Source organism: Eumetopias jubatus, unplaced genomic scaffold (genome assembly GCF_037043125.1).
Source record: "Eumetopias jubatus isolate StellerSeaLion01/CBP00866 unplaced genomic scaffold, mEumJub1_p1.0 scaffold_15, whole genome shotgun sequence".
Taxonomy (NCBI): Eukaryota; Metazoa; Chordata; class Mammalia; order Carnivora; family Otariidae; genus Eumetopias; species Eumetopias jubatus.
This window is the reverse complement of record NW_028274821.1, coordinates 87,521,432-87,589,827: the sequence shown is the minus strand read 5'-3', so window position 1 is coordinate 87,589,827 and position 68,396 is coordinate 87,521,432. Positions and strand designations below refer to the sequence as shown.

Here is a 68,396-nt window from a genome sequence, read left to right as displayed (position 1 = left end):
GCAGACCTGGGTAGAGGGGAACATGGCCAGGCGACTACATGGGAAACTTGGACCCGGGCTCTCTGTCAGGGAGGAATCCTTGGGGCCCCCACATTGCTGGGTGCCCCGCAGACCTCTGGGTGAGTCAGGGTCTTCTTGAACCCAAAGTGGCTCCCAGGGGCTCCAGTGACTGCAGTAGGGGCCTGAGTCTCCCCTCTCCCCCTTTCCCTCGTGAGGCAACAACAGGCCTGGACAGTCCCCATGTCCCCTTCTCCTCTCCGTCGCTGGCAGTTACCAGTGGGGACAGGGAAGATGATGTAATCATCGGTGAGGCCCAGGGATTTGGCAAAGCCGGTGAAGTATTCCTTCAGAGCAATGGGCAGCTGCTTGGTCCTCCCTATGGTCAAGATGGCCAGTGAGTGGGCAGGCGAATGCTCCATAAATATTGTTGAACATGGGAACGAGGCCTCAGAGCTCTTCCACATGACGGGGGTGGGGGTGGGAATGGACGGGCGGGAAGACCCCTCACCCACCTGCCAGGGGCTCAGAGTAAAGGGGACCTTGGGGGCTGGGTGGGATGGGCCTCTTTTCCCCCAGCCTGAGCAGGAGCCGGGTCCCAGAGGCAGTAGGTGAGGACCCACCATAGAGGGTGATCTTGAAGTACTCCTGGTTTTTGTAAAATTTCTTGAAGAACACCATGGCAAACTGGTTGTAGTCGGTGGTCATCACCCGCACGGTGTAGTTCTGCACTCCGAGGTAACCTGCAGGGTGGTCGGTGAGGGGTCAGCCCGCCCTGACCCGGTGTGGGAAACAGGTTTTTCCTCCCCGGCCCCCACAGGATGGCATCTATGCCCCCTGGAGACCCGCCCCACTCAGGACTCACGCTTAATGTTGCCCAGGGTGAACTGGCCAGGCAGGGAACTTGGGACAAAAGTTCTGATCCAGTGGTCGCAGCGCTGGTTCCTGTGGAAGCAAGAGATGGGTGGGTAAGAGAGTAACTGTCCACTGGCACCCGGGTGGCTCAGTCGGTTAAGTGTCTGACTCTTGATTTTGGCTCAGGTCCTGATCTCAGGGTCCTGGGATCGAGCCCCCAAGTCAGGCTGTGTGCTCAGCACGGTCGGCTTGAGATTCTCTCTCCCTCTCCCTCTGCCCCTGCCCCGGCTTGGGCGTGCGTGCACACACACACACACACACACACACACACACACACTCTCTCTCTCTCTCTCTCTCTCTCTCTAATATTTTTAATATAATTTAAAATATTAATTATATTTATATATATTTATTTATTTATATATAATTAATTATAAAAAATAAAATATATTTTTTTAAAAGGTGACAGCCCATCCTGCCACAGGAGGCCCACAGCCCACCCTGCTCCGATGGGTCTGGCTCTTCCCCTTGAACCCATCCCTGCCTGTCCCTGCCTGCTCTGTTCTGAGCCACCTGACTCTCCTTCCAGCACCTTACTGTCCTTCCCTCTTTGGGGTCCCCCCCCAGGGATTTGTCCCCTACTCTTATCTTGTGGCTTCCTGCTGTAACCTCTCCTAGGGGGTTCACCCTCCAAGGCTCCAGTCTGCTCGATGCCAGGGACTCCCTTAGCTCTTGGGCCAACCCTGATTTCTCACGTGCATCCTATCTGATCTCCCCAAACCTGCCCTTCTTCTGTTCCTTGCACCACAAATGCTCTAGCCTCATCCCCCAAGTGACAGAGTCAGAAACCCATAGGAGCTGGGTAATCCTTGGCTCTCCTCTCTAGGTCCTCATCTGCCCCCCCGCCCCGTGGTCATCTCCCACCTGGGACTGACCAGCCTCCCTCATTCCTCTCCCTGCTGCAGCCAGACCGGCTCGTCACCAGATCCCTTTGGCACTGGTGTCTGAGGACCCTGCCCCTGTGGCCACTGCCCCCCTCTGGGCTGTTCATCAGCCCCTGCTCAGGGCAGCCATGTGATGGTTTCCTGGAAGAGTTGGCTCCCTGCTCAAGGCCGAGCCTAGAGACCACCTCTCTGGAAGCCCTTGACGAAGCCTTGGGTGGGATTCCAGGCTGGATCCGGTGACCCTCCTCCCACTCTAGCACACCCCTGCTCTCTCCGTCTCGTTTCCCTAGGACAGTCTGTGTCCATCCCCAGTACCGTCTGTGCGTCTGCACTGAAGGCACCGATAAATGTTGAGCTAGTGAGCGAAGGAAGGGATAAATGCTGAGGGCTCTGGTACCCAGCAAAAGGATGAATGTCCACCTCAGCTTCAGTCACCCCTCGGTTTTGACATCAGTCTGCCTCTCAGACCCCCAGGATGGCGCCCCCGCTCGGACCCCCTCTGCCCGCGCCTCCAGGAGGTGGTGGCCCTCACCTGATCAGGGTGGAGGTGACCTCGTAGCTGTGGTTGTCTTTCAGCTTGTAGGTGGTGGTGTACATCTTCAACCGGGCTCGTTTTTCTGTATTAATTGAATTCCCTGCTACGCCTATGACGTACCATTTTCCCTGGAACTACAGTGGGGGGCCGATGATAGGCGGAACCCAGGAACGGCCCCTGGGGGCCCCTACTGCTCCGTCCCTGCAGGTACCTCCAGGCAGCCTGACCAGGAACCAGGAGCTCCCCTAACTGGGCAGCAGGGACCCCGACTGGCCACACAGGCCTGCGCTGATGCAGCCACAGGAGCCGGCCACCAGGTCAGGAGAGAGCCCCGAGTCCGGTAGGGGCAGGATGACCCTCGGCAAGTGGCCAGCTGAAGTCCCTGATCCTGTTTCCTCAACATGTAGGAGGCCTGAAGATGTTCCCACCTTGCAGGGACTGTCCCCACTTCCTTATGGAAGGGATTGTGGACCTGGGAAGTTCTGCTCAAGTGACCCTCTTGGCAGCAAAGTTGGGGTGGAGTTGGGGGCATGGGGTGTGCCTTCCATCAGGGGACCCAGGGGCAGGCTGAGCTGAAGCCTGAGCCCATCCTGCCCTGACACTCTCCCTAAGACTCTGTCTCTCCCATCCTCTCTTCACACTCTGCCCCTCCAGGCCCCTTACCTGGTCATCCTGGAAGTCAGGCTGCAGGGGGATCTTGATCAGAAGTGGGGCTGGGATCAACTTTGGGGGAGAGTCCTGGGCCTGAGCCTGCAGGGACCCCAGCAGGACAAGGCCCAGCCACAGGAGACCTCGGGCCATGACTTCAGGGCTTAGGAAAACTGGCATGCCAGATGGCAGCTGAAGAGGAGAAGCTAGTGAGAAAGCTGCCCTTGGGGGACCCTATTTATGGTCCCCTGGCCAATGGCTCACTCAGGGTGGAGCGAATTTATCCTTTGCCAAATCCAGGAAGAGTGAGGCAATTGCCAGCAACTCAGGCTGAAACATTTGGCAAGCTCTTGGTCCCTTTCCCCCAGGTCAGGATTATGCAAGATGAGGGGCAGGAAGGCCAGGGGAGGGGGAGGGGGCATTCCCCAGAGCTCCACATCTCTGGCAGGGACAAGGACTCCTTTGTGTGTGGTCCATCGTCTCCAATCTGGCCAAGTTGTCATCCCTGACCTCTAGGAGACTCTGCTCAGCCCAAGCCCAGGGTGGGGTAAATGCAGAGAGGCCCCCTTCCCACACCTGATGAAGGCAGACAATGCTTCGCACCAACAGAGTATGGGCTACTGATGAGGGAACAGAAGGCAAGCTGAGGACAAAGCAGAAGCTGACACCCCACAACCCCCCCACCCATGGGATATATGTGACATTCCTCAGGCACTCCTGGCTGCCCTAAAGCTAAGGAAAGGAAAAACAAATAGTTAATTTCTAGAGATCACAATTCTGCAAGACATAAGTCTCCCTCAGTTTACAAATGTCTTAGCAATCTACAAGAACGAAGCATTTCTATCAATAATCTAGCTTCCAGAAGGAAATGTAGATACAATTAAATGTCCGTATAACCAGGGCGCCTGGGTGGCTCAGTCAGTTAAGCGTCTGCCTTCGGCTCAGGTCATGATCCCAGGGTCCTAGGAGAGAGCCCCGCATCGGGCTCCCTGCTCAGCCAGAGCCTGCTTCTCCCTCTGCCTCTGCGCACTCCCCGTCTGGTCTCTCTCTCACTCTATGTCAAATAAATAAATAAATAAAATCTTTAAAAACAAACAAACAAACAAACAGGGATGCCTGAGTGGCTCAGTCGTTAAGTGTCTGCCTTCAGCTCAGGTCATGATCCCGGAGTCCGGGGATCCAGCTCTGCGTTGGGCTCCCTGTTCAGCGGGGAGTCGGCTTCTCCCTCTCCCGCTCCCCCTGCTTGTGTTCCCTCTCTCGCTGTGTCTCTCTCTGTCAAATAAATCAATAAAATCTTAAAAAAAAAAAAAAAAAAAAGAATTCTTTCTTGGTCGTTGGCTCCGGACCTCACCCCACCGAACCTCACCTCTATTCCAAAACCTCATCACTACTTCCTGGTCCCCTCCAGGAAAAGGAAGGCAGCTGGAAGTGGACCTTCCTGGCAGGGAAGGACGGAGTATGTGCCCTGTGCTCATGGAGCCTAGATCCTGGCCCCCACCCAGGGACCCCACACCAGGTCCTGGCCCCCGCCCAGGGACCCCACACCAGGACCTGGCCCAGGGTGAGATACCTTTCCCCCAGTGAAGGCCTATGGGCAATGTTCCTCCCCTCCTCCGCACCCTACTGGCAGGGGTGGACCCAGACCTCAGCTGACCCCTAAGGGACTTGGCCCCTCCTGTGGGCCCCGTGGACAGAGACCTCAAGCTGGGCCTGCCAGCCACAAATGAGACAGCTTGACAAATCAGAGCTCTGAGTACGCAGTCCCAGCTCCATCCTGGTCTGAAGACAATGAAGGACATGCCCCATGCACTGGGTGAAGCAGGCTGGGGGGCTGGGACCCAAAGCGGGGGCTCTCTACCCTGCTGCTCTGGACATCAGGTACTTTGGGTCACAGTGAGTGCAATAACTCGACCTCACCCTTGAGGGGGTATTGACACCATCTGCTGTCTCTGGCCACAGTCTTGGGCTGTGGAGCCCAGCAGCCTAGACCTGGGCCCCCAGAAGTGTTTCTGTCATGGCTGATCCCAGCTTTGTCCTAGAGGGAAGCGGTTTCCTCATGGGAGCCTGGTTGTCCACGGGAGGCAGTGAAGGGTCCCAGCCCCTGGGCAGTGTCTCCTAGAAGTCCCCAGGAGAGCCGCCTGACCTGAGGCAGAACTGAGGGCTCACTGGCCTCAGATGACTTCTGGGGCCTCATTGGCTCTTCTACTTGCTACAGGGGAACCAGCTCCCCTAGTCTGGGCTTTGGGTGGTAGGCCCTGAGGGAAGGGACTCTGGGGGTCCTGAGATGGGGGGTGGGGGCAGCCTCTACCTCCCTAATGCCAGAAAGGCCCCCAGAGGACCCCTGCCCTCTCAGGCCTGTCAGGGTGATGAAAGAGCAGGAAGTGAGGATGAGCAAAGCTTTGGAGGAATGAAGTTGCCACCAAAGCCCACGTGCCCTCTGAAGGCACCAGTGGCTACTTCTCACCCCTCTCATTCCCACTCACAGCCCCAGGAGCTCCACCTCTGCTTCCCTCTCTGACCTTAAAAGGTATCTTTGAGTTTGCAGTGACTGCTGGATAGGAGGGTGACTGACAGGTGGAGCCCCAGTAGGGAGGGAGCAGTGTCCCTAACTAGGGAGAGGCAGTACCTGTCACTGGACGGAATATTCTAGACTTGAACAGTCATGAGGTAGAGTGGCCAATGCTCCTTTGGTACGAATCCCCCAACGCCTGCTCACCAGGGTATGGAGTGGGGAGGGATTAGGGCCAGGTCTGCAGCCTGAGAACACCAGGGCCAGCTGCAAGAAGGGAGAAGGCCTGGTTCAGGGGCCCTTGGTAGGATCCTGACCCCTGAGGTGCAGCCCACCCTTGCCCACCCCACCCCACCCCTGCCAGTTTTCCCTTCTGTAAAGACAGCTGCGTTGCAGATGCTGGGAGGTGTTGAAAAGAAAACCACAGGCCCAAAATGGATTCACTTATGTTAAGGTCCCTATGTTGGCAAGCCAAGACCTAACGCCTACCCCAGTTGCAGTTTCGGCCCCCCTGCGCCCCCCCCCAATGTAACCTTTGACCAGCACACATGGAATTTCCGGGTCAGCACCATGAAATTTATGGAGAGACCCCTTCCATTTCCCTTAGGAGGTTGACCTTGCCTAAAACAATGGACTCTTTGATAAGTTTCCTTTTTTCTGTTCCTTCTCCACCTTTTAAAACCTTTCCTTTTCTGCAGCTCCACAAAGCTCCCTTCTATTTGCTAGATGGGATGCTGCCTGATTCATGACTCGTTCAATAAATCCAGTTTGATGTTTTAAATTACTCAGCTGAATTTGTGTTGTTTAACAGAGGCCAGCACACACATGGGGCGGCGTCTCTACCTGAGGCCATCTCGGAGTTTCTGAGCAAACCCAGTCTTCTTGTGGTGCTGGCTGCAGGCCTGTCTTGGGCCCATTGGCCTTATCTGTCTGTTCTTATCTTTGTGTGGGCTTAACCTTCAGCTGACAGCTGGTGATGACCACCTCATTGCCCCTTCCTTACCTAGCTGCCTCGCCCCTCTGCTGGCCCAGCCCAGGAGCCGAGGGAGGGGTCAGAGTGAAGGGGACAAGGTCTGTCCACGGATTTGAGGCTAAGCAGCGTGCTGTGTCCCAGCCATACTTTGTGGGGACCCAAGGACGGTCATGGCCATGGGTACTGCAGAGATCAGGCCAAGCTGTGGCCAATCCTAGCCAACAAGATGTGGGTGCTGGGCTGGTTGGAGCTGGAGGGGAGGGGACCAGCTGGGTGTGCCCGCTGCATTGGGCCTTAGGAAGGGAGGCGTTCTGCAGGGCTGTGGGGGGAGGGTATGGTCAAGATGTACACCCACTTCATGCAAGCTGAGTTTCAGCACTCAGGGACCATGGGGGAGTTCTCCTGGCTTCTTGCCACAGAGAAACACAGGTGTGGGTGCCTTTTCAGTTTCCGCCATTGCTCCAGAGACCCAGAGCAGGACTTGGAAGGCCCAGACCTGGCTTCTCCCAGGAGGGACTTGGCCCCAAGGCTTCTGTGTGATGTGTTGTGGACTCACATGAGTGAGCAATGTGGCCTTCAGGGTCCTGTCTACCCTGGAGCCCTTGGAGTTGGCCAGAGTCCAGACAGAAGGTCCACACCATGGTCCCCCTGAGTGCTGGGGAGATGCCCCCAGGAGACCAGTCACAGCTGCAGCAACTCTTAGTGTCCAGAGATGAGCCCTCCTTAGCCACTGCGGGTCCAAACACCCTGGAGGGGGAAGGCCTGCTCCTCCAGAGCCTTGGCTTGAGTTTCTAGTTTCCAGAGCAGCTTTCCAACCCCCAGGCCCCATTTGTCATGCGAGGGCTCACCAGGGAGCCTCAAGGATCTCCTGGCTCCTGTCCCTTCCACCTGGCAGGGACCCTGGCTATGGAACAGCTCTGAAAGGCAGCCCCTCCCTACACCTCCCACAAAACACCCACTGGGTTCCTCCCTATGCAAAGGTCCTTTGGGCCCACTGGGCAGGGGCCCGCAGGCCCTGCCATATGAGGTCTGGGCCCAGGGCTGCCTCCTCAGTCTGGCCCTCAGGTACCTGGCCCAAGCATGCCTCCCAGCTGGGTGCTCCTGCCTCTGTCTCTGGGGCCTGGACTCCCATGCAGGCTAGAGTGTCCATGATGACCACAGTGGGGACTGGAGGCCACTGCTCTGGGCAGGGCCTGCAGTGGGCACCAGGCATCTATCTGGCTGGTGGTGGGTAGACACTGGGCTCCTGTGGAGCTGGGCAGGAGGTACCTCTGCCTGGCAGCGTCCTGGCGCTGGCCAAGACCCGGCTCCTCCCAGCTCCGCACCCTTCCTGCCTGGGCTGCAGCCCCAAGCACCCCAGGAAAGAGCATCTCCACCTTGGCCACTCCTGGGCCACCCCCATGCTTCCTGCCTGCCAGGCCCTTGGCTGGGCATCTGCAGGACACCATCCAAGGTAGTTTTTGTGAGAAGAGTCTGGCTCTCCCAAAAGGCAGATTCTCCTTTGTACCCCGAGAGCCCAGGACCCAACAGGAGAATGCCCAGCCCAGGGGGGCAGGGGAATGGGTTCTGGAAGGCTGAAAAGAGTACAAATGTCTGAGAGGTACTCAGGCTCCTTTGAGGTCCTCCTGGGAGCTCAGGGGGTAGGGCTCCAGCCTTTCTGCCCCTCCCCATTCATCCCAGTTTGAGGAAGGTTGGGGTCACAGTGGTTCCTCCTCACACTCCATGCTTATTTCACATGGGGTAGGGTCTGTGGCTGAGCCTTTCCCTCTGGGGGAGGGGGTCATGAGACAGGTGTGACAGGCAAAGGACAAGGTCAGGCCCCAAAGGGAGAGCATGTGCAGCTTGAGAAGGGGCCAACTGGGACCAGTGGAGAGTGGGGTGAGGGGCCAGGAGGCTGGTGCTGGGGTGGAGGAAATGCCGAGAACATGCACCAAACCCTCTGCAGAGGCCAGAGGATACAGGGCACAGGTCTGGGTGCCTCTCTCTGGCTCCAGGGTCCTTCAGGTTTTGGGTGGGCACTGGCCTCCCCCCAGGTCAGTGCAACTGCAAGTGTCCCTCCCTAATTGCTCAGCCGAGTCTGCCAGGACTGGACTGTCCCATGGCTCCTTGTTCTCTGCCCATACACATTCGTCCCTGAGTCTTGGACTGAATGCTTGTGTCATTACTGCCCCCCACCCCGCCATTCCTATGCTGAAAGCTGATCCTCGTGCAGTAGTATTTGGAGGGGGGACCTTTGGGAGGTGATTAGATAATGAGGGTGCAGCCCTCGTGAATGGGATTAGTGCCTTTATAGGAGACCCGAGACCTCCCTCACCCTTTCCACCAGGTAAGGACAGTGAGAAGGCAGCCACCTATGAACCAGGAATCAGGCGCTCACCAGACACTGAATCTGCCAGTGCCTTGACCTTGGACTTCCCAGCCTCCAGAGCTGTGAGAAATAAATTAAAACAAATTTTTTTTTAAATTTGAGTACAGGGACGCCTGGGTGGCTCAGTCGGTTAAGCATCTGCCTCCAGCTCAGGTCATGATCCCAGGGTCCTGGGATCGAGTCCCACATTGGGCTCCTTGTCCATCGGGGAGCCTGCTTCTCCCTCTGCCTGCCACTCCCCCTGCTTGTGCTCTCTCTCTGACATATAAATAAATAAAATCTTAAAAAATAAATAAATAAATAAATAAATAAATTTGAGTACAGTTGACACACAATGTTACATGAGTTTCTGGTGTACAACATAGTGATTCAACTTCTAGTTATGCTTTGCCCCCACAAGTGTAGCTACCTTCTGTCATGTGCAATATCATGGACTATATTCCCTATGATGCACATGAGAAATAAATTTCTGTTGTTTATAAGCCATCTAGTCTGTGGTATTCTGTTACAGACTGAGATAGCTACCTCCCCACACTGCTGGATCTCCCCATCCTGGGCCACCTCCCCCTCCCCCACCCCCCTGGAGACCCCTGTCTTGGACCACCTCTTCCTCCACGTTCTTAGGTCCCCTGCTCAGCCATACCCTTGACCTTCTTTCCAGAGCATCCTCTCCAAATAGTGAATTTCCTACTTTTAGCATCTTCTGGATAGGCTGATTATTTCCCAAATCATCAAATTACAGCAACAAATCACCACAAAACTTTCGGCTTAAGTCAACACATTCTGAAGGCCAAAAGCCAAAAATCAGAAGTTCACTGTGTCAAAATCAAGGTGTGGGCAAGGGCACACTTCCTCCGGATGTTCTAGGGCATTGTTCCTCGCCTCTCTCCTAGCTTCTGGTGGCTGCTGGCATTCCTTGGCTCGTGGCCCCACTGCTCCAACATCTGCCTTCCCCTTCCCTTCTCCTCTCTATGTGTGTGATCTCACTCGCCTCTCTAAGGAGCACACATGTGATGACACGCACGGCCCACCCGGGGAATCTGGGATGCCCTCCTCCTGTCGAAATCGCAACTCACTTAAAAGGTGGAATAACAAGAGGCAAAGAAAGAGAAAAAAAAGAAGAAAACGAAGGGAAAGACCAATCATTAGTTGTGAATATTTGCCTTCTACTATTAAAACACTGGTGAGTTGTGAGAATAATTTTCTTCTCTTAGAAATTTGAAAACCGAATGCACTCTATGTCAGATTATGAATCAGGAATTAGAACGCTGTCAGTCTTCAAGAAAGGAAAAAAATCTGGGCCATACCAAGAAAAAAATAGCTTGTTTTGTCTGCTTTTGAAGAGAGTAACGTACACATTTAATTTACACACTTTGAAAATCAGACATTAGTACATTAACCATTAAGACATTTTTAAAAAGTAGTAATAAAGACAAAAAATCTTTAATCACATCCGCAAAAACTTTTTTTTTAAGATTTTATTTATTTATTTGAGAGAGAGAGAATGAGAGATAGAGAGCACGAGAGGGAAGAGGGTCAGAGGGAGAAGCAGGCTTCCCGCTGAGCAGGGAGCCCGATGTGGGACTCGATCCCGGGACTCCAGGATCATGACCTGAGCCAAAAGCAGTCGCTTAACCAACTGAGTCACCCAGGCGCCCCGCAAAAACTCTTTTTCCCAATAAAGTTGTAGTTACAGGTTCCAGGAACTAGGACATGCATGTATCTTTTGGGGGGCCATTTTTCAGTCTGCCATAGTCCCCTCAATCCATACAGACCCTTTTTTCCCACACCTGGGGCTCCACCTGTTGTGTGCCCCACACCACAGATCTGCTCACAAAGGGACGTGGGTTCATTTCAGGAGGGGCCCAGGGTCCTGGGTGGCTTGGCTTGTGTGGGCAGCTGCAGCCAGGCTGCTCAGAGAGCTCCTAGCCTCCCCAGGGAGGGGTATCAAAGCTCTGCTCTGTCCCAGGCAGGGCTTCTGGGTGCCCTGGAAGGTGCTGTGGCTGCAGTGTGGGAGCCTTGGCTTTCTCCTAGTGTCTCCTCTTTGTCCTGCCTCACGATGCTCCCCTTCTTGCATGGCTAAGGGTCCCCACAGGCTCCCAAGTGCACACCAAGCGGTCCCTGTTGGGGGGGCGGGAGGCTTGTGCCATGAGTGGGAAAGAGGCCTCCCAGAGGGTCTTGCCAAGTATTCAAGGGCCTTGGGGTCCTTTCCTTCCCTGACCAGAGCCTCTCCCCTTCTATCTATGAATTATCCCCACTAGAAGCAGAGATGGGAGGGAGCTGCTTCCTCCAGCTCCTGCCCAGGGAAGCCTATTTTAGAGTCATAGGGAAGGTGGAGGGCTGACTTCTGAACCTTGGAGATTATAGACTAGAATCAGACTACTGTCAAGAAAAGTCAAGGGGTTGGCTGGCTCAGCCCCCGCTGGGGAGCAGAGAGGGGGGCCACTGCCCCACAAAGGTGGGCAAGGAGGGGTGACTGGTCTTCCTGTGGTCTCCCTGTAGCCTGAGTGGACTTTGAGCAGGATCTATTTGAAAAGCAAAGCAACCTCGTGGGGCACCTGGGTGGCTCAGGTCATGGTCTCAGAGTCCTGGGATCCAGCCCCACATTGGGCTCTCTGCTCAGGGGGGAGTCTGCTTCTCCCTCTCACTCTCCCTCTCTCTCAAATAAATAAATAAAATCTTAAAAAAAAAAAAAAAAAGCAATCCTGGCTGAACCGCAGCCTGGACATTTTGAAGAGCGCTCCCTCTGCAAGACAACCAGATGTAGAGTGAAGCACACATTGAATATCTGGCTGGGCTCACAACAAACAAGGCCCATGAGTAGTCTTAAGTGTGTGCTTTAGAATAGGGAAAGGCTGTAAAGGCATGAGCAAAGTGTCCTGAGTGAAAGTGCAGAAAAGAAACCATAGAATAAATGCAAAGAAAACAGAATGAGAAGGGGAAGAGCAGAAATTAAGAAAATAGAAACAAAGATACAAAAGGAATATCAAAGCCAAAAGCTGAGGTGCCCTGGGCATTAAGCAGGGCTCTTTGCTCAATGCTGGCCAGAAACAGGAGGCACCGGCCCCCACCCCCGGCTGTAATGAATGAAGAAAGAAGCAGTGTAGGGAACAAGGGCAGTGAGCCTGCCCTAATATCCTGCCTAATCTGGACCAACGGAAAATTCTGCCAAGTATTTTGGTGGAGGTGCTGGTCATTGGCTTTCCATTCTATGTTTGGCAAAGGTGGGGTAGTTGCCAGGTGCGCAAAAAATAGGAGTCTCTAGGGCACAAGTCTCTCCAGCCTCCTGCTTCTCCCCATTCATTCATTTCCCCCCAAATCCTGACACATCTCAATGCAGGAGACCCTAATCATTATTCTTATTTGACAGATATGGAAACAGGCTGGAAAAGGTGAAAAACAGCTGATGGTTCTCTTTCCACATCCCTCCCTTCGACACCTACCCCCACACCCCGAAGTGCTGGGCAGGCAACAGGCTGCTCTGTAAGGAGGTCACATTCGCCAAGGCTCCGGGTCACACCAGCAAAGGTGGCAGGAGATGCTGACTCAGCAGGGCGGGTTCGCCCACCCAGACAGCCCCTCCTGCTAAGCCGAGACGACCCACCCGCCCCACCCCCTCAGGAGCCCCCGTCTCCACAGGGGCTGCAGCAAATGCCAAAAGGGCGAGTGATCTCGAAGCGGCCTCAGTTTCCCCATCTGTAAAACGGGGCCGGTTGCCCGCAGCCCTCGGATGCTGCGGTTTCCAGGGGACCCACTCGCAGGTGCTCGCCCTGAAACCCCGGCCGGCGCCCGCAGCCGCAACGCACCCAGGGGCGAGAGGTGGGAGGGCTCTGCGGTCCCTTCCAAGCCCCCAGTCCGACCCCGCTTCCCCTTCCCAGGAGGGCAGCCCTAAGAAAGCAAAGGGCGCTTCAGCAGCCCCTCTGGGTCACCGGCTTCCCCGAAGCCGTCGTCCTCGCCTTCCGCGCTCGCATTCCACCCGCACGCCCAGGTCCCCGTTGGGGCCCGACACCGCGGGCTCGGGCGCCGCGAGGGCCGAGCGACGACGCAACGCGGCGACCGTCGCACTACAGCGGGCGCCGGGCGGAAGGTGGAGGCGGCGCACGGAACGCGGGGCAAGCGGAGCGGCACCGAGGAGGACCGCCAAGGAAAATTCTGCCAAGTATTTGGCAGATGTTCAGATACTTAAAACCAAGTCACTCGCCCAAGGTCACGAACGGGTCACGCCGCGTCCGCCGGACGCAAGCCCCGCCCCCACCCGCGAGGTCCCGCCCACCACGCCCGGAGCTCGGTCCCTACCGCAGTCGAGCTCTCGCGCTCTCTCCCGCGAGCCCAGCTCTTGTCCCCGCCCCGCCGTCAGACTCCGCCTCTCCCCGCCCACAACCTGACCCGTCTTTGAGTCTCCGCCTACTACCCGAGCCCCGCTCCTTTCCCGGCCTCCGGGAGGGGCCATCCGGGGCTGCCCGCCGAGAAGCCTAGGTGTTGGAGGCCTGGGTCCTCAGCTACGGCGAGCAAGCCCGGCAGAGGGGCGGGACAGCCTGGCACCTCCACTCTGCGCATCCTGCCGCGGGACATTTTGGGTCAGCGTGCCGGCGCCACCGCGTGGGCGAAATCTGAGACACGTGGTCTCTAAGGCCCCTTGTGTGTATGGAAAATTTTATGGTTCGGGACACAGGAGAAACAGTGCAGCGGCGCGGGAGGGCAGAGAGAGCCCGAGTCGCTGGCACCAGGGGTGGTACGGCTGTTTCCGCGGCCCTCCTGGACTCGATGCTATGACCCTTTTTCTGACGCTCTGAAGGGCTCAATCTCTTTCGATTGGTTGCATGAGAAAGAAGTTAATAAACACACATTCCGGACGACGCTGGGACCCAAAGTCCACACGACGAGTTCCTGCATTCAGCCCCGGGTCACCACCGAGAACGGTTATAGCTCATGTTCAGAAGCCGGGCATTTAAAAAGCGACTCCCAGACATCCCAGAGTGTGTTTCTGTGGCTCTCACGGGTGCGTGGAAACCAGGCGCCCGGGACGCACGCTTAGTCCCTCCAGGGCTGTTCCTTTCACCCCTCGGCGTCACTGTTACCCCTAGCAACCCTCGGGAGATGGAGACCCTCCCCTTTAAGGGGAGCCTGATTCCCCGCCGTCTTCGTTTCGCGCGCCCGCCCGCGGCGCCGGCGGAGCGAACATGGCCCAGGCTGCGCGGGCGCTGTGGCCCGTCGGGCACGCTCTGGCCTGGAGGCTGGGCGGTCGCCTGCCCTCGGGACTCCCCGCGCAGCGTCGGGCCGGCTTCGCGAGAGCGGCGGGGGGCCCGGGCCTCGCGGCCACCGCCCGCAAGGGGAGCCCGCGGCTGCTGGGGGCGGCGGCGCTGGCCCTGGGGGGCGTCCTGGGGCTGTACCACACCGCGCGGTGGCACCTGCGCTCCCAGGACCTCCGCGCCCAGCGCTCTGCCGCGCAGGTAAGCCCGGGCCGCACCCAGCCGCGGGTAGGGGTGCTGGGGTCAGCGCCGAACTTCGGGACTTATGGCGGGGTCAGGTATCACCTCTTCCGTCCGTTCGTGACCTTGGGCAAGTGACTTGGTTTTAAGTATCTGAACACTTAGCATCCTCATCTGGGCAATGGGGTCGCCACTGCTGCCTGCTAACTAGAATTGTTGTCTTCGTCTTAAGGTCGTTTCCTAACGTGTTTTTAGACTTTTTTCATGAAAAGATTTGGAGATTACAAGAAAGGGAAAGAAAGCCTCCTTCAGAGTTTATTACTTGGTAGACATTTTGTCCTCTGGAAAATAATAAACTTTCCGTAAACCCTCCCACCGTCTTCAGATCATAAGGTTATGTATTTGTTTATTAGTATTAGTATTTTTAGGGAACGGATGACCCTTAGATTCCAGGCCCTGAGACAGAGAGGGGCAGGGAGGTGTCCCCTAGCCCGGTGATGGCACAGGTGCCGCCTTCCTGGGCTCAGGGGAACAGGGTGGTAGGAGAGGAGTGGAGGTCTCTGTATCTCTCTGCCCACCCCGGTGGTCCAGCTTCAGCATCCCATCTGAATAGTGAGGGAGGTGGACTGCCGCTGTGGCTTTTAAACGTGAATATGCAGCGAGCTTACCTGGGGCTCACGTACTGAACTCGCAGATCCAGGCCCAAGGCCCAGATACAACCCTCCCCCCTTGGAGATTTGAGGTAGACCCCACTCTGGCAAATGCTGGGCTCTGCCCCCTCATCCAGAGGGTCCCTTGGGTTGAGGGAGTTTGAGTGGCACACCTGAGGGGGGTTGTGATGTCCTCTTGGGACAGGAGGGAGAGGAGAGGTGTCTGATGTTGAACAGAGACTGGAAGATTCATCCTACCCATACTTCCTGACTGAGGAGGGTGTTGTATGGGCTCTTGAGGATGGACTGTGCACTGCACGAGCCTGCTCCCCACCTCCCTGTGTCTCCCTTTCTCTCTGCCACCTACCCCCCTTCCTCCTGATGTTCTCAGGATCATCCTAGAAGACTCCCTTGGGAGAAGTTTGCTTGGGGGGGGGGCCTGGGCACCAGGCCTCAGAAGCCCCCCTCCCTCTGCTCCCCGCCCAGCTCTCCCTGTCCAGCCGCCTGCAGCTGACCCTCTACCAGTACAAAACGTGTCCCTTCTGCAGCAAGGTCCGCGCCTTCCTCGACTTCCACGCCCTGCCCTACCAGGTGGTAGAAGTCAACCCTGTGCGCAGGGCCGAGATCAAGTTCTCCACCTACAGGAAGGTGCCCATCCTGCTGGCCCAGGAAGGAGAGAGCTTGGTGAGCCTCAGGGAGCAATCCCCCACGTCCTGGCTTGTCCTGTAGTACCCCCGAGGCAGGCCCTGCAACTCTGAACAATGTGGGCGCTTTGGACCTTGGTGAGGATTATGAACCAGCTGGGCCCAAGGGAGGCAGAGCATCACAGAGCTCAACAGTGTGAGCTCTGAAATCAGGGTGGTCCAGGCTCAAGGTGGGGCTCTGCCATTCACTGGTTACATGACTTGGGGCCAATCACTTAGCCTCTCTGGGCTTGCTTCTTCATTAGTCAACAGAGGGCTATACTCTCCAGTGGCAGGGAATGCTTGGCCCAGTCCTTGGCTCCTAGCGCGTAGCTTCTAGAGTCCACCCTGCCCCCGCCAGTGCTTGGGAGGCTAGGCAGGTGAGTGGGCAGGGCCCAGAACTTAGGTCCTCCCCACACCCTCCTTCACATTAGCCACACTTGGGTCTCCCTTACTCAGGATGGGCCTGAGCCAGGAGGCTAGGTTCTGTGGGGAGGGGAAAGCTCTGTGGGCATCGATTTTGGGGATGAACCCCCAGCAATGGACAAACAATGCCAAGGTTCTACCGGACCAGTTTCCTCGAATGCCTGGGTGTTTATTTTTAAAGAACTCTGGTGACCCTGCTGGTGGCTCCAGGACCCACTTCCCCAATTTAAACCACCCTCTCGTCCTCCAGCAACAACTGAACGATTCCTCTGTCATCATCAGCGCCCTTAAGACCTACCTGGTGTCCGGGTAAGGAGCCCCTAGAGGCCCAGGCTGGTACTGCATTTCATCCCTTTTATCTCCCGGAAGGCCTCCCCTCGGTTCCTCCAGGGGCGCAGGGTGGGCATTGTACTCTGAAATACCCCCTTCCTCTCCTCTGCACATCTCCCTCTGTCAGGGAGATGCTTCTGTGTTTGCCCCAAGTTCCTCTTGCTGCAGGACCTCCTTGACACCTACAAGAGGCTGGAAAGCTTTCGTGGGTTGGTCATGGTTCCCCTCCGGAGCTGGGTCAGGTCGGGGTAGACGTCCACCCCAAGCAGGCGACGGCTCAGCCTCCCAGAGGAAGAACTAGTTGGGGTGAGACTCTGGCTGTCTCCCAAAGGCAGCCCCTGGAACACATCATCACCTACTATCCACCCATGAAGGCTGTGAACGACCAGGGGAAGGAGGTGACCGAATTCTGCAACAAGTACTGGCTCATGCTGGATGAGAAGGAGGCCCAGCGCATGTATGGTGGGAAGGAGGCCAGGACGTAAGTGAGGCTGGGGCAGGTCCCTGGAGGTGGCAAGGGCAGGGTCTTCCCAGGGGTTGGGGGAGAGGCTGAGCGAGACCCCGTGAAGGGGGACCAGTGTGGGAGACCAGGAGGGCTGGGGCCACGGCCAGGGCTGAGTCTACTTCAGGAACTCCTACTCAAGCCTCAGCTTCCCACCCATACGCTGTGCGGTCTAGACAGTGCACCTGCTCCCACACCTCCTGGGCCCTGACTTCGGCAGCCCACCTGCCCTGCCCTCTGTCCCCACCTTGTCCACAGGGAGGAGATGAAGTGGCGGCAGTGGGCGGATGACTGGTTGGTGCACCTGATCTCCCCCAACGTGTACCGCACTCCTGCCGAGGCCCTGGCCTCCTTTGACTACATCGTCAGGGAGGGCAAGTTCGGGGCCTTGGAGGGTGCCGTGGCCAAGTACATGGGTGCAGCGGCCATGTACGTCATCAGCAAGCGGCTCAAGAGCAGGTGACGGCGCTCGTGTGTGCGTGTGTGTGTGTGTGTGTGTGTGTGTGCGCGCGCCTGGGGGCCTGCTCTCCCCAAGGCCCTAGTCTAAAGCCACGCCGGGGGCTCGAAGTCCGAACTCCCGATTGCCTCCACCACCCCAGGGGAAGCGGACTGGCCTGGATGTCTGCTCTGTGCCTTCTGTTGCTTTCTCGTGGTCAGGTCTCTCTGGTCCTTCTTTGGCCATGGTCTCCCTGTCTGGGGCAGATGATAACTGATTTTTGCAAGTGTGATGCCCCTGGGGGAGCAGCCCCGGCCCCCTAGCCTTCCTGTTTTCCCAGCCTGGGCGGAGGGTTCCCCTGATGGACTTCCCCCTTCCTCACCAGGCACCACCTCCAGGATGACGTCCGTGAGGACCTCTATGAGGCTGCCGACAAGTGGGTGGCGGCCGTGGGCAAAGACCGGCCCTTCATGGGGGGTGAGAAGCCGAACCTGGCTGATCTGGTGAGTCTGGTGGGGGCAGGGGGTGCCCAGGCTTGAGTGGCCTGTCTGGGCAGCAGAAGCCCACACGTAGGCAATACCTACATCTCCCAGCTTTCCCGCTCTGGAGGCACCTGGCTCCATCCAAGGAACTGTCTTGGTTCACATCATTGACAGGTTCAGGGGAGGCGTTGGCTTCAGGCCCAGCTGGATCCAGGGGCCCAAGTGGCAGTACCAGGGCTCGGCCTCACCTGTTGCAGCTCAACCCCTTGGAGTTGATTGCACCCAGCGAAAGTCCCGGGACAGTATCTTGTTGGCCTGGCTTAAATGCCAAGCCTTGAAGCAATCCTTCAAGCCGGGGTGGAATATGTTGATCGCCAGATCTGGGTCTTAGAGCCGGTGGGGGTCCCCTCTTCTCAAATCTCAGGACCTGAGAGTGGGGCAGGACGTTTTCCCGAAGGAAATTCTGCAGGTGGAGTTTGTTGCCCAGACGGTTCGGGGGTGCAGGGCAGGCAAAACCTACAGAAATCCCACACACTTCACTCAAAGCCCCAAGTGCAAAATTGGCCATTTCGTGAGCTCTCTCAGAGAGGGGAGGTGAGCGGGCCCCAGGGCACACAACCCGTGGAGGACAGGGCAGGAATGGACCCTCCTCTGACCCCTCCCCCAGGCAGTGTATGGCGTGCTGCGCGTGATGGAGGGCCTGGAGGCTTTCGATGACCTGATGCGTCACACCCGCATCCAGCCCTGGTACCTGCGGATGGAGAAAGCCATCGCTGAGGCCCCCCAGTGACCTGAGTGTCCCGGGAGGGGTGGAAGACAGCAGAAGACGCCGGCTTCCGGGGACCAGGACCGCTGGGTCAGCACTTGATGCTGTGCAGGGGGGGACGGGACCGTTCTGCCTCTCGCCTGCCCCCACCCCTCCAGCCCCCCCGCCCCCCCGGCTTCTAGCACTGGACACCTGCTGAGGCCCTGGGACACGGCGGGACAAAAGCCAGGCTTGATTTGTGTTCACAGCCCCCCTGAGGGGCACAGAAGGCTACCCCTCAGCCCCAGGTGGCTGACCCACCCCTGCCCCCTGTTCTGGGCCTCCCTGCGCTTCAGCAGTTCTCTGGGACTCTCAGTGGCCTGCTCTGTCCACACCCTGGGGGTGGGAATCGGGTCAGGCTCCTGCCCTGGACAGGGGAAGCAGGAATAGTCTGGTTTACAAAGGATTTCATCCCTGGCTCCTCCTGGTTTCGGCTCTTCCCAGTGAAGTGCCCTTAGGCCTGGGTGTCATGTTTGCAATAAAGAAAATGTTTGCTGAACCCTTGGAGGCGGTGCTGTCGTGGGGTGAGTGCTGTGTGTGACTGCTGGTTAGCAAAGGCTTCAGAGCGAGGCCACGCCCGGCCCTGCTGGTAACTACTGTTTGTCCAGTGCTTACTGGGCGTCAGTCAGGTCTGGGGTGAAGGACTTCGCAGGCTTTGTGTCACAGGGACCCCGGGACACCACCATAGGATAAGCAGCAGGGAGGCCTGAGGTGTCCCAGGATTCGGGTCCGGTTGCGCCCCTCACTGGCAGTGGGACTCTGGGCAGTGATGTCCCTCTCTGAGCCTCCGTATCCTCATCTGTCAAATGGGCGTAATGATAGCCTCCCCTTCAAGGGGAAAGCGCGAGGGTCTGAGCGTGAGATGCGGGTCAAGTGTAGAGAAGGACGCCCAGCTCAGAGCAGGGGCTGGAGTGGCTCCAATCCTGCTCTACACGCCGAGGGGGGGGGGCAGGGTTCCGAGAACCTCTGAACCTCTGAAGCAGGTGGGCACCCGGGCTTCGGTCCCAGGCCTGGGAAGGGGACCCCGGGACAGGGGAAAGCCAGCTCTGGGAGCGAGGGGGCGCTGTGAGTGGAACCCCGTTCAGAGCAGAGCCCCCAGGGTCGGGGTCCCTGTTCCCCTGGTTCCCATAGATGAAGAGCACAGTGGCCTCCAGAGGCCCAACAGGTGGCCAGTGGGCTGAACTCTACTCGCTGGACTCTCCCATTGCCCCAGACCTCTCGAGAAAGTCTTCAGGTTTTATTTTCTTTATTAATTTTTTTAAAACATAAAAATAATTCATTCTCCTTGTGATGGTAAACATTCAAATAAGGTAGAGGCCTGGCGAGCACTCTGGAGGCCAACAGCCTAACGTTTGGAAGCAGCGGCCTCCGTTTCTCCTGCGGAGCCGGTGGGCTACCTGCTCGTTCTCGTCCCCGTCACAGGCGCCTGTCCGCGTGGGCACATGTCACGCTGGCTCGTTCTTCACGGCTGCAGAGTGCTCGGCCGCAGGCATGCGCCAGAGCCCACCGGCCTGGAACACCAGCGTGTCTGGAATCTCTTCCCCCAAATCACTCAGGCCTTAAGTCCTGAAAGGCCTTTGCTCCAGGGACCTGGGGTGGCCTGTGGATCCCAGAGCCTGCCTCAGCAGGGGAGGCACCCGCCTGCACCCTCTACACCTTCTCCACCATAGGGTCTATACTAGGACTATACTAGCTAGACCTGCTCCCAGTGACTGGGGCTGAAGAATGGCTAGTCAACCCAAGGCCACCAGGGGACACCGATCGAGCGTGCTTCTTTCACTGAGTATCCCCCTCTTCCATCCCAGGGGACAACCCTGCCTCAGTTTCCCCAGATGTTCCTGGGCCAGCCCCTGGGTGTATTTTCCCATAACCACTAGAGGGCAGTAGAGAATGCGAAACAAGGCCTCATGCTGCCACCTTGTAACTGACTTAAGCATTGCATCTAGTCGGGACAATCTTTGTTCTTTAGGGACTCTATTTGCCCACCGGTAAAATGGGTTTAGCAGGTGAGGGGTCCGAAAATGGGCAGGCAGGGAAAGTCATACCTCTCGGCAGAAAGCGCCCCAAGACCATAACCTCTGCCCCATCTTTGGTCACGCTCAGATCAGGGTATGTGCCTGTGGCCTTGATGGCCGTAGAAGGCCGGATGGGGGAACCCTGCCAATACCCGCTGTGACCTTGGGCAAGCCCCATCTTTGCTCATCCTTGAGCAAGCCCTTGAAAGTCAGTCAACCTTCCCGGGTTGGTGTGGTCAGAGATGGAAAGACTGCGCAGAGTCGATGCGCACAGTTGACATGTGGTGGGTGTTTTATGCAGCCAGTGGGGTCTGCTGTCCTCAGAACACACTCCTTGCTCTGTTCCCAGCTGGGCTCCCAAAGCTCACGGTCAAGAGCTCCAGGAAGCAAGAAGAGAGGAGTCGTGAGAACAGCGAGATCCTTCTGCCCTGGGAGTGAGGGAGGTCTCCCTCGGGAGGGCAAGCCACGGCTGGGGCTCCAAGAATCGGGAGAATTCTGCTTTGCTTTTTTCTGTTTGTTGGGTTGTTAAATTTTTAAGATTTCACTTGGATTATGCAAATAATTAATGTTTATTGGACATGAATAAAACTTTCAGGTAAGTAAAAAGATGAAGCCAATTATTTACAATCCCACCAACCTAGAGATAGGACCACTTAAAAATTTTTGGAATACAGGGCGCCTGGGTGGCTCAGTCGGTAAGCGTCTGCCTTCGGCTCAGGTCATGATCCCAGGGTCCTGGGATCAAGTCCCACATCGGGCTCCCCGCTCCGCGGGAAGCCTGCTTCTCCCTCTCCCACTCCCCCTGCTTGTGTTCCTGCTCTCGCTCTCTCTCTCTCTGTCAAATAAATAAAAAACTCTTTAAAAAAATTTTTTTTGGAATACAGCCCTTCTAGATTATTTTCTATGCGGCTTATAGTGCATATATGTGTGCGTGTATATATGTATTTGTATAAACAATACATATATATATATATACCAGTTAGATGGGGCCTATTTTATGGCAAGCATTGTTTTAAACACTCTATATTTTACCTTATTTAATCTTTGCAACCCCATTTTACAAATGAGCAAACTGCCATCAGAGAGGTTAAGTGACTTGCCCAGGGTCACACAGCTTGTAAGTGGCAGACGTGGGATCTGAACCCAGATCTTCTGGCTTCAGCATCTGCAGCTTAACACATATCTTATTGCTCCTCTCTCTCTCTAGGTAAGTTTTTCCTTTTTTTAAGTAAAAATTTGGATTGTATAGGACGCCTGGGTGGCTCAGTCGGTTAAGTGTCTCTCTTTGGCTCAGGTCATGATCCCGGAGTCCTGGGATTGAGTCCTGCCTCAGGCTCCCTGCTCAGCGGGGAGCCTGCTTCTCCCATTCCCCCCTGCTCATGCTCTCTCTCTCAAATAAATAAAGTCTTAAAAAACAACAACAACGACAACATCGCAATCCCTTGTAAGAGGGAGGTGTGACTCCAGAAGAGAAGATGCGAAGGCAGAGCCTGGGGGGATTTGAGAAAGGGCCAAGGAATATGCTGACGCCTCCAGAACCCAGAGGGGCAAGGAGATGGCCTCTCCTCAGGGGCCTCCAGAAGGACCCAGCCCTGCACACACCGTGATCTCAGCTCAGTGAAATTGAGTTCGGACGTCCAGCCTCTAGCCCCGGAAGAGAACAGATTTGTCTTAAGACCCCACATTTGTGGCACTTGGGAACACCTGCCATAGGACACTAATTCACTTGACCTAAGCCAGTGTGGTCGGGGAAGAGAGTCAGCTACAGGGGGTCTAGTGACCTCGGGCGAGCCCCTTGTCCTGTCGGTTTCCTCCTCTGGAAAATGAGGGGTGGGGCTGGGCTCTTTGGGGTGGAGGGGGTGCCCCTCCCTGGCCAGCGAGGGTGGAGTCAGCCCCCTCTCTGGACAGCATCTCCCACTGCTGTGGGGAGATAAGAGGCCGCGTGGCTGGGCCACGGCCAATGGCCTAAAGAGATGGCTGGCGGCTGCCCAGCCAGCAGCCATTCCAGGAAGCCGCGAGCCGGAGGCCCAGGTCTGTCTCGCCCCCTCGGGGGGACAGGCCTCTCGCCCTCCCTGCCCCCAGTTTACTCATCCTGGGTTCTTGCCTGGCCTACCCCGTTGTAGCCGGCCCTGGCCCGTCTTTCCAGCCACTGTGACCAGGCCTCGCTGGTTTGCTCCAGCTTCCTCATCAGCCCCAGAAGGCAGGGACCAAGGTTCACAGCTGGGCAGCTGGGCCCAGCACACCGGTGCTCCCCTCTCCCTTCCCCTACATTCCAACCTGCTCAGACCGGTGAGATTGGGATTGGGGGCGGCCCAGTTGGGAGCCAAGGTTGAGAACATGGCTTCAGAGTCAACAAAGCTGGTTTGAATCTCAGTTCAACATTTACTTGGCCTTCGTATGAACCCGGACAAGTCCCTCCCCGCTCTGAGCTCTCAGGAAGGTACTGTGCCCACCTTGAGGAGGCTCAGAGATGCATGAGATTTGCCCAAGATCACACAGCCAGGTGCCAGGATTCAAGCACAGGCCTGCACAATGCTTCCCAGCCTCTCTGTGGCCTCCGGGCCCAGGAGAGTAGCCAGAAACCGGGTGCCACCTGTCAGAGGCGAGGCAAAGAGCTCCCTACTCCTGGGTGAAAGTCCCCACAGGTGGATTGAAGCATGGTCCCCATCTCCTGGGCCTCCTGGTGGGCAGCCCCAGCAAAGCCCAGGGGTCTGCTGACCTGCAACTCAGGCCCTGTCACGTACTCACGCTGAGGCCCTGGGCAAGTCACTTTTCCCCCAGCCTTACTTTCCTCATCTGTAAAATGGGGTCATGGTGGCAGGAACACGTCCTGTGTGTGCCCCAGCCGGTGATGCCCCTCAGGATTAGAGGTGGAAGGAGACATGAAGAGAATTCGCCAGATCCGGTGGCACAAAGGGCTCCCCCACCCCACCCCCAGGTTGGCCACGTTCAGATGCCGGAGACCCCAGGCGTGCATGAGCCTTCTGACACTGGAGGCTGGAATGACAAGCACTGAGGGTGAAATTGTGTGTTTGGAATCCTGGATGGGGAAGGGGAGCTGGGTTTTAAGCACCAGTCCTTTCAATTTCCGGTCTCATTTCAACGTTTTTTAAAAAAAAATATTTTTTAAATTTGAGTAGAGTTGACACACAATGTTACATTTCATTCCAATTTTTTAAAAAATAATTTATGCCTCACATTCTTTTAAGATTTTATTTATTTGAGAGAGGGAGAGAGCGTGCACATGGGAGTGGGGGAGGGGCAGGCGGACTCACGCTGAGCTCAGAGCCCGACGACGTGGGGCTCAAAGCTCATAACCCTGAGACCATGACCTGAGCCTAAATCAAGAGTTGGACACTTAACGGACTGAGCCACCCAGGCACCCCACATTCTTCTTTTCTTTTTTTAAGATTTTATTTTTAAGTAATCTCTGCATCCAACGTGGGGCTCAAACTCACTACCCCCGAGATCAAGAGTCACAGGCTCCATCGACCAAGCCAGCCAGGGGCGCCTCATTCCGACTTTCTAACAGCCCTCCCAGGCAAGTCTTATTCTCTTCGTCTAATGGACAAACAGGCTCAGACAGGTGGTGTGACTTGCCCAAGGCCACACCTCGGCCACAGTGGGGCAGGGATTTCCAGTGTCCTAGTGTCTACCCACGGAAAGTCAGACAGGCTTTCTGCAGCTCCCACAGCCCCCATTCCCCAGACTGCTCCAGGCTCTGACCTCAGAGGAGGCGGCTGGACGCCCTCTGCAAAGAGCTGAGGGCCTGAGCGGGTCCTACGGTGCTTGACTTCCTGGAGGAGCAGGAGGCGTCAGCCGGCGCTTCAGGGCCAGCCGCCTACTCAGATGGGCCAGGGGCTGGGCCAGAGCCCATCCCATCCTGGGTCTTGGGACACGCCTCCTCTGCACTATTCCCCCGCATCCCCCACCCCCAAGGTGCCCACTGGTCAAATACCCCAACCCAGTGGGAGGCTCTTCTCAGCCAAGATGGAGAAAGGGCAGAGCTAAAAAAGTGTGTTTGTTTCCTGCTGCCGATGTAACACATTAGCACGGACAATAGTGACTGAACCAATATGGGAAATTGTCTTAACGGTTCTGGAGGTCAGAAGGCTGACATGCGTCTTACTCGGCTAATATCAAAGTGTCAGCAGGGCCGTGTTCCTCCTGGAGACGCTCGGTGGAGAATCCACCCCTCATCTCTTCCAGCTCCTAGCGGCCGCCCGCATTCCTGTGACTTGTGGCCCCTTCCTCCACCTTCAGAGCCAGTGACCTCAGGCTGAGTCCTTCCTGTGCCTTCTCCCTGCTCTTCCTGCTCCGTCTCCCCCACTGAAGGACCCATGTGATTACACGCGGCCCACAGGGATAATCCAGGATAATCTCCCTATTTTAAGGTCAGCTGATTGGCAAGCCTGACTGCCCTGTGCCATGTAACCTAATCCACAGGTTCTGGGAATTAGGACATGGACATCTTTGGGAGGGGACATAATTCTGCCTGCCACACTGTGGGACATTTGCTTGGGAGAGCAGGCTCAGGGTAAAGGGGTCCACTTGCCAAGACCTGATCGTTGGGAAATGGTTTCTGCGTGTTACCCCGGCAACGAACAGCTGAAGCGGGTGGCATATTAGTTTCCCCGGGTGGCCGTTAACAAATCACCACAAACTTAGATGACCCCAAACAACAAAACTTCATTCTCTCATAGTTCAGGAGGCCCAGGGTCTGGAATCCACGTGTTGGTGGCGTTGGGCCCTTCTGGACAATCTGCGGGAGAAACTTCTTGCCACTCCCCTTGCTTTGGGTGGCCCTCTGCAATCCTTGGCGTTTCCTGGCTTGTGGATGCAAGCCCTGTGGTCACATGGCCTTTTCCCTCTCTCTTCTGGGCATGTCTGTCCAAAGTTCCATGTTCTAGGACACCACTCATTGGACTTGGGGCTCACTGTAATGCAGTGTGACCTCACTTTAACTTGATTACATCTGTAAAAGCCCTATTTCCAAGTGAAGCAACATTCTGAGATTCCCAGGGGATATGAATTCCCAGGGGATGCTATTCGACCCAGTACAAGTGGTATATACCAGTTGCAAACCTGGGCACACTTCTGGGCCTCCCTTACAGCCTCTGAAGGTCACAGCCCCCTGGTGGGTTCCCCAAGCTGCTTCCTACTCTCCCCTGCTGCCCTGACCCGTGGTACTTGGGGCCATCAGGGGACAGAATGTAGATAGTCATTTAATGAAAATGGCACCCCGCACTGTCTTAAGTGCTGGAGATACACCGCAAATGTATTCGCTGCCCCAGAGGCCTCACCCTCTCCTGGGGAGACAGGCAGAAAGCAAATCAAGAATGTCAGGTGCGGGGATGTGGGGGGGACGCCTGGCTGGCTCAGTCGGTTGGGCATCTGCCTTCGGCTCAGGTCATGATCCCAGTGTCCTGGGATGGAGTCCGCATCGGGCTCCCTGCTCAGCAGGGTGTCTGCTTCTCCCTCTCCCTCTGCCCCTCCCCCACCACTCATGTGCTCTTGTTCTGTCTCTCAAATAAATAAAATCTTTAAAAAACAAAAAAAGAACAGCAGGCGGGAGGCCCTGCAACATCCCTAAGTGTGCAGGTGTGCACCGGTGAGGCTGGGGAGGGGGCAGCCCGGGAACCGACAGCACACAGCCTCCGCAGAGGCCTCAGGGGTAGGGAGTGATCAGCTCCGTCCAAGACAGACTCAACTGGAGGAGGGCTGAGGAAGAACCACTGGCCTCACAACTCAGGGGGGCTCTGGTGATCTGGGGCAGAGCACCCCAAATCCTACAAATATCTTTCAAGAGGGAGTGCTTCTGAGAGGCCCAGAGGGGCTAGCTTTCTCATTTTCGCTGATGACAAACATGGATTCATCTTCTAACCTGCAAACGCCCCCTCCCCCACCACCCAAGCCCACATCAGATAAATCATGGCTCCGTCATCAGCTTTGAAACAACTTTATTAGAAGGCTGTTTTAAGTGACAACTTCCAATTCTTTGCTTTTTCACAAATTCCAGTTATCGCTAGACTGATATATAACAATAATTTTTGCATTGATCTTTGCATCCTATTAGCATTGTCCTCACTAGGCCATTATGGTGGAATGGAAATGCGACCTCCAGCCGCAAATTGACCAGCGTTGCTGAGCAGGGGTGGTGGCGGCGGGCGGGGGCGGGCCTGGGAGGGAGGGAGCCCACTTCACAGGCAGGGGCGGGGTACTGGCCGCCCTCTCCTGGAGCCCCAACCCCAAACTCACAGTGATAGGCCCCTCAGTGCCTTGTCGTTCGAAAGGATAAAAGAAAGAGATCCTCCCAGCCCAAGAAATGGTTTGGACTTACATCTTCAATGGAATTGAGATTTCTGCCACTCTTCCTGCCCCTTACTGAACCCTCAGATCCTAAGGCTTCCTGGGTGCGAGCCCTGTCCCAACCTGCCCAAGGTCATCCCCCCTGACCAGGGCCCCTCCCCCCCTGACCTTTTATCTGTCGCCAGTTCCCAGGAATTTCTTTGGACAGACTTGACGTCAGTGTGGCCAGTGGCGGGAAAGGTCACTCCCACGGCCCCTCCTTCCTCTCCCCACCCCGCCTGGAGGGTGTTGGGAAGGTACAATCAACCATGAACATAAATATGAATACAAAATGAATTTGAAAATGACAGGCTATTAATTAAACAAATCTATAAAAATAGTTAGGACATAACTCTGTTCAAATAAATACGAAATAAATAGGCTCCAAGCAGTGTGACACCCTGCAGCAGTGGAATGTGAGGCTGGTCCCCACTCTGCCCCAATTGGGATTGGACACGAATCCCCAGAGGCTCGGAAACAGACTTTAATGAAGTCAGCCAGGCTCTCTACCCCCTTTGTCTTCCCTCTGGAAGCACAGAACGTACACATTTGTCCAGCTTGTCCTTCTGAACAAAACCCTTTGCCCAACGATACATAATTAAGGCCTTGAACACCTTTTCCTCCTCTCATCAGGGTGCGCAGACGCGGGGCAGGGGCTGCCCTTCCTGCCGCTCCGTGGTGCCCGCCCAGCTCTCATTCCACAGCGGGGACAGGGAGGTGGTTCTGAGCTGGTGCCAGTCCTGACGGAGTCTGGGGCCAGCTCAGAACACCAGGACACCCCTGGCGGCAGGAGCAGCGAGGCCCTCTGCGTTGCGGGAGCCAGCCCTCGCCTTCCATGAAGCCATGCACCGGGAGGCCAGGCGGGCAGCCAATGGAGGAACTTGGCCCTGCCCCCTGCATGCACACGCACATCCGGGGGCCCATCTGTTGGGGAGCTCAGAGGCCAACAGCGGGGTGAGCACAGAAGCCGGACTCCTCCCTCTGCCCCCGCGCAACCTAGCCAGAGGGGACCCTGTAGGCCAGGAAGCCAGGGCATGAGGCCCCCACAGACCGAGGGGAGAGGAGCGAGCGCTAACATGGGGAGAGGCCTGGTGGCCTTCCTCCTACCATACTAACACAGCAGCGAGGAAGGAAGCAACACGGGCACGGTGTAGGCGCCCAGCAGGCCAGGGGGCAGGGCCTGAGGCTGGTGGTCTGGCAGCGAGATGGAAGAACGAAGCCGGCTCCGGGCCCCACTGTCCGGCAGGCACCGCGGGAAATGTCCCGTCCCCGCGTGCGTGCGTGCGTGCGCCTGTGTCCTGCTGGCCCCTGGAACGGATGTGCCGGCCAGCCAGGGTCAGCAGGACACACCCGGTGGGCCTGCCGGGCCTTGCCCCACTCCCTTGCAGGTGCATCCCAGGCTTTTCACAGCTTGGCTTCAGTCAGCTTAGTGTTGGCACATTCACAGAATGGATGGCTACATATCCCAGGGCTGCAGGCCCAGGATCCGTGAGTCTGCCGCGCAAGGCGGGGCTGTCCCCCACCCCCCCGCCAGTCCCATCACCGCGACTGTACGCCCAGGGTGATCTTCAGGTTCTCGTATACCACGTAGCTGATGCTCACGGCTGGGATCACCTTCATGAAGTTGGGGGCCAGCCCCCGGTACAGGCCAAAGGCCCCCTCGGTCCGCAGGATCTGCCTGAAGAGGCTGCTCATGGTCACCTCCGGAGCGCCCTCAATGGAGGCTGTCGTGAGAGAGGCACCCATCGGGGCTTTACCAGCTCCTTCCTAGAGCCCAACCTGCCCGGGGAGATGGGTCCCTGGGGACTGGCCCAGCACCAGCATTACCTTGGGCTTGCATCCGGGTCCTGACCAGGGCCAGTGGGTAGCTGGCCAGCTGGCCGCACGTGCTGGACATGGTGCCACAGGCCAGGAGCACAAACACACCAGGGTCCGCGCTATTGACTGCGTAGCGCTGTAGCCAGGCGTTCTTGAGCGTCTGGCAGAGGAAAGGGGGACAGGGATGAGGCAAAGTGCCCGTGAGCCCCAGAAAAAGCTTATGAGGCAAGAGGAGACAAGGGTCTGGGGGTGGGGGCATAGTTATTGGATCCGCACAGGAGGCATTTCCTTGTCACATGGGATCCTTGAGGCTACTGTAACCTGATTCGCTTGGCCTGCCTGCCCTTTGTTTCTGCTGTCGCTGGGGATTCCTGGGTAGGACAGGGAGTGGGGCTGAGGCAGGAGCAACACCCACCTCCCCACCCAGAGAGCCTGACTTCTGTGGTCTGAGGTCTGCTGGGGGCCCAGTGAGCTCTCCTAGCGTCGTCGTCTGGTGATCTGCCCACTTGAGTCCCTGAGGCTGCAGAACCTGGGGGCTGCCAGGGCCAGGCCGTGTGACAGGAGACCCTTGCAGAGAACAGAGGAGTCTGGAAGGAGACACGCTTTGCTCCTTGTTGCAGCCACCCCCCAGTGTCTATCAGGGAGTGAGAACAGGCAGGGGCCTGGCTAGGAGGGGTTTCTGAATCTCTGCTACTGAGTCAAGGAGCCTGAGCCTGCTAGGACCTCACCTCGTAGACGGCTAGGTCTATCCCAGCGTAGGGGATGATCCCCAGCATGTTGGGAACATAGCCTTTGTAGAAGGCGGCTATTCCCTCTCTGGCCAGGATCTTCCTGGCACAGTCCAGCATGCCTGAGTACTGGCCTGTCTTGCGCAAGGCCATCCGGGTCTTCAGAACCTGGAGAACCCAAAAGGAGCGATGGGAGCGTGAGCACGGCCCACTCCTCACCCTCACCCCATGCGCACTGCCCACTCTAGGACCAAGGCAGCCCTCACCTCCATCGGGTAGATGCTGCTCTGGGCGATGGCCCCGGCCAAGGACCCTGCCACAAGTCTCTCGTGAATCCTCAGAGTCTCCTGGTCGCTCCCCACGAGACGCTTGATCTAGAAGAGAGAGCAAATGAATGGACAGACCCCGAGACCAGCTCCGCTGCCCCTGTCCCAGGGCTCCTCCCAGATCCAAGGCCTGGTGTCCCTGGCACACCTGACACTGTCCAGAAATAGAGGGAACTGGCCCACTCTGGGGCTGGCAGCAGAGTGGGGGCTGGACCCAGCCACCTGCCTCTTCCTGCTGTCCCCTGGGTACAGTGACTGGCTCCAGCTTCCAGGGCATCAGCAGGGCAGGGAGCTCCACCCAGGGAAGCTCAGGAAGCAGCTGACGACAGGCGCCTCGCCTGGGGGAGTGGGGTCCTCACCTGCTCGTAGGCCATGAATTTGATGGCCGACTCGGGGGCAATTTTGAGGACGTTGATGCCATTGCCCCGCCAGAGGGATTTGGTTCCACCTTCTCGAATCATCTGGGTGAACCCGCCCACGATGCACATGTTGTTGCTGCGGGAGGCGTGGACCTGAGGAGGGAAGGACGAGTGGTCAGAAAGAAGCCTGTGACCAGGGGGCGGCCAGCATGGGACAGAAAGCCTCTACTGCAGGCCCGCACATTGGGGTCAGCAAGCAGCTCTCCCCTGTTGGGGTTCTGAAGGGTAACTCGGCACCTGGAGAATCCAACATGGCTACCCTCGCTCTTCACGGTGCACCTATGGTATGCTAACACTGCGCTAAACACCCCTGCAGCTACTACTTTAACCACCTTTTTCCTTTTTTTTTTTTTTAAAGATTTTATTTATTTATTTGAGAGAGAGAATGAGACAGGGGAGGGTCAGAGGGAGAAGCAGACTCCCTGCTGAGCAGGGAGCCCGATGCGGGACTCAGTCCCGGGACTCCAGGATCATGACCTGAGCCGAAGGCAGTCGCTTAACCAACTAAGCCACCCAGGTGCCCTCCACCTTTTTTCAATTGAGCTTTTTACTATGGAAAATTTCAAACATGTACAAAAGTGCCGAGAGTTATATACTGGGCTTTCCTGAACCCATAACCAGCTTCAACCATCATAAAACCACGGATCACTTTAAGGCCCATCCCAGGTACTGGGGAGGCAATTTGTTCAGGCCCCCTGGGTTTTACAGAGGAATGGAAGTCCCGGCACTGGAGTGAGGAAGCAGGTCACAAGGTCACATAGCTGTGAAGGCAGGACCCCGGTCAGGTTTTATTTCCCAAAGCTTTTCTCCCTAAACCATTCCGCTCTCCCACCCCCCACTTCTGCAAGAGAAGGGAGTTCATGTTTAACAGGCTTCAAAACAACACAGGCTCAGGAGGGCAAGATGGGGAGGAAAGGATGGCACTTTTTTTTCTTCCTTTCTTTTCTTTTATAACAATTTTAGCGCGTCTGGGTGGCTCAGTTGGTTAAGCGACTGCCTTTGGCTCAGGTCATGATCCCAGGGTACTGGGATTGAGCCCCACATCGGGCTCCCTGCTCAATAGGGAGCCTGCTTCTCCCTCTGCCTGCCACTCTCCCTGCTTATGCACTCTCTGACACATCAATAAAATCTTTAACAAAAAATAAAAAATTTTAGGTAGTTAACATACAGTGCAATCTTGGTTTCTGGAATAGAACTCAGTGATTCATCACTTCCATACAAGACGCAGTGCTCATCATCCCAAGAGGATGGCACCTTTTCTGAGCAGGGCTCAGAAACACCAGCACTGACACACAAGCAAAGGGCTGGGGGGCGCTGCGCCACGTGTTCAGGCGACCCTGAAGTCCGACAGGGCATCCTCGTGCAGGCCAATTTCGCAAGCCTGTCCCTGACGTGGGCCTAGCTTATCTCTGCCCTGTGGACGTGGAGTTGGGCGTCCGGCCAAGGTAAAGGTGTCTGGGCCAGGTGGGGGTCTGCTCGCATCCACCCCGTGTGCTGCCTACACAAAATGTGCCCAGGAAAACAGGTTCCTGCCACCCTGGTTCTCACTGGCTTCACCTGTCCACATTTCAGCCCTGTAATGTGACCGTTGGCTTTCGTGCCCCGGGTAAGATGAAATAAACTACGTGCAAAAGGGCAATTAGACCTGGATCTTCTGTTGCCCGTGTCTGAGCAATAATTCCAATCTAATTTACTGGGTTAGAAAAGTATGAGCCCAAAGAGCAAAAGACAGAGGAGGAGAAAACCGACTCACTGAGGACCCACGGGGTGGAAACCGGGTGGTCTGAGGCCCATTTTCCCCACGTACCTGCATGAGCACCTTGAGTCTGTCCAGGGGCGCCGTGCAAGTTCTGGATACTGCCCCGGCCCCGCCTCCAGCCACCAGGTGTCTCCACCACATCCCCGTCTGTCTCTCTTCCATGGTGAATTCATCGGGGACCGTCAGATTCTCACCCACATCAAAGATCTGCAAGGAAGACCAGCACAGATAAAACAGGCAGGCTCCTGATGCTTGTGGCCAAGCTGTTGGCAGACAGCCAGGTCTGTAACCTGGCACTGTCCAGAATGGCCGGGCCCCAGGGGCCACACAGATGGTGACAATGCCCCGGGCCCAGGGTGGGGGGACGAGTGTGCCCCTTCCCGTTCACCGCATGGAGGTGGCACAGCTCCTATCCCTGTGTGAGCCCTGCAGAGGCCCAGGGAGAGAATCTGAGAGCGAGGCTGGAAGAAAGCGGTTATAAAACCATTTGGACAGCCTTGCAGATACTTGCCCACGGCTCTTGCAAGAATGGCTTACAAAGGCATTTTAGCTGAGGATCACCAGACTGCCTGTACTGAAAGGGTCAAGTCAGGGGTAAAAATTCTGAAACCCGATGTGGAACCAGATCACGCTGGCAGAACATTGCACAAGGCCTCGGCAAATATCAGAGACTGCAATGCCTACGTAACAGCCGCTCTCCTGGGCGACATCCCGCCTGGTCAGAGCCAGCTCTGCTCCGATCAGCCAACTGGGGAGCCAAGGGTGCCCTGAGGGTGAGATCCTGCCCTGGGCACTGCGGGAGACAGACCAGAGGCAAGCCCCCGGCCTCCCCTCCCAGAGCGGACAGTCTAGGGTAGCTAAGACGGCAGATGGGGCGGGCCTACCCCGAATGAAAGGGCTCGCAGGTGGGGGGTCAACATGGCCACAACCAGGGCAGTGTGATGGGTCTTTCTGAACAGCAGTGCTGACAGGGGTGAAAGAGCAGCATGTACAGGACATTTTCTTTGACAGAGAGAAAGGACGCAAAAAATGGGGTGCTGGGGGAAGAAACTAAACGGCTCTATTTGTTCTAGCATTGTCCCCGCTGCCCCAGGCGCACGTAGGCTTTGGGAGAACGAGCAGGATTGGGGAAGCGGTGTCTGGAGCGGACCCTGAAGGACAGGCAGCATGTGGGGCGGGAGGGCATCCAGGGCAGAGGGAACCCCGTGTCTGGGTGGTCAGGGCTGGCGTGGGGGAATGGAGGGCACACGTGGAGGGCTCCGTGGGGCTGGCGGAGGAGTCAAGTCTCGTGCTGAAGAGGAAAGCCAAAAGCCGAAAACCCCACTCTCACCCCCACACCGGGATGGGGGTTGATGCCTTGAGAGCGGACGCGTGAATGGAGGAGGGAGAAAGTGCCTTCACGCCCCGGGGCATGGGACTCACCGTGGAATGCTTCCAGTACAGGATGATCTCGGGGATGTTTTCCACAGGGTGCAGAAGGTGGTAGTCTCTCCACTCGTTCCAGTCGATGGTCATTGTGCCATTTTTATCCATGCTGCAAGACAAGCACATGGTCGGTTGCCCCCGGGGTAAACAGGGCCATACGTGAGCTGCACTTCCACCCCTCCAGGCGAGCCCGGGGCAGGCCCTGCGCCACTGAGGAAACCACGGGAGGTGCCTCGGCCCCAGTGAAGAGGCGAGGTGGCTCCACACCCCACTTTGCACGAAAACAGGAATACAATGGCCCATAAGAACCCGGTTCTGATCAGGCACAGAGGTCAAGGAGGGAGGGGATCACCGGGGTGACACGGATACTTACTAGGTTACAGGGCCCCAGAAGTGGCCCGTTCGTATTCTGACAGACAGACAAAGGAGGATGCAGAGGAGAGAGGAGAAACACAGATAAGTGCTCTGAGCAGATGTTAGCGAAGCAGGCACACAGCACGGCACAACGCCCAGGGAGCTGGACAAGAGGCAACTGTCCCTGACCAGCTGCTTCCGGCCCCGGGGATCTGGAAAGGCGCAGGCAGCAAGGGCAGCGCTCCTAAGGGAAATCTGCGCGATTTCCCGCCATAGCCACTATATGCTCTCCCCCAGGACCAGGGCTCCCCTGGGAGCTGTCTCGGGGCACCACTTCTGATTACAGGGGGGAGGAAATGCAGCATTCTCGGGGAGAAGTCCACCGTACGCAGACTGCTGCCACCCGAGCCCCTTCCCCGTCCCCACCAGGCAAAGAGAGTGCTCCTTGCTCGCCTTTCACCCACTTGAAATCCCCCCAACTGGTCTTTTCTCTTCACGGGTCACCGGAGAGAGGGCACACTTCCAGGTGATTCGTGACTCTGGCCTGGAACTCAGGGAGCGGTTGCTCCTGGGAAGGGGGCTACCTACTCATGGCATCAAACCAACAGAAGCCAAAGTTCAGAGAAACGGGGTTAATACAGTGAAGGGTGCCACGGGGTTGGTCCAAGAACGTTTCTTTCATCACGTGTTTGTTAAACCAGATACAGAGGCTGACAAAAGTTCTCACCTCTTGAGAATCTTTTCGGCCTGCTGTTCGGATATCTTGACTCCCAGGTCCCGCAGGGACTGCATGATCTCCTGAGCGTCGATCCGTCCTGCAACAACAAAGGCTTCAGCCAGGGGCCAGGCCCGCAAGAGGCCTGAGACGCGGGCAGCCACTGGCTCTGGAGGCGATGCTCACCGTCATTCTTCTTGTCTAAACTCTTGAACACCAGCCTCAGCTTCTTCTCGTGATCTTGGAGATAATGGACAAACTCTTCAAAGTCGAGCTGCCCATCGAGGTCTTTATCTCCAGCTTGCACAATTTTCTATTAAAAAAAAGTTAAAGTTTCCTCCTTGATCTCGTGCCCCAGCTTTTCCTCGTTCCTTGTGGCGGCCTGTCCCCAGGAAACAACTGTGCTAACCCATGCACAGAGGTGGCCTCAAGGACCTGAGATGCTTCCTCGGTTCTGTTCCCAATGCCACCACTTGGATCCCCAAGACCTAGCCAGAACCCAAGCAAAAGCCCACCTTGCTTCCCCTCACAAGCAAAGAGGAAAAAGGCACCCCTGGGAGGCGCCCTTCAGACACAGGCCAGCAAGCGGCCGGCTTGACACTTTCTCATTCCAAGTGTCCTGAAGACTAACTTATTGTACAACCAAGGTCAGCCGTGTGGTTCCCCTGCAGCAGGGTCCCTGGCGCCCGGCCTCAGCCCGCATGCTCTCTGCCCAAATGTGGGGATGGCCTCGGGCGCTCCAGATGCCACCAGGAATGCTGCAGCTTGCTCTTTTTATCCCTAACAGTGGCACTGGCCCAAGAACAAATGGGTGACCAGGGTAAAGGTATGGGGGCAGAGCTGGCCCCTGCCAATGCCTGCATGGCAGAAACATGGCCAGAGGACCCTGGTAGGAGCCAAGGGGGACTATTCTTGGACGCGGGCATGGGCTTGATGGCACTGCCAGCCTCTGATCCCAGGGGAGCCAGATGACATAACCAGGTACCAAAAAGCAGGCCAGCTCTTAGTAGTTTCCTGACCCAAGAAGGCTTGAAGAGACCCCTTGAACAGAACTCTATGCCTGCCCCTAGAGGTGAACTTTGTTCAGCAGCTGCAGTTTTGCATGCTCAGTCCCTGGAAATTCTCCCCGAACGAGTGAGCCCTTGGCCTGTGCCACAGGGCCCGTTAAATGCTTTACCCCTAGTACCCTGCTGAACCCTCTCAAGCAGCTCTAGGAGGCAGGTACTGTCATTCCCCCCATTTTTTACAGAGAAGGAAACAAGCTCAGAGAGGTTAATTTATCCAAGGTTACACAGCCAGGGAAGTGGTGGGCGAGATTCAGGCTGGGCCTGTTAAGACTCCAGAGCCACCTCCCTGGAGATCCCGCTGCCACCCTAAAAGTTAATCTCAAGAAGGTGGGTGACACACATGAGTCACTGCAACCTAGCAACACCCCAAAATCTGGACCAAGAACCTCCTAAGGAAAATGGTCATAGTCTTCCTGTTTTGCCCAATTCTCTCGGTGAGAAACAGGCTCACTAGTCACAAACCAATCTGGCTTTAAAAGTCTCTGAGCCAGTGGGTTTGGGAATGGATGGACCACTGGCTATCTGGTGCTCTCCAATGATTAAGATCATGGTTACTCTCTGAACCATCTGATGGCCCTTTGTGACTGCTCAGCCACTAAGGATACTAGGAGGAGGCCTGGGCAGATACCATGTCACCTAACATGATCCACAGAACAACGCCGGGGGTGTGGCAGGAATGTGAGACAGAGGCTGGCACATATTGCATCTGCTATCTGGAGTTAACTTCCTGCAGACATCTGTGCTCTCGGCCAAGAATGGTACAAATTACATATATGGTTATCATTCTAGATTTACGGCAGGAGTGGAAATAGAATCTAGGAGGCGAATGTCAGGCACAGAGCTTTTCGGTTTCTGGGCCGCTCTGCCACCAACACGATCCATGCGCCTCAGTGGGCGCGGGTGTCTGGTAATACAGAGAACCCAAGGATGTGTTCACTGCAGGTGATTTCAAGACATTCTCAAAGTCCTTGCTTCTACCTCAGAACCACCAGGCCTACTTTGTCTCCTTCCTAGGATATGCTAATCCCCATCCCCAGCACACCATCTGACCTCCACTGCCATCATGAGCAGTGGGAGACAGCATGAGGTCTGATTAACAGAGAAGTCAGGGTGCTCCTTTAGGAGGCAAGGGGCCCCCCACAGGCTCTGGAGCCATTTCCCCATCTTTAAAATGTCACAATTTTTGCTGCTCCCAAGGGAAGTCTTGGGAGGGCTCCCCCTCCCCAGGACACAGCCCTGCCAGCTCCAGCCTCTGCAGCTCCAGTTCCAACTCTGGGCCTCCAACAGGAGCTTCTCTGCCTCTCCCTCCCCCAGCTCTGAGAAACGGCCCCACAGTGGCTGGGCTGTGTCCCTCTTTGCGGCCCTGTTTCTCTGGAACTACCCCCCATCCCCAGTAAAGAATTCCTTTCCATTTCCCACAGGTATCTCCCCAGTAATTCCGGCCTTCCTTGGAAGTCATATGAAAGCCAGTCATTCCTGTGACATGACATAACCCTTTCCCCGCCTACAGTCACATGAAAACTGGGGAAAGAACTTGCACATTTCAGACATTCTTTCCCTTCCGTGGGGTTTGGGGGCGGGGGGAGTTCGCGCACGCGCACCCTCTACCACCACTCAGGCATTCACTCAGCCGACCCCCCGAGCAGGCGCCCGCCGCCGCTGCAGACCTGCTTCCACTGGCGGTAGGTGGAGAACTCCTGGGAGGGGATGAAGACGCTGAGTTTGAAGATGGACTTCAGCTCGGCGGGAAGGCCCTTGGACTCGAAGTACTGGAACTCGGTCTGGGTCTCCCCGATGAGCGGCACATACAGGCACAGGCAGAGCATGCTGACGGGGAGCCGGGCGCGCGCGCCGCCGGGGAGCCCGGGAATGCTGCCGGGACCGCACGCTCGCTCCAGATAAGCCGGGGCGCAGCTGTCATTGGCTGCTCAGGCCCTGCCCTTTTACTTAATTGAGAAAAGCCGGCCCAGGGGAAGTCCTGCCCACAGCCAATGAGCACCGGCCCCCGTGAGGAGGCGGCGATTGCTCAAGTGGAGGGGTGTAAAGATCAGGACTGACGTCACGGGCGCCCCGAGTTAACTCCTCAGAAGCTGGCCGAGGGAAGAGTGCTGCCCCAACGAACCTTCTTCACCCTCCGCTGCCAAGCCCTCCAGATGAACAAACAGCCCTCAGCATGTTTTTCCACAAGGTCCCCAAACGCATCACCCAATACAATGGTTTTCTCCCCTTAGTAAATCATTCCCAACAGAAAAATCAGTGGATGCACAGACTGCGTCGATGCTCGCTGGAAAGGGGCCCAGTTTAGCTGTGAGGGTAGAAGTCGGCAGGGGCTGCCTGGGAGCCGGGTGCCCAGCGATCCTGGAAGTGGCCCCACGGCGGCGGGCTCCGGCTCATTCATCCGCAGGGGAGCTGCCCCGGAGCTGGCTGAGCCCTGGACTCGGCCTTCCAGCTGGCGCCAGTGACCTTTCCCAGGCCACTCTGCAATGTGAGCACCTCAGAAGCAACCCATTCCCCTGTAGGCTTCCCCTGGAGGTCCCGCAAGCACCCAGGAGCTGACACGATGGAGGCAGAAAGGACCCTCACTAAAGGCTGTGGAGAGGGACTCCCCAGAAGCATTACTCTGGGGTCAGCTGGGCCCTCACATAAGACTCCAGAGAGCCTTCAGAGCCCACTTTCAGAACACTTCAAAGTTTGGTAATAGTGCAAGCTTTCTGGCCTAGGTCTGTGCTATTCAGGAGAGAAGTTTTAAATTTTAAATTAATTAAATGAAATTAAAAATTCAGTTCCTGAGTTGTGTGACATTTCAGGTACTCCACAGCCACATGGACTCACTGAACATTTCCATCACCCAGAAAGTTCTATATCGGGCAACACGGCTTCAGAACACCCCTTTGACGTGAGGATAAGAGAAAAATCTCAGGTCCTGGAAAGTCAGGTTTGGGTCATCACTTAAGGGTGATCCTCTCCAGCCCAGCCTACCATCTCCACATCATCCCTTCCCCACGGAAAATGTCAGGAGATTCGTGCTGCGGAGGCAGACCGCGTCACAAAGATGTTCCTTCTATAGTGCACCACTTCCTAATATAGACTAAATCTCACTACCAGGATGGATAAAAATGGATGGTTATAATTTGGAAATCACCAAAAGTAAAATGAATTTCTTAATTTGCTAAAAAGCTTTTTGTTAAGAACTAGAAAAAAGGAGGGCGCCTGGGTGGCTCAGTTGGTTAAGCGACTGCCTTCGGCTCAGGTCATGATCCTGGAGTCCAGGGATCGAGTCCCGCATCGGGCTCCCTGCTCGGCAGGGAGTCTGCTTCTCCCTCTGACCCTCTTCCCTCTCGTGCTCTCTGTCTCTCATTCTCTCTCTCTCAAATAAATAAATAAAATCTTAAAAAAAAAAAAGAACTAGAAAAAAGGATTTTAAAATAAGATGTTGGGTGGGATGCCTGGGTGGCTCAGTCAGTTAAGCATCTGCCTTCAGCTCAGATCATGATCCCAGAGACCTGGGATAGAGCCCTGCATTGGGCTCCCTGGTTCTGCTTCTCCCTTTCTCTACCCCTCTGCCTCTCCCTCTGCTTGTGCTCGCTCTCTCAAATAAATAAAATCTTAAAAAAAAAAAAAAAGATGTTGGGGCTCTTGGCTGGCTCCGTCAGAAGAGGAGGTGACTCTTGATCTCCGGGTCGTGAGTTCGAGCCCCACGCTGGGTGTAGAGATTAAATAAAAAAATAAAAAAAAAAAAAGATGTTGATGCTTAAATACAGCATTATGAAACATTTATTGACTTACATGACATTTCAGCCCTTCCCAAAGAGATGTGATGATGAGTCTGTAAAGACAGGTCTTGGGCTACACTGGGGAGGATCCGATGAGGAATCCGGAGAGAGCTTGGATTATCCAGATTTCTGCTCAGCCTCCACCTAAGTCCATGACAGTCATCTATCTCTTCAACTGCCCCATCCAGAATTTCTGGTTCAGGGCTGTATTCATGTACAACTTATCTCTGCTACTGGGGTCCCTGAAGGCAGGAGGCTATGGTTTTGAACCTTGACTAAGTCCTAAGTCCTAAGACCTGAACCTTGACTTGGTCATGGAGGATGTGGATATAAATAGCTTCTGAATGAGTGAAGCCAGTGGCAGGCCTTTAAGACCCCAGGAAACAAACATGACCACTCTTGATGAAGACCTAAAGTATGTTTTTCTGAGTGTCTGCACTCGTCAGGGTATTTTATACACCTCAACAAGATCATGTATTATTATTTTTATTTTAAAGGAGGTTCACATTTAGGGGCACCTGGGTGGCTCAGTTGATTAAGCGTCTGCCTTCAGCTCAGGCCATGACCTCAGGGCTCTCTGCTCAGCGGGGAGCCTGTTTCTCCCTGTCACTCTCCCTCTCCCTCTGTGCTCTCCCCATCTCTCGAATAAGTAAATAAAATCTTAGGAAAAAAAAAGTAGGTTCACATTTATAAGGGCACCTGGCTGGCTCAGTTGGTAGAGCAAGCAACTCTTAATCTCAGAGTCGTGAGTTTGAGCCTCATGTTGGGTGGAGAGATTACTTAAAAATAAAATTAAAAGTGCGCCTGGGTGGCTCAGTTGGTTAAGCGACTGCCTTTGGCTCAGGTCATGATCCCAAGGTTCTGGGATCAAGCCCCACATCAGGCTTCCCCTGCTCTGCGGGGAGCCTGCTTCTCCCTCTCCCTCTGCCTGCCACCCCCCCCCCGCCGCTTGTGCTCTCTCTCTGTCAAATAAATAAAATCTTTAAAAAATAAAATTTTAAAAAAGGTTCACATTTATAAATAAAAGAGCTACATTCTGAAATGCTGATCTTCCTTTGTTAAATTATTCATATTTGCATCTGAAACGAAAATAAGAGAGATGCTGAAGTATCTCATTTCAGTGATGACTGCAGTCATTCTAATACAGTATGGCAAACATTTTGGCAAAAAAATAAGTTGTTCAACTTGGAGATGTTTGTTTCCTAATAAACTGCATTTTTCAAATAATTTTGGTAAACATAACTGTACCACTGAATTTTTCTCTGTGTACTATTGAGTTTTCTGATATATTTATAGAACGTGAGAAGAGGTTCGAAGACAATACCAAATAAAAGTGAAACCTACATTCTATACTTTGCGGGAAACTTATTAAAGCATTATCAGATGGGGCGCCTGGGTGGCTCAGTTAAGCGTCTGCCTTCGGCTCAGGTCATGATCCCAGGGTCCTGGGATTGAGCCCCACGTTGGGCTCCCTGCTCCTCAGGAAGCCTGCTTCTCCCTCTCCCACTCCCCCTGCTTGTGTTCCCTCTCTCTGTCAAATAAATAAATAAAATCTTAAAAAAAAAAAGCATTATCAGATAAGAGCAACTGTTTTCTAGAAAAAAGCGGAATGAAATCCTGATTATAACAAAGCTCATTACTCCACAGACCAATGGTATTATGGGGTCAAAAAATGTCCTCCAAAAAGCCCTGCATGTTCTTGTCAAAATGTTATTTTACAATGCTAACGTTAGTTCTATTCCAACGTTAATTTTAAGGGTTCCAACGTATTTGTATTGTGCAACTGAGATGGAGTCCAACAGAATGTCTTCATTGGACAAACCTGAATTGGTGTTTGCTTATTTATTTAAACCACCCCTCCCTCCTGAGTCTCACAGGTCATGCGGAATTCCACTTGCACACAGAAACTGGAAATTCTGTCCAAGTGAGCCAACCTCTAGGCACCTGGGATCCACTGTAAGTGCTGTATCCCTGGGGTGATAGACAGTTGGGCCCAGAGGGGCTCCTGGGGTTGCCCCTTAATCTGAGATGAGCAAACAGACTTGGAGAGGTGACCTGGTTAGCCCCGGCCCCAGAACCTGTTGGCAGCAGGGCTGAGCCTCACCCAGGACCCAGCTCTTGTTACATCCATGTAAAATGGCACCCAAACCCGATACCGCCCATAAGATTTTAGAACCTGGTTTCCAAAGAAAGCCTGTAAGCCTGACCCAGGGAATTACAGTAAGCAATACTTCATATTGAAAGGTGGCAGGTGTGTGGGAAAGGGGCGACTCGAGCAGGTTCAGGCTTAGGCTTAGCTAGAAAACAACACAAAAGCCTATCTGTGTTACAGCTTCTGACCATGCAGAGGGGAAATACCAGTAAGAAAGATTAAAGCAAGGTTCGAGTTCGGTTCCTCACGATTCACACCAGCTCACGGTGTCCTGTGTTGTCCCTCTCCTCATCCCGCTGGCTACCATTCTTTTCTGCTCTTTTTGCTTATTCTAATTTTGTGACCCAGATCTACTTTTGCTGCTCTCTTCTGATGTGCGTTCCTGTGACAACCAGCATGCAGAAGCAATGACAGCAACTCTAGATCCCTGAGGATCTGGTGCTATTGGATTCCATTTCCTCCGTTAAGGCAGACGTTCCTCTCCCGGGCAGCATCCTGTCCCCCTCAAACCCGCCAATGCCACCACAAGTCGTCCCCATTCTACCACGCTGGCTCATGCCCCAGAACAGGTGCTTCCTGTAAGTGCCGAATACCATGAGTAGAACAGGGCAGGTAGAGTACCTTTGGGAGTGTAGCATTAGGTCATAAGTTATCTCCCCCCTCCCCTGCAATGACTCAGACCAAGCCAAAAATATTAATATGCGAAGGAGCCCTGCCGGCATCCGGCTCTTCTAGCCCCACCCACCTGGAAGGCTCTTGAACCTCACTGGCTGCTGCAGCCGGGGTGCCGTTTGATGATCAGGTTGCCATGACAGCCCAGGGCAGCCGGGTTCCGATGAAACCTGCCTACACTTGGCAATTAGACACACAATGAGCAAAATTCTCTGAGCTTCTGAGAAGACGGCCCCTCAGGATTTGCAAGCTTGAATGCCGCTGAGGGCGCCTCTTACTCCACACTAAGGCTTTCGTCTCCAACTGCAGATTAACTGTAAGACAAAGGTAAAGGGGAACACTGAACAGTTCCTAGAATAAAAGCCTGCAGGAACCCGACTCACTAGCAGACATACTTCAACGGGGGAAATGAGAGCAAAACAAAATAGTGCGGCTGGAGAACTGGGAAGCTGAGGACCAAGGGGGATGTGTCTATAAGGTTTCCGCAGCATTCTCCTGAGGGAGACAGCGAGGCCAGGTCCCCGTGGCCAGTGATCACAAACGCCAAACCCCACCTCTCAGAGTCACTGCAGCCCGCAGGCATGGCCACATGCTGAGAAAACACGCTACTCCGACTGTCAGTTCATCCACAGAAATGCTCCTGCTAGTCCCAGGTCTCGTTTTTGTTTGTTTGTTTAAAGATTTTATTTATTTATTTGACAGAGCGAGAGAGCACAAGCAGAGGGCGAGGGAGAAGCAGGTTCCTCGCTGCGCAGGGAGTCCGATGCGGGGCTCCATCCCAGGACCCTGAGATCATGACCTGAGCCGAAGGCAGATGCTTAACCATCTGAGCCACCCAGGCGCCCCCCAGGTCTTGGTTTATCTGCTTTTAAAGAGTCCACACTGCCCAGATGTGCTTGCTTTCTTGCTTCAAACCGAACCGGCTGATCTGTCTCCCTCCTGGGGCTATCCCCCCCACTCCCCCTCTAGCTGATCTCTGTCTCTCAGGGAGAGCAGGTTAGTGAAAGCTGTGGGTCTCCAGCTCAGCCCCGTGGCCCCTAACTGGCAGGCCAGGAGTGAAGCTGTTCAGAACAGGAAGTCCTGATGTGAGGCTACCAGTGGGGAGGTCTGGCAAGAGGTGCCAGGATGAGTTTGGGAAATGGAGCAGTTTAATTATTAAAGTCCAAAGTAGGTGAATTTAAAAGGGAGCCAGCCAATCCCTTGATCCCTGGGCCATAAGGCAAGCAGGTATGGAAATCAGAAAGCTCCTCACAAAGGAGAGCACCAATGCCATTTCTGAGCTCATCCCAAGATGACGGAAAGGTAGAAAGTGACATGGCTTGAAGCACACCTCAGAACACAGACTCTAAGATCCATGCTGACCAGGATGAGCAGGGGGTGGGGTGGGGAGGATGTGGCGGAACAGATGGTCAGACAGACAGACACACACAGACACTGAGGCTCCTCTCCAAGCTCACACCTAAACGCCCACAGAAGCCGTGGCATCAAAAGTCCCTCCCACTCAGCCAAGGATAACCAAACATTTAATTATTTGATATAGCAATTCAAGCAACATTTTGGGGGAATCTACAATGTGCCAGACACAGGGCAGTACCTCTTTCCCTCTTCTAGTTGATTTTTATCCCGAGAAGAATAGATTCAAAATAACCCAAACTCAGGAGGTCAGCAAGGTCGCTCCTTGCGCAGGCAGGAGAAATCCCGGACAAACTGCGCTTTCCGTTCTAATCCCAAGAACGCGACAGGTCCTGTTAAAACTGCTTTCTTAAGGTAAAGTGAGGCAGGTGCAGGGCAAAGTTCCACACAGATTAGGGGTGAAATCTCACCTCTACCCTCCATAACTGTTTAATCCTGGGCAAATTACTCAACCTTTCTGCACCTGTTTCCTCATCCACGAGATGCGGGTGTTACCACTTACCTTGGCTCTCGGGAAGATGAGGTGAGATAACCGACACTCTGAGCATGAGATGAACGGAAGGCTCTGGCACACAGCAGACCCGCAGACCCACAAGGGGTACTGGCCTCTGTACCTTGAGACTCCACCCTTTCCTCTGACTCCTCCTCCCACTGCTTTCCTTGCAGACCCAAAGGCAAGGGGTCTGACCTAAGGGGTGCAGGACAGGCTGGCCTTCCCCAGCTCCAGGCAGTTGGGTTCAACTTTGAAGATCCTCCCTGCATTGTTCAGACAGGCTAAGATCTAAGACACACTGTTATCGTTTGTCTCTTCCTTTCAACTGGCTCTCTGGGGCCAAACTGACAAATCCTAAGGTAAATCCTCTATTGCCTTCAACCTTCCTTCCCCAAATGGCCACACTGAAACGGTCATGGTAGGGTGATAAAGCTTTTACCATGGCCACAGGAAGATTCTAGATTGAAGAGTTGGGCTTCTTCATTGTCTAACACTTCTCCCCTCCAGCCTCCAATACCAAACTGATTGATTTCTAAGTCCTCTCTTCCTCCCCACACTCCAGTTTTTTCCAGGAAACTGATCCTAGACCAGCCCCTAAAGTAGGAGGTCCTCTTGAGGTTGCCATTACCTTAGGAAATTGCTCTGCAGGTCCAACCACCAGCAAAATGGTGGGTCTCTTTTCCGTGGCCTCAGCCCTTCCGTCCTGTTTCCCCAAAAAGCTTGACATCTGGTCTCCCCGAGCTGGAGCCGGGGTGCCTCTGACTTCATTATTGTTCCCCTCTCTGGAGCCTTGGCACCCAGCCCTAGGGAGAAAGCTAGACAGAAAATGCCACAGCATCTGCAGCATCACGGCTTCCTCCCAACGTTGCCGGCGGTGATTGTCACTTTTGAGGAGGGATGTGACCACAATACCAAGGATCTCTGGCTACACGGTCGCTCAGAAGGCTAGCCTGGGGAGTTGTAAAGCTGGAAGCTCTGCATACAGTGGCTGTTTCCTGCTTTTTCCAATTTGCTAGCACTGCTGTCCTGCCTGGCCTGAGAAGTAGCTCACTCTCCGAGAGCCCCTGCGGCCGGGGCTGCTGGGAATGAGAGCAGCTGGAGCTTCTTCAGTAAAAACTCACTTTTGCAGGTGGACGGTGATCAAATGTGTGGCTTTTTTCAAAAAGGAAAAAGCAATAGCCCAACTGATCTCTCCTGGAGGCAGAAGCAACTTGGAGCTCCCAATTATTCAGCAGTCCTCACTCCACTAATGATCATCACACCAGCGAAGACCGAGCACCCTGACCGCATTCTCACTGCAGCAGGGCGCAGCCAATCACCTCCGCCGACACTACGGAGTTCATTATCCCAACCAGCAACGTCCCTCCAATCACAGGCGGCCGATCCCCTGCATGCGGCCGGCAGTTCTGCAGGGAGGTGCTGATGGCAACCTCCAGCGAGCCTCCTAGCTCACAGAATCCTCCCTGAGCTGCAGCCGTGCAGGAGCCCCACTTCCTCCTCTCCGCCTGCTTGTTTCCGGGACAACGCTCACCATCAAGGTTAACCTGATCAAGAGACCCTGGCAACACTTCCTAGCACATCTAGCAACACTCTTCTTTGCTCCATTATCCCATTCTCTCCAACTGTGCGGAACACAATGCACGCCAGACCAGCTACTCATTCTCCCGTGTCTTCCTCTACACCATGAGCTGCTTGGGGACGGGGACCAAGTCACACATCTTTCTACCGCAAGGACCCAGAACCAGGCACAGATGAAGTCTGTAGACTGGACTGAGTTGATGATCATGAATAAAAGGGAATTAATCTTTGGTCATCTGTTTCTTAATTTACTAGCTGACAAATGCAGTGACCAGTATCCCTCACAAAAGTAACCCTTTGATAACGGTGTTCACAACCATTATTTTAAAAACACAAACATTGGGGGCGCCTGGGTGGCATTGTCAGTTGAGCATCCCGACTCTTGGTTTCGGTTCAGGTGGTGATCTCAGGGTCATGAGATCCAGCCCTGCAACAGGCTCTGTGCTCGGTGTGGAGTGAGGCTTGGGACTCTCTCTTCCTCTGCCCATCCCTGCCCAAAATAAATAAATAAATAAATCTCAAACACACACACACACACACACACACACACACAGCATGAGACAAGTTTCAAAAAATGTGTCAGAGAGAGTGGAGGGAAACCTGCACCCTCACACTCTGCTATGAGAGCATATATCAGTACAACCTCTCCAAAGAGTCAGTCAATTCCGGGTTTCCAACATGTTAAAAGCACAAAGCCTTTGACACAGCAATTCCACTTTTAGCAATTTATCCTGCAGATATATTTGCACACACAGGAAATCACATATACATTTATATGATACATATGTGATAAAATATAAGGATATTACATTTTATCAAGCAGCCTTGCTTATAATAGTGCAAGTTTGCTAACAACTTCAAGCCCTTTACAAGAGAAGTGGGGAAGATTCTGGCACACCCATACAGTGGAACCCTAGAATGAGGCACCTCTATCTACTGTTATGGAATGACTTGAAAATATCTTTTTAAGGATGCCTGGGTGGCTCAGTTAAGCGCCTGCCTTCGGCTCAGGTCATGATCCTAGGGTCCTGGGATTGAGTTCCGCATCCGGCTCCCTCCTCGGCAGGGAGTCAGCTTCTCCCTCTGCCTGCCGCTCCCTCTGCTTGTGCATGCGCTCTCTCTCTCTCTCTCTCTCTCTCACAAATAAAATCTTTAAAAACATATGTATCTTTTTAAATGAGAAAAGCAAGGTGCAGAAAAAAGGGGACAATATGCTGCCATTGATTTCTCAGTGTGTATGTGACAAATATCTCTGGAAAGACACACTAAAAATTGAAGAGATGGTTTGGGGCCCTTGGCGGTTTGAGGGGAGAAAGGCAGGTGGGAGATTTATTTTCAATGAATAGCCTTAGATCTTGTGAAACTGAATCATGCGCATGTATGACCAGCGGTGCATACATATGTACATACGTATAGTTACTTAAAAAGAAAACATGAGAAGTGAAAGCAAGATGGCCAAGCTTGGTCTGAAAGCTGAGGGGCCAGTGTCAGTTGTCCTCTCACCGGACGAAGAATGACCTCATCTCGAAGCAGTTCTGTGCGTTGCCTAGATGTATAGTCTTTATAGAGTCGGAGCCCAGGCTTAAATCCTGGCCATCACTTACTCGTTTTGTGAATGATCTTGGTCAAGTTACTTTAGTTCTCTGTGTTTTAATATCTGTATGTGCAAAATGGGGATAGTAAAAGAACTGTATTGTTACTTCATAGAATTGGTTAAAGACTAAATTAGATAATTCTTTCCCTCTGCACCTCCCCCCCACTGTCTAATAAATAAATAAATGTTAAGAAAAAGGAGAACAGTACATATTAATTATTTTTTTTAAAAGATTTTTATTTTTAAGCAATCTCTACACCTAACATAGGGCTTGAACTCACAATCCGGAGATCAAGAGTTACATGCTCTACTGACTGAGCCAACCAGGTGCCCCCATACTAGCTATTTTATTACCATTATCTAGAAAATGATTGTGAGTTCATGCAATTAAGCAGTTTTAATACCAAAGAAGAGTCAGCCCAGAGCCCCAAACCCCAAACAAGTAATCCTTTCATGAAGATGGATCTTGTTTTTAGACCCTGAGGGTCTGGTGAATTGGGCACGGTGGTGTTTTGGGCTCCCATCTGCAAACACAAGAGAAATCCCTTAGGTAGCAGATTACTGGCGTTTCATTTAATGGACTCTTCCATCCCACAGAACTGAGTAAAATCTCAGGGGCTTCCAGCCAAGATGGAATAACAGGGACTGATGCCCCTTTCTGCCCACAGGGAACAAAAGAGTGACTCCAGAGACATCCACGCAAATGAGGCAGGCCCTGCAACTGCCCCAGCTCCCTGGCTGGGGTTTCCAGGCTATGGCTCAGGGAGTGGGTACTCCCTCATGCTGAAGGCAAGGGGCTTGGTGGGCCAGGGAGGCCAGGGCGGCCAGAGCAGGACCAACTACCGGGGAGGAAGGAACTGCACAGACAGTCCCCTCATGCTGAAGGCAGAGCCCAGCAGTCCCCTCATGCTGAAGGCAAGGGGCTTGGTGGGCCAGGGAGGCCAGGGCGGCCAGAGCAGGACCAACTACCGGGGAGGAAGGAACTGCACAGACAGCAAGCTCTGGGGAGCCGCTGAAGGTACCCTACAGTCATGATGCATGCATGTGAGGAAACTGCCTGATGGTGGCAAAAGAACCATCCAAAGGCATCCTGTTCCCACCAGCCAGAGAGGAAAAACCTCATAATCTAGGGAGGGTCAGGAAGGGTTTGTAGAGGGCTTTGCCTCAGTAGTGGGGCAAAACTGGCCCTAGGCTAAATGCTGTTCTGGCCCCACAAATAAAGCTTTAAGCAGCAAGCCCTGAAAGGGTCAGATGGTTTCCAAATAACTGCATTCTAGAAAAAAGCTCAAGAATATTCATAGGAATATGAGATTAGCTAGCACCCAGCAAGATAAAATCCAATAAAAAAATTAACAGGAATGCAAAGAAGCAGGAAATGACCCACAATGAGGACAGAAATCAAGCAGCTGAAACTGACCCAGAATTGACGTGCATTGGACACCTGGGTGGGTCAGTCGGTTATGCATCTGCCTTTGACTCAGGTCATGATCCCAGGGTCCTGGGATTGAGTCCTGCCATCAGACTCCTTGCTCAGCAGGGAGCCTGCTTCTCCCTCTACCGGCCGCTCCCCTGGCTTGTGTTCTCTCTCTCTGACAAAGATACAAATAAAATCGTGTAAAAAAAAAAAAAAAGGAAATGACGTGTATGATAGAATATTAAAAGTCATAATGGTATTCCACATGCTCAAGAGCTAACAGAAAGCTTTAACATGTTAAATAGATACACTGGAGATACTCTAGATGAAAATTACAATATCTGAGATGAAAACCACACCGGCAGACTAGACAATGCAAAAGAAAAAAAATTGATGAACTTGAAGACAAAGCAATAGAAACTTCCCAAAATCAAAGAGAGAAAAAACAAAGCAAAACAAAATAATGAACAGAGTAGTAGTGAGCTGTGGGACAACCATTAAAACGTTAATACGAACTAGAGCTCACAGAGGTAGGGACAGAAAAAACATTTAAAGACACAATAGCTAGATTCCCCCCCCCAAATTCATTAAAAACTACAAATCCACAGATCCAAGAACTCAACAAACCCCAAGCATAAGAAATATAAAACAAACTACATCAAGTTAAATTTCCGAAAACCAGTGATAAAGAGGAATATTTTAAAATCAGAGAAAAAAGACCCAATATATTCACAGGAACAAAGATAATGACAGGGGACTTCCCATCAGAAACTGTTACCCCAGAAAAACACCTTCCACAAGGAAGGCAAAATAAAAACTTTTCAGGCTTATGAAAGCTGAAATAATTTATCACCGGCAGGTTTGCATTACAAGAAATGCTAAAGGAGTCCTTCAGGTAGAAGGAAAATCTAGATTTACACAAGGAATGATGAGCACCAGAGATGGTAACTGTGTAGGTAAATATAAAGGACTTTTTTCTTGTTATTTAAATCTCTTTAAAAGATAATATTAAAGCAAGACAATGTATTGTGGGTTTATGACATATGTAGAAGTAAAAATGTATGAGAACTATAGCACAAAAGCTGGGAAAGTATGAAAGTATGAAAGTCATACAAAAGTACAGTTGGGGGGCACTTGGGTGGCTCAGATGGTTAAGCGTCTGCCTTCCACTCAGGTCATGATCCCAGGGTCCTGGGATGGAGTCCCGTATTGGGTTCCTTGCTCAGCAGGGAGCCTGCTTTTCCCTCTGCCCGCTGTTCCCAATGCGTGTGCTCTCTCTGACAAAATCTTAAAAAAAAAGAGAGAGAATAGAAATGGAAGTATAGCTGGGGGATGCCTTGGTGGCTCAGAAGGTGGAAGCGTCTGCCTTCGGCTCAGGTCATGATCTCCAGGTCCTGGGATGAACCCCATGTGGGGCTCCCAGTTCAGTGGGGAGTCTGCTTCTCCCTCTCTCTCCCCTGCTCCTGCTCTCTCTCTCTCTCAAATGAATAAATAAAATCTTTAAAACTATTTTATTTTTTTAAAGATTTTATTTATTTATTTGACAGAGAGAGACACAGCGAGAGAGGGAACACAAGCAGGGGGAGTGGGAGAGGGATGTGGGGCTCGATCCCAGGACTCTGGGATCATGACCTGAGCCGAAGGCAGACACCTAAAGACTGAGCCACACAGGCGCCCCTAAAACTATTTAAAAAAGAAAGTACAGTTGGTCCTTGAACAACGCAGAAGGTTGAGGCACCAACCCCTGAACAGTCAAAAATCCACTTTTGATTTCCCAAAACTTAATAGCCTACTGCTGACGAGAAGTCTTACCGGTAACATCAACAGTTGATTAACACATATTTCGGATGATATATGTGGTATATACTGTAGTGTTACAATAAAGCTAGGGAAAAGCAAATGTTATTAAGAAAATCACAAGGAGGTGCCTGGGTGGCTCAGATGGCTGGGCATCTGCCTTTGGCTCCGGGTCGTGATCTCTGGGTCCTGGGATTGAGCCCCACATTGGGATCCTGGCTGGCTCGGCAGGGAGCCTGCTTCTCCCTCTCCCTCTGCCTCTCCATGTGCTTGTGTGCTCTCTCTCAAATGAATGTATAAAATCTTAAGGGGCGCCTGAGTGGCTCAGTCGTTAAGCGTCTGCCTTTGGCTCAGGTCATGATCCCAGGGTCCTGGGATCGAGCCCCGCATCGGGCTCCTTGCTCTGCAGGAAGCCCGCTTCTCCCTCTCCCACTCCCTCTGCTTGTGTTTCCTCTCGCTGTCTCTCTCTCTCTGTCAAATAAATAAATAAAATCTTTAAAAAAAAAATCTTAAAAAAAAAAACAAAAACGAAAATCATAAGGAAGAGAAAATACATTTATAGTACCGTATGGTATTTATTTTTTTCAAAAAAAAATCCATGTAGAACTGGACCTGCGCAACTCAAACTCATCTTGTTCAAGGGTCAACTGTATACTAAGATTCTGAAACTATTTAATATAGTACCAGTTAAGGTAGACTGTGATAAGTTAAAGATGTGTATATATGTATGTATATTATAATCCCTAAAGCTACCATAGGGGAGAGAGAGAGTTGGCTTGTAAGCCAAGGAAAGAGACAAAACGGAATCATAAATCATACTCAATTGACCCAAAAGAAGGCAGAAAGAAAGGGAACAAAGAATGGATGAGACACACAGAAAACAAATAGCCAATTATAAAACAAATAGCAAGATGGTAGATTCAAACCCAACCGTATCAATAACAACAGTATAGATAAGTGGTGTAAACATCCCATTCAAAAGGTAGAGAATGTCAGACTGGATTAAAAAGGTTAAGATCTAGCTCTATGTTGCCTATAAGAAACATATTTTAAATATAGAGGTACAAATAGGTTAAAAATAAAAGAAAGGACAAAGATATACCATGTTCCTATTAATCCAAAGAAAAGTGGAGTGGCTATATGATATTAGACAAAGTAGATTTCAGAGCAAAGAATGTTATCATGGGCATTTCATAATGATAAAAGGGTCAATGCATCCAGAGGACATAACAATCCTAAATGTTTTCGTACCACATTACAGAGCCTTAAAAATACACAAAGCAAAACCAACAACCCTGCAAGGAAAAGGAGACAAATCCACAATTACAGTCAGAGATCCTAACACCCTTCTCTGAATAACTGGTAGGACAAGAAGACAGAAAGTCAGTAAGGACACAGAAGACTTGGGCAACATCATCAACCACCTTGACCTACCTGGCAATTCTAAGGCACTCTCTCCATGAGGACCAGAATGCGCATTCTTTTCAAGTACACACAGAACAGATTCTGGCTCCCAAAACAAGTCTCACTAAATTTAAAAGGATTCAATGTATGCAGAATCTGGTTTTTTACCACAATGGAATTAAATGAGAAATCAATGACAGAAAGATACCTGGAAAATACTGAAATGTCTGGAAACGAAATAACCCAACTCTAAATAATCCATGTGTCAAAGAAGAACTCAGAAGAGAAATTGGACAGTATTTTGAATGGTGTGAAAGCAGAACGCATAAAAAGTTGTGGCTTGTAGCCGAAGCAGTACGTAGAAGGGAAGGCCCGTATTAGAAAAGACAGACCTCAAGTCTATGCCTTCAACTTCCCCCTCAAGAAAGCAGAAAAGAACAAAAGTAAACCCAGACTAAGCAGAAGAAAGGAAATAAATGAGGCAAAGGAGTGACCAAGCCTTATTTATCTTAAAATCTGCACGGAAGACCAAGATCCATGAAAACTTGTTCAATTGCATACTTTGCCGATATTGTTATTTTGAAGCACCTTCTCTTGTATCTTTGATTTTCCTTGTGGGTTAATGCGGTACCTCTCCTTCCTTATATCACGCCATCACCGAAACCAGTGATTATCTGGGGAATCATTAGTTTCTTTTGGGTTACAAGCAACTCCTACAATACAACTCTCCCACACTTTTTCTGGCTATGAAAGATCGCCCGTAGCCAGAGACCGAGAAGGCAAGGGTAACCCTCCTGTAGCGGTTGCCTGTACACATCAACAGAACCTGGTTAAGATAGGATAATGGCCAGCAGAAGTTACCCACTCTTCCAAGAATCCAGGAAACAGACTTGCTGGATCAAGCAGGATCTCTGGTCCTTTGCAGAGAAAACTTGAGATTCTAATGGAATGGCCGCCCAGCGGGAGCCCATTCCAAATTATCCTGAGGCATTGCCCAGGGTGCAAAAGCCCTGGGGCAGTGCAGAAGGACAACTGGAAATTCCTGCAGAGTCTTATGACAACAAGGTAGAAAGATCTCCCGGAGTCTTATGACAACAAGGTAGAAAGATCTCCCGTCTATCTCTCATTCTCTCTCTCTCAAATAAATAAATAAAATCTTTAAAAAAAAAAAGGAGGGGGGAGCGCCTGGGTGGCTCAGTTGGTTAAGCGACTGCCTTTGGCTCAGGTCACGATCCTGGAGTCCCGGGATCGAGTCCTGCATCGGACTCCCTGCTCGGCGGGGAGTCTGCTTCTCCCTCTGACCCTCTTCCCTTTCATGCTATCTCTCATTCTCTCTCTCTCAAATAAATAAATAAAATCTTTTAAAAAAAAAAAAAAAGAAAGATCTCCCGTGACTGACTCCAAGGCGATGATCCATGTCTCGTGTCTATCAGTCTAATTACCTACTATCTTAGAATTATTACCATTCAGAAGAGCTGTAGTCAAAGGGAAGACTATTAACACTTCTTAAAAATAAATTATTGATTGACTGACTGACTGACTGACTGCAAAAGGGGTGGGGTAGAGGTAGAAGAATCTCAAGCAGACTCCAGGCTGAACGCCAAGCCCGATCTTGCAACCCTATCATGACCTGAGCTGAGACCAAGAGTTGGACGCTTAACCGACTGAGCCACCCAAGCACTCCAACACTTTTATTTTTAACTGAGAAATGATGCTAGATTTTCTTTGACAGAAAGCCAAACTGATTTGCTTTGAAATGAGGACTGGCTGGGCCAAGTAGGTTATATGGAGACAAGGAGACGGAGCCAGGCACATCGGTTGACACCAATGAAACGAAGGCATCGAAGATGACCATTCTGCAATGATGAAGGTGAAATCCCCCAGTTTATTTCCATTTTAGGAAGTAGAACCGAAAAAAAAAATCTAGCTTCAGCAAAAAGTCCCCAAAGGAAACTCCTCTGACTGTGGGAAAGAGAAGTGCACTTTGGAGAAAACTCCTGCGAGGGCTTCTGTCTACTCCTGGTGAACAGCCAGTCCCCATCAAAGCCCAGGTTCAAGGTCAATGCCTATTAAGATGTCTTTCTCTTTTCTCTAAAAGAAAGTTAGGAGCATACAAAATTAACCCAAGTGTGGGATTTCGAGACACAACACGTAATTTAAAGGTCTGCAGAAGCACTACGCCACGTAGAAACATGGCATGATTTTTGTGTGTGTGCTCTTAGAAGCGCATGATTCTCCTTCAGACCAGACGGGGGCCAAACGTTAAGGGGGGGGGGGAGAATGCGGTATTGAGGCCAGCGGGTAAAAACCCAATCACCTAAAATGATCACAAGTTTCTCAACCAATCCAAAATTGATCAGGGGGAGCCAAACCCACTGGCACACATGAGCCTACTTCTGCAGCCACTTTATCCTTATTCACACTTGACCTTCTCCCCCTCGAAAAGGCAAGCCAGCAGATTTATTGTTAAAGCAACACTAAATGTTTTCAGTTTCTTTTTTAAAATGTTTTATTTATTTAGTCATGAGCGTGAGAGAGAGAGAGAGAGGCGGAGGCAGAGGGAGAAGCAGGCTCCCCGCCGAGCAGGGAGCCCGATGAGGGGCTCACGATGCCAGGACCCTGGGACCACGACCTGAGCCGAAGGCAGACGCTTAACCATCTGAGCCACCCAGGCGCTCTGTTTCAGTTTCTTAAGGCTGGTTTCAGGATCACAGTCTACAACTGAGATCGAATGAACAGTGCAAAAATAGCTCTCCCCTGCTGCTTGCTCTGTGCTGAGCAGACTGCAGGGAAGAGCCAGGAAGAGCCAGGGAAGGTGTGAAACCCACCCCTCGGCTGCCTTAGCAAAGCGCATCAGAGCTGCTGAGGGTGTGAAGGGCAGCCCTGAGAATCGTGTGTGAGCGTAACTGGTTTATATCAAGGTAGTTCTTAGAAACAATTCAGAAAGGGCATTTTTTTTTTTTTAGCTATAGATTTATTAGATGCTATCTTTATTCCTTATACAGGTTAAAGAAGAGCCTCCAGCAAAAGAATATACCCCCGATGTGACTGAAAAAAAGGAAAGTTAACTGTGTCCATAAATGCGTCGCTAAGGGGTGCTCCAGGGGCCTTACCTTCCCCCGTCTAGTGCATCTGCAGGAGCCTGGACAAGTCGTTTTAGCCTCTCTGGGCTTGCCAAGCGGGGAGACTGAGCTGGACAAACCTTGGAAACCTCTCCAGTCCTAACATCATATAAATTCAGACTCAGCCTCGAGGCAGTAACCAAAAACACAACAGCAGCAGCGTTTTGCACATGTGGGACAGGAAAAGGCCAACAGCTGAATGAAGGTGGGTGCTGTGGATGGCGGGTTTTAACCCACAGCACTATTCAACTGTGCCACACCTATAGTCAAGATTGTAGTTTGTGCTCCTAAACTCTCCTCTGCCCACCCACCCACCCTTTTTCACCACTGGCATTTCAGTGATTTTTCTGAGAGTTTTCCCACACAATATAGGTGGTTTTCTTTGTGTTTTGGTAAGAGTCACATCGGACTCCGGTTGGGGGAGGGAGGGCTGGAGGACAGAAGGCACGAGGCCAGGGTTGACTCTAAGACCTAGAAAGGCTTTACAAAGCAACATCAGGAACAGGGACAGCCACCATCTCCAGTTTACCCTTTGGCCCTAGAAAATGAGTCATGACTCCACCTCCTTTTCAAGCTTCCTGGCCTAGAGTTTAAAGCAGATAAGAAGCTCCTTGGGCTCTACCTTTGTTGTTCATTTATTTACTTTAAAGAAAGGTGCACCTTTAAGACAATTTTTTTTTTCAGGTACTGTGTTGAGTCTTTTATATCCCATATTTGGGAAGGAGTGTGCCTATCATTTGAGTCACTGCTTCCTGAGCACCAATCAGGGGTCCTAAAATGCTCAGCTAGTGTTATACACAGATATGTCAATGTCATAAACTGCGAAAATAAAAGTTGCAAAGTCTTGAGGGCTGGTGAAGTATCTACAGCCGTAGAAGCAAGGAGGCAGGGTATGCTGAGCTAAATCGGGCAGAGTCAAAATCCTGGGCTCGGCTACTGCCTTTGCCTCCAACCAGCCTGACTTCTGGGTCTCAGTTGCGCTTCTGCAAAATAACAAGGCTGGTGAGCTCATCTCTGAAGGTTTGAAGTCAGCTCCACTTGAAGCTTCCATTTTCACAACTTCAAAGTGAGCTTCAGATTTGAGAAAAGGCCATCCATGGCTCACGAAATGGGCAACAGGCTTGTGAGAGCCCATAAGGGCCCAGTTCCGTCCAGGGAAACATTTGGGCCAAAGACATCCCTTTTTTTTTTTTTTTAAGATGTTATTTATTTGAGAGAGAGAAGAGGAGCAGAGGGAGAGGGACAAGCTGACTCCGGGCTGAGCACGGGGGTGGGGGGGTGGGGGGCTCGATCCCACGACCCTGAGATCGTGACCTGAGCGGGAGCCGGACAATTAGGACAATTAACTGAGCCGCCCAGGCGCCCCGGGCCAGAGACGTCCTCTGGTGTACAGTGACTACTCCTTCGGTTACTTTTTAGAGATCTCCTGCTAACAGGGTTTCTTTGTTTTCATCTTCCTAATGTCTGTAGGGCACAGACTTTCCACAACCTACACTTGTCCTCCCAAACTGCTGAAGGCCCTCCCAGCTGACCGGAGACTGCCCTACCTGGGTGCTACACAACCTTTATCACCCAGGCCCGCCCAACATTCTCCTTCCTTCTGTTCCACTCTTCACCCAAACCATCTGGGAAAAAACTGTAGATGATGTAGATGTAGAACCAATTCTGGGCATCATATTTTCAAAGACTCCGTGGGCGCAAAAGTCACTTTGTGTTGAACATCTAGGTGACAGACACTGTGCTAGGCTCTTGATATACTTTGTCTCATTTAATCCCACAGCCACCTTAGAAGCAATTATTCATAACGCCATGTTTCTGATAAGGAAACTGAGGCGTGGAGAGGTTGAGTAACGTGCTCAAGGTCACATGGCTGGCAAGCAGCAGAAATAGTATTCGAACACAGGTTTATACCACATATCCTGTACTACGGTTTTTGTTGTCGTTTTTAATTTAATTTATTTATTTAAGTAATCTCTACACCCAACAGGGGGGCTCCCACTCATGAGCCCAAGGTCAAGAGTCGCATGCGCTTCTGACTGAGCCAGCCAGGCGCCTCTGTACTGGGTTTTTAAAAACGGTTTTGTTGAGATAAAATCCACACCCATACAAATCACCCATTTATACAACTCAATGGCTTTTAGTATACTCACAGATATATGCGACCATCACCATGGTCAACTGCAGAACATTTTCTCACCTCAAAGAGAACCCCCAAGCCCTTCAGTTACCATCTTCCTATCTCCTCCCATCCCCTCCCAGGCCTAGGCAACCAACCACTAGTCTACTTTGTCTTTACAGCTTTCCCTATTCCGTACTTCCATATAAATGGATCATGTAATACATGGTCTTTGTGACTGACTTCTTTGACTTAGTGTAATGTTTCCAAGGGAAGTCTGTACTCCCAGGACATCCTGCCTCAGATGAGGGACCCCAAAAGGTATGGACAGCATATCATGGGAGAAATGCATGATGGAGAAATGCATGATGAAACCTGTTTTGAGCAGCAGCAGAGATTATAGGAAGCTAAGATAGCAGTTTTCAGATCCTGTCTGACATAAGAAAGCTCACAATGACCCCAACTAGGTCCACAATGGAATGGTATGTGAAGGATGCCACAGGAGGAAAGCTCCCCACACTTAGATGTGAGACTGGCCTATGACGGCCGGTGACCCTTGCAAGACTAAATTCTTTGATTCTGCCAAGTTCACATTAGTATAAGAAGAAATGGTTAAAAATGAAAAGTCTGCCCAGACTTAAGTTTAATGAGACTAGTCCTATATGGATAAGGACAGTTTTGTTCATTAGATTTATCCTGGGGCTGTACTCAGCAGGACTGGAAATGAATACCAGCAAATTTTTGTTTCTCTCAATCCCCTGCGATTTCCGTGAGGCTTCAACAATTAATGACTCCTTGAACATCAAAGAATTCATCCAGCTGAAGCTCCAGATCAGGCCCACTCTGGCACATTCCCACTTACCATTTGGTCTTAGGATGGGGGAACCTGATTCCACCTTTCCAAATATCAATTAATTTAAAAAACCCTTCTAGTTGACTTGACAATTCTTCAAGCCAGGAACCAATTTCGCAACAATAAAACACAATTAGTTTAATATATGAATTCAATCCAATCTGCAAATGGCATTTTTTTTTCTAATGGGCCATTATATTTTACCAAATGTCGTCTATCCCTTTTCTATGAAAAGACTCTTTGTTCTGCAGATGATCTTACCTAAGTCTGGCTATTTAGGTAAGCACCTTCCCCACCAATGGCCAGACATTTAAAAAGTATAGAGTTCAACAGCACTGTCTGATTAAGCAATACCATCTTGACATTAATGATCTTCTATTCAGTTATTTCAGGTTAACAGATATTGCCTCACTTACAGGTCAAGGAGAATTAGGGCAGGGCGGATTCTCGTTCTTTGGTAAAATAATCTCCAGATAATCTTGAAATCTATTTTGGGAATAACAGATGTGGTTCTAACTGGATCTTTCTCAAGTTCTTCCCAAAGCCCAGGTTGGAACTCTGCGTGTTCCTTGGAAACTATACAACTGGTATAGTTATAGAGCGGAGCAGGAATCAGTTCTGGTTGCTCCTCTGGTGTAACTCCTTAGTGGCCAAATGAGTTTTGAGGCTGTTTTACTGTCTTTCTGGACCTCTGCTCCTTCCTCCGTAAAATGGGGGTGAAAACAGTCTTGCTTCCTTCACAAAGTTATTGTGGAGCTCAAATTCAATGGCACAGGTGCAAGTTTCTGAGGGAGCAAACTCAACCATCTTCTAGAACCCTCACCTGCATTAAACACCAGTCCTGTAAGAGGGCCCATGAGCCTCAGCTGAAAGGACAACTGTTTACATGTCATACAGCTTGTGTTCTTTCTCTAATTGGCCGTCTGAGTTCTAGCCTAGGTTTTAAATTTGTTTTAAAACAAAGATTGAGCTTGGTCTCATGAAACTGCCTTAAATAGTCAATCTATAATTAGCTCCAGCTGAAGCCTCAACTCCCAAAGTCACCACCGGTGTCGTCATCTCTTTTCTTTCTTTAATAAGCCCTGCCCCTCTTTTGTCCCAGGACGGGCTTCTGGCTCACATGCCCTTCACAAAGAAAATTTCCCTGGCTGGCTGCCTTGGGTTTCTCTGCCCACTTCCATTTTAAGTAATTTTCCCTCAACTGTCTCAATTTCTTCCGAAAGAAAGGCAGGTGCCCTAAACTGCTGGTTCACGTCTAAAGAAAACTTGCCTTGACCTGTTGTAGGCTAGCCAGAGGCTTTGTGTGGTCACATGGCCTGGGTTCATACCACCCACTGATAAGCACTCACAGTGGGTTCCTGCACAAACCCTAGCATCTCGGACTGGTCCTCTGGGTCTCAGGAAGCAGCTACCAAAATTTGGTGTTGTGTTTTTCAATGCCTATTCCCACGGCAGATGACCCATTTCAAACCGAAGGGGCCCCACATTCCCTTTTGGCTTTGTTAGTTCTGCAAAACTGTAGTACTGCTTTTTCTGTGTGTAGCTAATACTGATAGAATTTCAACAGGAAGTGGTATGGGGGGTTCATGAGGGAGGGTGTCTTCCTGTGGCCCAGTTATTTACAAAAAGCAGGTTCACTAATACTTCAACAACATTTGCCAGAGGACTAGCTTGTGTATAAATGAATAAAATGGATCATCCCCAATTTCTCTCAAGCTGTACAATAATTTAACTTATTTAAAAGCCAAGTTGTAGAAATCGAATCCACACTAACTCCACACACCAAAAGAATGATAAAGAATTGTTTCATATCACAGAACTAAGATCAGTCAGAGTCAAGGATTTTAGAGCCAATGTGACCCCAAGGGGCAAAGCTCCCTTTGGTTAATTAAAAAACTTCCTTTTAACACTGGAAAGAAAAATGATCACTTTCTCCTTATTTGCCCTTATAGATTTACTGCAAAAAAAAAAAAAAAAAAAGGATGAGCATCAATATCAGATGTTATCATGAATCACAGTTGTGGCACAAAGCATGTATAAATATTGAATAACACCTGCAGCCAAATGCCCTTGATGTGTCTGGCAGCATATGTCAAGTGGATGGGTTCGCTAAAGCAGAAAGGTTCACCTAGGCTCACACTTCACTGAGCCCCTAAAGCACAGACCCTCTGAGTTTAGCCATCTTATCTTTCCAGGCGACTTATTCATCAGATACGTATGGAAAAAGATCTAGGGGTGCCTGGGTGGCTCAGACAGTTAAGCATCTGCCTTCCATTCAGGTCATGATCTCTGGGTCCTAGGATAGAGCCCTACCTTGGGCTCCCTGCTCAGCCGGGAGTCTGCTGCTCCCTCTGCCTCTCCCCCTTGCTCATGCTCTCTCCCTCAGATGAATAAACAATAAAATCTTTAATTTTTTTTAAAGATTTTATTTATTCATTTGCGAGAGAGACAGAGAGAGAACAAGCAGGGGGAGAGGCAGAGGAAGAAGCAGACTCCTGCTGAGCAAGGAGCCAATGCGGGATTTGATCCCAGGGTCCTGGGATCATGACCTGAGCCGAAGGCAGACGCTTAACCATCTGAGCCACCCAGGCGCCCAACAATAAAATCTTTAAAAAGAATATTTAGCTCACAACACTTATTTTGTGTAAAATGTAGAAAAAAAAAATCTTAAATTTGTCTCTAAGCCTCTTGGACTTGGCCAAAGATTCTCTCTTACATAGTGTTACTCTTGGTCTTCTAGGCTGATCGCAAGTTAAATACTTTAGATGTTGATCAACTATACTGCGGGCAGGAGTTAAAAACACCCGAGACACATCCACCTGACCAACAAATGGGTTCAAATTCACTGGCGTTTGATCAGATTCTTCTCATACTTGGCTATGAGAGATTCTCGAACTGTTGTATGTTTAAATGAACCAAACAAACTCAGAAGAGAAACAGGTTACGAGGTAAAGTACTCGGAAGTTCTAGCCCAGGCTGGAAATCAAGTTAAGCCACAAAAAACGAAATATTTGGGAAGGGTACCTGTGGCTATCAAGCCAGGCTGGGGAAACAGGAGGGGAGAGAGAAGGGGAAGGGATAAGCCTCTGCTTGAGGTTCTTATAAAGAAAGGACAGCACTTCCCTTTCTGGCAGACCTAGGTGGCCATTCTCTGTCCCCCCCATCCCTCTTGGCCAAAGCCCACTCCAGGATAGGAATAACAATATCCCTTCCTAGGTGTGCAACACTTTCCGGTTTAGGAAGAATTTCCCCCCTGGCTTCTTTCACTTTAGATCACGATCCCATCTTCTGGATAAGCATGTTAATGGGGATGAGCTTAAACCACGAGAACCGTCAGTCCTCAACCACCTCCTCACAGATCTGCCTGAAACCCCAGTTCCCATTTTTCCTACTCCCACATGCTTCTGAGAGGAACAGATCAGGGCCCACGGCTGGCATGGAAACAAGAAGGGAAGGGAGGGGTGCCGCTGAAGGATAGATGAAATAGTGATTGCGGGGTAGGGGAGGGCATCGAGTTTAGCTTGGAGGTCAGGAGGTGACAAAAGGCAACTCCCGAGACTTGGCCTTCTACTTTGGGGAAAACCTGAGCAAAAAAGGGCTATTCGCCCACCAGACAGCCCTAGAGAGTGCCCACCTGTGCCTACGAAGAGCCTTTTCCCCCCAGACCAAGAGCCCACAGAGGTAAAAAAGCAGCTCCACTCCCACCAGGGCATACATGGGGTGTCCCTCCCAGTCCAAGAGGCCGTCCACCACACCTGCCACGCTCCAAGGGGCTGCTCAAGAAGCCGGGTCGTTCAGACCTATCACCAAGCAGCCCAGACCTGTCACCCGGACCGCCCGGAGGAGCTGGGGCGCGAAGGGGCCCCCTCCCAGCCCGCGCGGACTGTGCGCGCCGCCTACCCGGAGCTCGCCCTCGGTGCGGTGCAGTCCCAGGCGCTGCAGCCCCACAGCCAAGTCGTTGACACACAGGCCGCCGTCGCGGTTGACGTCGAGAGTCTGGAAGAGGCTCCACAGGCGCAGCCGGTGGTCCGGGCCCCCGCAGACGGCGCCGCCGCACGGGTCCACGGACGCCGGCGACGAGGCGGACGACGAGGCGGCGGCGGCGGCGTCCGGCGGCGGGGAAGCCACGCAGCGGCACAACACACTGCTCACCATCGGGCTGCAGGGGCGCCGGGCGCGGGGCGGGGGCGGGGGCGGCTGGCCGGCGGGGAGAACGCGGAAGACACGCGGGAGTCCCCAGACGGCGAGCGCGGGCTGCGAGAAGCCGGCAAGCTGGCGGGAGGGGCCGCTTCCGGGAGCCCCGCCCCACCGCCCGCCGCCTCGTTGGCCACGCCCCCATGCGGGCCGCCAGCCAGTCACAGGCCTGGACGGCCACCCGGCCAGGGCGGAGCCTTCTCGAGGACCGCCCACACCGCCCTGGACGGCTTGGATCAATGGAGAAGGCGGGGCGATCCCTGCTCAGTCTGCGGCCGATTCAAACTGAAGGAGGCGGGGATTGGCTGAGCTGGGCCAGAGAGAGGAAATCACGCCGCGATAGGCAGAAGTTCTGTGATTAGCAGGCGGAAGGCCCCGTGTCCAGTTTCCATTGAGAAATGATGTTTAGACTGAGGAATCGTAAGGATAGGAGGAGCGGTCGTGTACAGAGACAGAGTAGTCTCCGGTGGGAAATAGGATTTGTGTGAGGAGTAACTGTGAGCTGCGGCTGCGAAGCAGCGTTTGCTCCCGTGAGTGGAATTAAAAATTAATTGGCCAATGGCTTAAGGCCGAAAGCACTCAGGTATCCTCAGGAGGCCAGGTTTTGGTACTCTTAACTCCCTAAACTACCAATAAAATAGCTGAATTTAACGGCGTAATACTCGTAATGCTGACGATTGAAGGACAGAACAATTTTCCAATGGAAGTGAATAAAGGCAGGTGGGCGAAGCGCTCTGTAGCGACAGACACACTTTTAGACCAATGACCAGGCCAAGTCCAGTGAGTAGGCGTGCTCTTTAGTTGAACGACAGATCAAAAGAACCAGTGATCGACGTGACGTTTGAGCCCCGACCAACCAGGAGGGCGGGTTCCTCTGGAAAAGCTCTGGGAGGCGGGAAGAAGGGAAGTGGGCGGATCTCCGCACACCCCGGCGGAAGAGGCAGATTCAGGAAGCCATTACGCAGCTGTCTGGCAGCGGCCGGGCCGGTCGGGACTGGGCCCTACGCACTTTGCGTAGCGAGGGGGGTTACCGAAGGCCTGGTGCTTGGCCTGGGGCAAGCCCGGCCTATCCCCTGAAGGGGGGTGGGTGAGGGGAGAGGCTGGGGAAGAAAAGAGGGGGAATTGGGGCGTTTGAGGGGATTATAATTTCTTTTAAAAAGGGGGGTGGGGAGAGGCCATGGCCGTCCCAGCCAAGAAAAGGAAGATGAACTTCTCTGAGCGAGAGGTGGAGATCATCGTGGAGGAGCTGGAACTGAAGAAGCACCTGCTGGTGAACCACTTCAATGCCGGGGTTCCTCTGGCTGCCAAGAGTGCGGCCTGGCACGGCATCTTGAGAAGGGTCAACGCTGTGGCCACCTGCCGCAGGGAGTTGCCTGAGGTCAAGAAGAAGTGGTCTGACCTCAAGACCGAGGTCCGTCGCAAGGTTGCCCAGGTCCGGGCAGCGGTGGAGGGTGGCGAGGCCCCAGGGCCCACTGAGGAGGATGGAGCCGGAGGGCCTGGGACAGGTGGTGGCAGTGGCGGCGGTGGCCCAGCTGTAGCCCCCGTCCTGCTCACCCCCATGCAACAGCGCATCTGCAACCTGCTGGGCGAGGCCACCATCATCAGCTTGCCCAGTACCACAGAGATTCACCCCGTGGCCCTCGGACCCACAGCCACTGCAGCTGCAGCCACGGTCACCCTGACACAGAGTGAGTGACCTCTCCCACCCAGTCTGTCGTGCATAAATGGGAAGGGCCAGCCAAGAGCTGGGGCAGCCTGGGGAAGGTTGGCAGCCAAGGGTCAAAGGTCAGACGGGAATCTTGGAAGACCATGAGGCCTTCCAAGAGCTCCCCAGACAGAAGTGATCCTGTTCTCTTTGGGACTTCCTCAGCACGCAGTCTGGGCTTCTGATGAGCTGGATTGCTCTCAACTGTTTTGCCACCATTCATGTCCATGACTGAACTGTGTGGTCCTTGAAGACAGAGACCTGTCTGTATTCCCACAAGACTTATCGAAGGGCCTGGCACATAGTAGGCAGTCAGGACATACTTGTCGAATGAACAGATAGTTGGGAATAATAATACCCAAGTAAGACATCTATTCTGGACAAAGACGTTTTGGGTTTTCAGTGCGGCGAACATTCATCAGGCATTGCTCAGAAACCTCATGGTTCCTTGTGTTAATCTATTCATTCCTTCACTTCTCAGACACTAGTGCTTATTCCTTCCACATCAGACCCTGTGCTTGGCACTGGGATTACCAAGGTGTTTAAAATACAGGCCAGCTTTATTCTAGTAGGACAGATAAGACACACATATAAATAACTGTACTGTCAGGGGAATCTAAGGACTCAGGAGAGGAAGGGGCTTCCTGGTTGGGGTGGGGACTCAGAGCTGATGTTGGCATTGAAGGGTGGAGAAAATTGACCTTTCCCACAAGCGTGGAGGCCCAAACAGTCCACCCAGAATTCCTTTCAAAGGTTCTCAGTTATGAACGACAATGGTTTGGTTGGACTTTTTAGTTCAGATGAGGGTGTGTACCAGTGATTATTAACTGCTCGTTTGTGCTGGGCTATGATTCGTATCAGTCAGTAATTCTCAGTGGGGCTTGGGGAAATTGGGTGTATGTGGGAGTGCCATGCCCCTACAGTCGTATTTTCTAAGGATATCAAGGTGGGAAAAGAGGATCGAACACTGGTCTAAATCAGCTGCTGTTCTAGAACAGGAAGGACCTGTGACCTGTAGGTATTCCACTGGGCAAGGTGATCAAGGAGACGGGAGGCATTTATCGGGCACTTACACAACCGCTGTCCCGCTCCCACCTCCTTTTCTGCTTGGCCGTAAAAGAAGGAGGGAGATAGGACTAGTGTGGCTGCAAACAGTTCAGGTAGAGTCCCACCCAAGATGGCTGCTGTGTGCTGGTCCTGCAGGGAGCATGTGGCCCTGCCTTGATTAGCTGGAAGCATCCCAGTGGGGTGGTTACGAGCAAGTTGGACTCTGGTGTTAGGGACACCTGGGTTTGCTTCCTGGACCTGCTAAATAAACTGTGACCTTAGGCAAGTCACTGCATATTTTTGAGTCTGTTTCCTCATCTCCAAAAATGAACATGACAGTACCTGCCTCTTGGTGTCATCGTGAGGATGCATCAAGCTAACGAGTACAAAGGGCTTAGCACAGTGCCTGACACATAGTGGGTGCTCTAAATCTTTTGCCAGTATTGTATTGTTATTAGCAGCTTTGCTTTTGCCGGATCGGGGGCCGGCCCTTTGGTTACCAAGTAGATTCTAAATGCTTTCGACTCTAGATTTATAGCGAGAATAGCTATAAAGCCAGAGGAGACCTGGACTCCCCCCTGAATAGGGCTTGATGGCCTCCTCGCTACCCCATGTGGCCAGCTCCATTCTTTCTAGAAGGTGACCGGCCACTGCCTTTGCTTTTTCTTCCCCGCAGTCCCCACGGAGACCACCTATCACACGCTTGAGGAGGGAGTGGTAGAGTACTGCACGGCGGAGGCCCCCCCGCCCCTGCCAGCCGAGGCCCCCGTGGAGATGATGCCCCAGCACGGTGACACCTCGGTCAAACCCCAAGCGCTCAAGAGCCGCATAGCCCTCAACTCAGCCAAGCTGATCCAGGAGCAGCGGGTCACCAATCTGCACGTGAAGGAGATTGCCCAGCACCTGGAGCAACAGAATGACCTGCTACAGATGATCCGCCGCTCCCAGGAGGTGCAGGCCTGCGCCCAGGAGCGCCAGGCCCAGGCCATGGAGGGAACCCAGGCAGCGCTGAGCGTCCTCATCCAGGTCCTCCGGCCCATGATCAAAGATTTCCGCCGCTACCTGCAGAGCAACACGCCCAACCCCACACCCGCCTCGGAGCCTGGACAGGTGGCCCAGAACGGGCAGCCGGACAGCATCATCCAATGAGGTCAGGGGTTGCGCCAGCCTTGTGCTGTGATTGGATGACACCACTGTGGTCTTGTAAGTGGGTTCTGTGACTGGCCTTAGGCTATGGCTGGCCACGTGGCCGGCTCTCTCTTTGATCGACTGTTAGGGGTCCACTGTTTCTGAGAAGTGAAGGAGACTGAGAAGAACTTGTTGGGCTCCTGGGACCCGAACTGTCTTACCCCCACCACGTGAGCTGCCTTGCTAACAGCCTGAAGATTGGCTAGGTGGGGGTTGGGCGCCAGTGATACTATGGTGGCGTCACGAGCCAGGGCTTGCGACATGACCCAGACTCTGTCTAGGACACCTGGAGTGGAGGTTCTCACTGGGAGCCGTCTCACAGCCGGGGGGCCTGTGCTGAAATGCTCCCTCACCCCGCAGTGCCATCCTGTTGAATGAGACAATGTCCGTGGTGCTGGTGGTGGCACAGTACCTTCTTCCTCCCTTGGGAGGCAGAGTGACTGGGCCTGAGGAGGAAGCTTCACCCTCTTCTCCTTCCCACTGTGCCTCCGTTCTCAGGGGACTCTAGTCCATCTGTGCTCTCCCCACACCCCACCCCTCTCCGGGCCTAGCAGGGGCCCTTGTTAGACCCCCAGCTGCCTCTGCAGGACACCCAGGATGCGGCCTGCTGGGCTCAGGGATGCTGGGTGTGTTGGGGATAGCCTGGCCACCATCCGGTCTTCCATTGCATCCCGGGGCAGCCCTTTCGTGGTTTGTCCTGACAGCTTTTGACTCAGGGCAAGCATTAGGCTTTGGGTGCTGTAAATTTGAGAGAAAACAGACCAGCGTGGAACCTTGTTGCTCCACTGCAGTGGGTCTAAGGTGACCAGTTGGCTTCTTCCAGAAGGCTTGCTTCAAGCCAGTTGTCTTTATTCTGTATGCCTACCCCTCCTGGGAAGGGGTGGGCAGCTCTGGCCACACTCTTCCTCCTCTCCTGTCTACTGACTGCACGATTATGACACTCAGTGTGGGGAGAAAAGAAAAAAACAGTGGGGGGGAAAGGGCATCACACCCTGGACCCCCTCTCACATTATTCAGCACCTCGTGTTCTTGCGAGACCCCCGCTGACTGGCTAGGTGCATCTGAAGGCCTGATTGGCCCCAAAGGTTTGAGGTGGGAGAGCTGCAGCTGACCTAAGAATTGGGACCTTGACTTCTGTTCTCGGAGAAGAGCAGAACTGACCTCGGAACGCCGAAGGAGGTAGTGTTCCCTGTTCCATCTTGACACTCTCTCCCCTTCTGTAGGGAGTTTACCCAGATAGCATTTGTCTGGTTCATTTTCAGAATCACCCTCGATCACTGAGACCCTTGCGTCTTCCCAGATCATTCCCCAGGATTGCCATTTTGCTGCTGGTGCCTTGGCTACATGTGACCAGTGGTGACAACTCGAGGCTCCAGATCTCAGCTAAACAATCAAGGTGCTGCCCTTCTGGGCAATGTATGTTTAGAATTGCTCGCTCCACTGTTCCCATCACAGGAAGATGCCCCCGAAGACGGTTGGGAGGTGACTGCCGTCCCACCGGCCTCTGTGGAGGACAGGTGCAGCGCCAGCTAGGGACCAATGGAGAGGAATCAGGCTGGTGAGGGGGTGGGTGACAGAAGGAAAGCTCCCCAGTGGGGCTGGAAAGCAGCTGCCCCTGGCAGCCAGAGCCCCCTCCTTCCATGGAGCCTGATGCCCCTGGCAGGGAAGCTGTGGGGCCTTCCTGAGGCTTTGCCGCTTGGTTTGGCTTTTCTCTGGGGTTGGCAATCTGAGCCAATATTGCATTTGTTCCAATTGAGTATAAAGAGGAGGCCTGGATCACTTAAACGGACTGTTTCTTTCCAGGTCATAATTTTAAATTAAAAAAATATATCACTTTTTTACACGTCTGTGTCTTTATTGGTTCTATATGGAAGAGATATGGACTGTCAGCGAGCAGGGGCTGGCACACAATGGCCCACAGGTCAAAACCGGCCCCCCACCTGTCTTTGTAAATAAAGTTTTATTGGAACACAGCCACACCCCTTCATTTACTTAAAGTCTGTGGCTGTTTTTGTGCTACAGTAGCAGAGTTGAGTAACTGTAGCAGAGACCTCTGGTCCACAAAACCAAAGGTATTTAACTCTGGCCCTTTACAGAAAAGCCCACCTATCCCTGGCTTAGAGCAATGTTTCAGACTCTGGATGAGAATTACCTGGGCTGTCTGGTAAACATACCCTAAACTCACCCACCTAAAACGTAAAAGACACTCCTGGAGGGAGAGGTCTAAGAATTTGCTTTGTGAATAAGCTATCTGGGTGATTCTGGTATTTCCTGAAGGTTATGAACTTTGGCTTACAGGCTGGAAGACTTAAACTCAGCTGGAATCATGCATCAT

General features: G+C 52.8%; 4 protein-coding genes across 6 annotated transcripts in view; 2 read left to right on the top strand and 2 right to left on the bottom strand.

Moving 5' to 3' along the window:
• The window catches only part of LCN2 (lipocalin 2), a 13,930-nt gene extending 758 nt beyond the window's left edge, over positions 1 to 13,172 (bottom strand). Inside the window, exons 1-6 of the mRNA XM_028107909.2 lie at positions 13,126 to 13,172; positions 2,995 to 3,171; positions 2,329 to 2,465; positions 863 to 942; positions 621 to 740; positions 275 to 376 (exon numbers count right to left, since the gene is read on the bottom strand). Coding sequence (XP_027963710.1) covers positions 275 to 376; positions 621 to 740; positions 863 to 942; positions 2,329 to 2,465; positions 2,995 to 3,159 — 604 coding nt within the window. The 5' untranslated portion in view covers positions 3,160 to 3,171; positions 13,126 to 13,172. The remainder of the gene's footprint in view (positions 1 to 274; positions 377 to 620; positions 741 to 862; positions 943 to 2,328; positions 2,466 to 2,994; positions 3,172 to 13,125) is intronic.
• Positions 13,173 to 13,985: 813 nt separating this feature from the next.
• PTGES2 (prostaglandin E synthase 2) lies at positions 13,986 to 19,071 on the top strand. The gene is made up of 7 exons (XM_028107969.2): positions 13,986 to 14,279; positions 15,395 to 15,592; positions 16,268 to 16,326; positions 16,679 to 16,828; positions 17,108 to 17,308; positions 17,671 to 17,788; positions 18,435 to 19,071. Exons 1-7 carry the CDS (start codon positions 14,010 to 14,012, stop codon positions 18,555 to 18,557), a joined length of 1,119 nt encoding a protein of 372 aa, XP_027963770.1. The 5' UTR covers positions 13,986 to 14,009; the 3' UTR covers positions 18,558 to 19,071.
• A 7,459-nt stretch (positions 19,072 to 26,530) lies between these two features.
• SLC25A25 (solute carrier family 25 member 25) lies at positions 26,531 to 62,157 on the bottom strand. 3 transcript variants are annotated; one of them, XM_028107711.2, is made up of 10 exons: positions 61,828 to 62,157; positions 34,666 to 34,792; positions 34,492 to 34,579; positions 33,408 to 33,519; positions 32,034 to 32,192; positions 30,167 to 30,319; positions 29,748 to 29,855; positions 29,482 to 29,649; positions 28,763 to 28,913; positions 26,531 to 28,659 (listed from the first exon to the last, which is right to left on the bottom strand). In XM_028107711.2, the coding sequence occupies exons 1-10, from the start codon at positions 62,080 to 62,082 to the stop codon at positions 28,475 to 28,477; spliced, it is 1,506 nt and encodes a 501-aa protein (XP_027963512.1). In that variant the 5' UTR covers positions 62,083 to 62,157; the 3' UTR covers positions 26,531 to 28,474. The 3 variants fall into 3 exon arrangements, with proteins under 3 accessions (XP_027963512.1, XP_027963515.2, XP_027963513.1); XM_028107714.2 differs by lacking the exon at positions 61,828 to 62,157 and adding an exon at positions 44,678 to 46,087; XM_028107712.2 differs by lacking the exon at positions 61,828 to 62,157 and adding an exon at positions 37,214 to 40,241.
• Positions 62,158 to 63,260: 1,103 nt separating this feature from the next.
• On the top strand, positions 63,261 to 67,904 carry NAIF1 (nuclear apoptosis inducing factor 1). Its single transcript, XM_028107954.1, has 2 exons — positions 63,261 to 63,809; positions 65,550 to 67,904. The coding sequence occupies exons 1-2, from the start codon at positions 63,299 to 63,301 to the stop codon at positions 66,020 to 66,022; spliced, it is 984 nt and encodes a 327-aa protein (XP_027963755.1). The 5' UTR covers positions 63,261 to 63,298; the 3' UTR covers positions 66,023 to 67,904.
• Positions 67,905 to 68,396: the final 492 nt, after the last annotated feature.

Bases quoted from the DNA above. Each gene is read 5' to 3' on its own strand.
- PTGES2 (XM_028107969.2), top strand. From the start codon at position 14,010: ATGGCCCAGGCTGCGCGGGCGCTGTGGCCCGTCGGGCACGCTCTGGCC. The intron at 14,280-15,394 runs GTAAGCCCGGGC...CTCCCCGCCCAG, and splicing joins CCCAGCGCTCTGCCGCGCAG to CTCTCCCTGTCCAGCCGCCT. The intron at 17,789-18,434 runs GTGAGTCTGGTG...CCCCTCCCCCAG, and splicing joins AGCCGAACCTGGCTGATCTG to GCAGTGTATGGCGTGCTGCG.
- SLC25A25 (XM_028107711.2), bottom strand. From the start codon at position 62,082: ATGGTGAGCAGTGTGTTGTGCCGCTGCGTGGCTTCCCCGCCGCCGGAC. The intron at 33,520-34,491 runs GTGAGAACTTTT...CTTGTCTTGCAG, and splicing joins GCCGAAAAGATTCTCAAGAG to CATGGATAAAAATGGCACAA. The intron at 32,193-33,407 runs GTGAGTCCCATG...TCTTCCTTGCAG, and splicing joins TGTACTGGAAGCATTCCACG to ATCTTTGATGTGGGTGAGAA.
- NAIF1 (XM_028107954.1), top strand. From the start codon at position 63,299: ATGGCCGTCCCAGCCAAGAAAAGGAAGATGAACTTCTCTGAGCGAGAG. The intron at 63,810-65,549 runs GTGAGTGACCTC...TCTTCCCCGCAG, and splicing joins CACGGTCACCCTGACACAGA to TCCCCACGGAGACCACCTAT.